General features: G+C 44.5%; 26 non-coding genes across 26 annotated transcripts; 14 read left to right on the top strand and 12 right to left on the bottom strand.

Annotated features, from left to right (window-relative positions):
- Positions 1–26,139: 26,139 nt before the first annotated feature.
- trnas-uga (transfer RNA serine (anticodon UGA)) lies at positions 26,140–26,221 on the top strand. The gene has a single exon. It is a non-coding gene; the product is annotated as a tRNA-Ser (tRNA).
- Positions 26,222–27,428: 1,207 nt separating this feature from the next.
- trnat-agu (transfer RNA threonine (anticodon AGU)) lies at positions 27,429–27,502 on the bottom strand. The gene has a single exon. It is a non-coding gene; the product is annotated as a tRNA-Thr (tRNA).
- A 1,112-nt stretch (positions 27,503–28,614) lies between these two features.
- On the top strand, positions 28,615–28,697 carry trnas-uga (transfer RNA serine (anticodon UGA)). The gene has a single exon. It is a non-coding gene; the product is annotated as a tRNA-Ser (tRNA).
- A 1,207-nt stretch (positions 28,698–29,904) lies between these two features.
- trnat-agu (transfer RNA threonine (anticodon AGU)) lies at positions 29,905–29,978 on the bottom strand. The gene has a single exon. It is a non-coding gene; the product is annotated as a tRNA-Thr (tRNA).
- Positions 29,979–31,090: 1,112 nt separating this feature from the next.
- trnas-uga (transfer RNA serine (anticodon UGA)) lies at positions 31,091–31,173 on the top strand. The gene has a single exon. It is a non-coding gene; the product is annotated as a tRNA-Ser (tRNA).
- A 1,207-nt stretch (positions 31,174–32,380) lies between these two features.
- Positions 32,381–32,454, bottom strand: trnat-agu (transfer RNA threonine (anticodon AGU)). Its single transcript has one exon. It is a non-coding gene; the product is annotated as a tRNA-Thr (tRNA).
- A 1,112-nt stretch (positions 32,455–33,566) lies between these two features.
- On the top strand, positions 33,567–33,649 carry trnas-uga (transfer RNA serine (anticodon UGA)). The gene has a single exon. It is a non-coding gene; the product is annotated as a tRNA-Ser (tRNA).
- A 1,207-nt stretch (positions 33,650–34,856) lies between these two features.
- On the bottom strand, positions 34,857–34,930 carry trnat-agu (transfer RNA threonine (anticodon AGU)). The gene has a single exon. It is a non-coding gene; the product is annotated as a tRNA-Thr (tRNA).
- A 1,112-nt stretch (positions 34,931–36,042) lies between these two features.
- On the top strand, positions 36,043–36,124 carry trnas-uga (transfer RNA serine (anticodon UGA)). Its single transcript has one exon. It is a non-coding gene; the product is annotated as a tRNA-Ser (tRNA).
- Positions 36,125–37,331: 1,207 nt separating this feature from the next.
- On the bottom strand, positions 37,332–37,405 carry trnat-agu (transfer RNA threonine (anticodon AGU)). The gene has a single exon. It is a non-coding gene; the product is annotated as a tRNA-Thr (tRNA).
- A 1,112-nt stretch (positions 37,406–38,517) lies between these two features.
- trnas-uga (transfer RNA serine (anticodon UGA)) lies at positions 38,518–38,600 on the top strand. The gene has a single exon. It is a non-coding gene; the product is annotated as a tRNA-Ser (tRNA).
- A 1,207-nt stretch (positions 38,601–39,807) lies between these two features.
- Positions 39,808–39,881, bottom strand: trnat-agu (transfer RNA threonine (anticodon AGU)). Its single transcript has one exon. It is a non-coding gene; the product is annotated as a tRNA-Thr (tRNA).
- A 1,112-nt stretch (positions 39,882–40,993) lies between these two features.
- On the top strand, positions 40,994–41,076 carry trnas-uga (transfer RNA serine (anticodon UGA)). The gene has a single exon. It is a non-coding gene; the product is annotated as a tRNA-Ser (tRNA).
- Positions 41,077–43,469: 2,393 nt separating this feature from the next.
- trnas-uga (transfer RNA serine (anticodon UGA)) lies at positions 43,470–43,552 on the top strand. The gene has a single exon. It is a non-coding gene; the product is annotated as a tRNA-Ser (tRNA).
- Positions 43,553–44,759: 1,207 nt separating this feature from the next.
- On the bottom strand, positions 44,760–44,833 carry trnat-agu (transfer RNA threonine (anticodon AGU)). The gene has a single exon. It is a non-coding gene; the product is annotated as a tRNA-Thr (tRNA).
- A 1,112-nt stretch (positions 44,834–45,945) lies between these two features.
- On the top strand, positions 45,946–46,028 carry trnas-uga (transfer RNA serine (anticodon UGA)). Its single transcript has one exon. It is a non-coding gene; the product is annotated as a tRNA-Ser (tRNA).
- Positions 46,029–47,234: 1,206 nt separating this feature from the next.
- Positions 47,235–47,308, bottom strand: trnat-agu (transfer RNA threonine (anticodon AGU)). Its single transcript has one exon. It is a non-coding gene; the product is annotated as a tRNA-Thr (tRNA).
- Positions 47,309–48,420: 1,112 nt separating this feature from the next.
- Positions 48,421–48,503, top strand: trnas-uga (transfer RNA serine (anticodon UGA)). Its single transcript has one exon. It is a non-coding gene; the product is annotated as a tRNA-Ser (tRNA).
- Positions 48,504–50,896: 2,393 nt separating this feature from the next.
- Positions 50,897–50,980, top strand: trnas-uga (transfer RNA serine (anticodon UGA)). The gene has a single exon. It is a non-coding gene; the product is annotated as a tRNA-Ser (tRNA).
- Positions 50,981–52,186: 1,206 nt separating this feature from the next.
- Positions 52,187–52,260, bottom strand: trnat-agu (transfer RNA threonine (anticodon AGU)). The gene has a single exon. It is a non-coding gene; the product is annotated as a tRNA-Thr (tRNA).
- A 1,934-nt stretch (positions 52,261–54,194) lies between these two features.
- On the top strand, positions 54,195–54,276 carry trnas-uga (transfer RNA serine (anticodon UGA)). Its single transcript has one exon. It is a non-coding gene; the product is annotated as a tRNA-Ser (tRNA).
- Positions 54,277–55,483: 1,207 nt separating this feature from the next.
- On the bottom strand, positions 55,484–55,558 carry trnat-agu (transfer RNA threonine (anticodon AGU)). Its single transcript has one exon. It is a non-coding gene; the product is annotated as a tRNA-Thr (tRNA).
- Positions 55,559–56,671: 1,113 nt separating this feature from the next.
- trnas-uga (transfer RNA serine (anticodon UGA)) lies at positions 56,672–56,754 on the top strand. The gene has a single exon. It is a non-coding gene; the product is annotated as a tRNA-Ser (tRNA).
- A 1,207-nt stretch (positions 56,755–57,961) lies between these two features.
- trnat-agu (transfer RNA threonine (anticodon AGU)) lies at positions 57,962–58,035 on the bottom strand. The gene has a single exon. It is a non-coding gene; the product is annotated as a tRNA-Thr (tRNA).
- Positions 58,036–59,147: 1,112 nt separating this feature from the next.
- On the top strand, positions 59,148–59,230 carry trnas-uga (transfer RNA serine (anticodon UGA)). The gene has a single exon. It is a non-coding gene; the product is annotated as a tRNA-Ser (tRNA).
- A 1,206-nt stretch (positions 59,231–60,436) lies between these two features.
- On the bottom strand, positions 60,437–60,510 carry trnat-agu (transfer RNA threonine (anticodon AGU)). Its single transcript has one exon. It is a non-coding gene; the product is annotated as a tRNA-Thr (tRNA).
- Between the last annotated feature and the right edge of the window lie 9,131 nt (positions 60,511–69,641).

Below are 69,641 nucleotides of genomic sequence, written 5' to 3'. Positions count from 1 at the left end.
TTTTTTTTATCAAGGAGCCCGAGTAAAATTGAAGACAATGGAATCTGTGGGGGGACGGGCGGGGGGTGGGGGGAACCGCCACTGCTGGAGACATACCTAGCATAAAGAAAGATGCTTGTGGTTGTTGGAGGCCAATCATATCAGCACCGGGCCACCACTGCAGGAGTTAATCTTCACCTGCTTCATCAATGACCTTCCCTCTATCAGAAGAGCAGAAGTGTGGAAGTTCAGCCATGATTGCACAGTGTTCAGTTCCATTCTCATCTCATCAGATAATGAAGCAATCCTGGACTGCATGCAGCAACACCTGGACAACATTCAGGCTTGGGCTGATATGTGGAAAGTAAAAATCGCCCTACACAAGTGCCAAAGCTTCTTCTACAGCGATCTGCACCTCCTAGAAGGACAAGAGCAGTTAGCGCATTGCAATACCACCACGTGCAAGTTCCCCTCCAGGGCATGCACCATCCTGACTTGGAAATATATCGTCGTTTCTTCATTGTCGCTGAGTCAAAGTCCAGGAGCTCCTTCCCTAACAGCACTGTGGGTACCTTCACCTCACGGACTGCAGTGGTTCAAAAAGAAGCTCATCACAACCTTCGGAAGGGCAATTAGGGATGTGCAATAAATGATGATTTTGCCAGCGACATCCACATTCCATGAATGGCGAATTAAAAAAAATTGCTTTTAAGAAAATTAGGTACATTTTGAAGCATGGTCACTGCTTATAATTTAGGAACGACGGACTTCGACTCTGGTCAAAAGACTTATGCAGCCTGTTCCCACTTTCCAGCTATTGGTCCATAGCCTTGCAGATTATGGCACATCAAGTGCATATCCACGTACATTTCAAATATGGTGAGTGTTTCTGCCTCTACCACCATTTCATGTAGTGAGTTCCAGACCACCATCACCCTTTGGGTGAACAAAGTTCTCCGCAACTCCCCTCTAATCCTTCTACCAACAACTTTAAATCTATGCATCCTTGTTATTGACCTCTCTGCTAACTGAAATAGGTGCTTCCTATCCACTCTAGCTCGGCCCCACATAATTTTATGTACCTCAATTAAGTCTCCCCTCCGCCGCCTCTGTTCCAAAGAAAATAACTCCAGCCTATCCAATCTATCCACAAAGCCAAAATTCTCCATTCCTGGCAACACCCAGAGGACAGCAGAGGACACAGATTGAATGTAATTGGAAAAAGAATGAGATGGGAGGTGAGGAGATTTTTTTTTACATTGCGAGTTATTATAATCTGTAATGCTCTGCCTGAAATTGTGGTGGAAGCAGATTCAATAGTAACTTTCAAAAGGGAATTGGATAAATACTTGAATTGGAAAATGTTGCAGGGGTATGGGGAAAGAGCTGGGAATAATTGGACTGCTCTTTCAAGAGCACGACGGGGCAAATGGCCTCCTTCTGTGATGTATGATTCTCTGATTCTCTGAAAGGATTCATGTAAATGAGGCTGTTATTTGCTGGCTCCACTATCTCATTTTATTACTGTATACAAATGCCAGTTCTGTTTCAATCTCATTCAAATGAATCGGGGTTCGGTACCAATGAAGCTCAAGTCAAAATCTGAAGTATGGCATGTTGACCAAGTGATAAGGCGTCGGTTACATGAACCAACAATCATGGGTTCGACCCCCCTCTACGCCTGGGAAGATTTGATCACATTTAATTTGACATTTTTAAGGTTTCTCCTTTTTGTCTCTTTTAAAACCATTCATAATTTTGAACATTTCAAACAACTCTCCTCTTGACATTCTCTGCTCTAAGGAGAAGAATTCCAGCTTCTCCAGTCTCTGCATAAATGAGGTCCCCCATCCTTGGTACCATTCCAGTGAATCTATTCTGCACTCTCTAGAAAGTCTTGACATCTTTCCTAAAGTGCCCGGAATTGAACGCAATACTCCAGCTGAGGCCTCAGCGGTGCTTTATAAATATTTCACGTAATTTCCTTGCTTTTATGCTATATTCATCTATTAATAAAAGAAAGGATCCCAAATCGCTTTTCACAGCTTTCTCAACTTGTCCTGCCACCTTACAATACTTGTTTGCGCACACCCCATGTGTTCCTGTTTCTGCACCCTCTTTCAAATTGTAACATTTAGAGCTGGTTAATAAATTGCAGGGGAGGGCATTCTGAGCGGTTTGGGACCAGTGATCTACAGAGGGAGCCGATAAAAGGAAATAATCGGCCCCATTAAAGTTGGAACATTTAGTTTATTTTGCCGCTCCTCATTCCTCCGGCCAAAATATTTCACCTTGCATTTCTCTGCGTTAACTTTCATCTGCCATGTGTCTGCCCATTTCACCAGTCTCTTTCTGTTCATATTCCCCCTTTGTAGCTCTTACTATCTGTTGCGTGCCCCTTTGCTGTTTTTTGTAACTTTCCCATTCAACAGGATCTGTGCAATGTTTTGCATTTGTGTTTGCTTTTTCTTTTCTTTCAATGCCGTCTGTTAACTCTTTAGCCGTCCATGTCTGTATTTTGGCCAGTTGAGTTCTTGCCCCTCAAATGTATAAACTGATTCTGTTTCATAGCAAATTATTTTAGAACACCTCCCACTGATCTTCTGTCCTTTTACCTATGAAAAGGTTTGCCCAGTTTCCTGCGGACAGGCTTTGTCTTGTTGAAGTCGGCCTTAGCGAAATCTAGAACCTTTGTAGCTGTTTCGCATGTCTCCCTTCCAAACATTGCGTTGAACTCAATCATGTTATGATCACTATTAAATACATTTTCACGTACGCTATGTCTGATGAATAAATCTAGCTTGTTACACATTACTAAATCTAATATGGCATGCCCCCTCGTTGGTTCTAGGACATATTGTTGTAGAAAACTATCCAGGACACACTCAATAGTTAACTACCTTTCTGATAGGTGCTAGTCTGCTTATCACAATCTATATGAAAGTTAATATCCCCCATTAGTACCACTCTGCCTTTACGACGCCCCTGTCTATCCGCTGCATTTATACTTCAGACCTGCGACCAGGGAGCCTACACACAAACCCCACTTTCTTAGTCCCTCAGTCTTTAATTCTTGCCTATTTCTTAATTCTACCCATAAATTCTCCACTGTCTGTTTACCTCTCGTTATATCCTCCTTTAACATTGAATTGATTTCATCCTGAATCACTAAGGCTACTCCTCCCCCTGCACCATTTCCCTATCTATCATGTAGGTCTCCAGCAGTACTTCCGCCCCTTTGTATTCCCGCCATCTTGAGATTAAGGCTAATATTCCATGAACCTTGCATTTTTTTGTACGTGTCCGGTAGTTTGAAGTAATTACTGTACGTGGACTTTTAAATCTCTCTGCTCCTCCTCAGTTCCTAACTTCTCACCATTTTGAAATTACTCTAACCCACCTTTCTTAGTTCGAAGGTGGATGATCCGCACATTGAACCCCATTAGCCACATTTTTGCCCATTCACTTAACCTATCAATGTTCCTTTGCAAATTTCTGCTCCCACCTACACTACTTACTGTGCCGCCTAACTTAGTGTCGTCAGCAAACTTGGATATACGATGGAAGTCATCGAACTGTGAAAGAAGGCTGGGAACGGGAATAGAACTGCGGGCTGACATGACAGGGCGTTGGTATTCGGAATGTACAAAATACAGTCTCCAATGCTCCGCTTATCTGCATCAGACTGAAAGTAATTTGTAATACATGCTCGATCCTTATTGGTCGCTGTAACCTGATGCTGTAGCTCGGTGAATTAGTGGTTCAGTCTGGAAAGGGTTGTGTCTCTGTTGCACAATCAGTTAACATGGTCGGCCGTGAGCACAAAAAATAATGGTTCCACGAACGATCGGGTAATCTTTACCTTATTGTCTCGCAGTTTCAGGTTTCACCGTGTGTTTTGACTGAAAGGAAATGTGCTGCAAACATTGCCAGCTGGGCAGGGCTGACATTCCCACCATTTACCCTGTGATCGGATAGCAGGTACATCAAAAATATATAAAAGCCTGAGATTGGCTTCACGGAAATCAGAATTCGTATTAGCAGCCAAGGCCACGAAAGGCCGAATGGGAGGCTGCACTGGTTGCAGGAGAGCTGGTTCGCTGTGACATGGATATTTCCAGTGAGCCAGACCAGACCCTCTTCATGTCTCCACAATGAAAGTCACACCGTTCATTTTGGAAAAGCAAAATGATACTTACATTCTGACTGGTTTCAATTGATATTTGAGAGATCAGTATAATATCCTGCAGGGTGGCCTCGGTTAATAACAACTGTTCGAAGCTGCATTTCAGACACGGCAACAAATCCATCGTTTTGTTGCTGTTTTCCAGAACCCTGAAAGAGCGAGGCCGCGAAAGACAACTCTCTTCAATCACCAGCTGCTGGCAGAAAGCAGCGAATGTGGCTTCAGACAGTCCATTACAGCCCATCTCTGGGGAACAAGATCCCACTGAAGCAGAGTTGTGCAGAGCTTTGCATCTCTTGCCTATAGGTGACGTCGTGGAGGTCGATAATATAGAATGAATGAATATTTCAGCACAGAAGTGGGCATTCGGCCTATCGTGCCTGTGCTGGCTCTTTGAAAGGGCAAACCAATTAATCCCACTCCCCTGCGATTTCAGTATTCTTTTTAAAGTATTTATTCAATTACCTTTTGAAAGTTACTATTGAATCTGCTTCCACTACCCTTTCTGGCAGTGCATTACAGATCATAAAAATCACTGTGTATTAATGTTCCCTCATCTCTACACATAACAGAAGTCTTTCATCCCTTGTGCCATTCTAGTAAATGTCTACTGCAGACTCTCTGAGGCCTTGACATCCTTCCTCACTGTGGTGCCCAGAATTTGCCACAATACTCCAGCTTGTGCCTCAATGGTGTTTTATGAAATTTGAGCATAGATTCCTAGCTTTTGTACTTTATTTCCCTATTTATAAAATCAAGGATCCCGAGTGCCGAACACTGTCCAGCTCAATATTTACAACGTTGCCAACCCATCAGCAAACTTTGAAATTTGCTCCCGATACCCAAGTCCAGGTCATTTATATAACAAGAAAAGCGATGGTGATAATACCCACCGCTGTGGGACCCCACTGCAGCGAATGCAGCGCATTGCTGTCCATCCTTGGGAAGTACAATACAATATGGCCCAGCGAAGCCTCCTCATACACCGAGCACAGCGACAGTAATATCCATGGAGATTGAATCCAGGTCACTCGGCCTTCCAGCAACAGTTGGTGAGGACCGAATGAAATGAAACATTTTACTTGCCTCAGTGAGGAAATCACTGGACAATGTTGCAGGAATAAAAACAGAAAATGCTGGAAATACTCAGCAGGTCAGGCAGCATCTGTGAACGGAGAAACCGAGTTAACATTTCAACAGAAATGGAAAAAAAGTAGGAAATGGAACAGATTTTTAAGCAAGTGTAGGAGCTGGGAATGGGGGGAGGGAATGAAAGAACATAAGGGAATGTCTGTGTTAGGATAGGAGGCAGGAAAGGGTAAGAGGCATTAAGAGACATTAACCGATATTCAAGGCAAAATGCGATGGTAATGGGGCAGATTAAGAAACAAAAGATGGCTCTAGATGAAGTGCAAATGGCGCTGGCAGAAGGAAAGACAGCTGCCATGTTGGAGCAAAGAAAACAAAACACAAATAAACAAAAAAAAAGCGTGGAAAAAATATATATGATCAGGCCGAGGTTATGGTCTGAAATTGTTGAACTCTATGTTGAGTCCAGAAGGCTGTAAAGTGACTAATGGAAAGATGACGTACTGTGCCTCGAACTTACGTTGAGCTTCAGTGGAACAATGTAAGAGGCCTAGGACAGTGAGGTCTAATTGGGATTGTAGCAGAGAATTAAAGCAACAGGCGACCAGAAGCTCCGGGTCACCCTTACAGACTGAAAGCAGGTGTTCCACAAAGCGGTCACCCAATCTGTGTTTCATCTCCACAATGTACAGAAGACTGTTTCGTGAGCATCGAATGCACTATACTAAATTGCAAGAAGTACAAGTAAATCGCTGTTTCACCTGGAAGGGGTGTTTCGGGCCCTGGACAGTGGGAAGGTGGTGCTTTAAGGGCAGGTGTTCCATCTCCTGTGCTTGAACGGGAAGGTCCCAGGCGAAGGGGAAGGGGTGCTGGGGGCGATAGAGGAGTGGGTTAGGGTGTCTCGGAGGGAGGGGTCCCTTCGGAATCCTGAAAGGAGAGCTGAGGGGAACATGTGTTTGGTGGTGGGATCAAGCTGGAGGTGGCAGAAATGGTGGAGGATGATCCGTTGAATGTGGAGGCTGGTGGGGTGAAAGGCGAAGAGAAGTGGAACCCTATGGTGGTTGTGGGAGGGAGGGGCAGAGGTGAGAGCAGAAGTGCGGGAGATAGAACGAACACGGTCAAGGGCCATGTCAACCACAGTAGAGGGGAATTCTCGGTTGAGGAAAAAGGAAGACATGTCGGAAGCACTTTTATGGAAGGTGGAATCGGCAGAGCAGATGCGGTGCAGATGGAGAAACTGGGAGAATGGAATCAAAATCAAATCAAATCAAATCAAATCAACTTTTATTGTCATTGTTAGTGCACAAGTGCAGTACAACGAAATGTAGGCATACGGCTCCCGAGAGTGTACAATTTGGATTAGGACACTTAAACATTTCAACATACATTTGTACATATATATTAGCATAAATATGACCATAATAAAGTGCCTCGGCAGATGTGCAGGCTTTAGTGTTTATTTGTGGAGTTCAGTAGGATGACAGCCCTGGGAAAGAAGCTGTTCCTAAATCTGGTCGTACGGGTGCGAATGCATCTGTAGCGTCTTCCAGATGGTAGGAGGGCGAACAGACTGTGGCTGGAGTCCTTACAGGAAGCGGGGTGGGAGGAAGTGTAGTCCAGGTAGCTGTGGGAGTCAGTGGGCTTGTAGTGAATGTTTGTCAATAACCAATCCCCAGAGATGGAGACGGAGAAGTCGAGGAAGGGAAGGGAAGAGTCGGAGATGGACCATGTGAAGGTGAGGGAAGGGTGGAAATTGGAAGCAAAGTGAATAACATTTTCTAGTTCAGGGCGAGAGCAGGAAACAGCACCAATACAGTCATCAATGTACTGGAAAAAGAGGTGAGGGAGGGTACCTGAGTAGGATTGCAACAGGAAGTTAGAATGGCCGAGCTGTTTCAGACGTTTAACATAGAAACGTAGAAACCTAGAAGATAGGAGCAGGAGTAGGCCATTCGGCCCTTCGAGCCTGCTCCGCCATTCAATGAGATCATGGCTGATCATCCAAATTCCGTTCCCTGTCCCTGCCTTCTCCCCATATCCATTGATCCCTTTAGCCTTAAGAAATATATCCAACTCTCTCTTGAATATATTTAATGAACTGGCCTCCACCGCCCTCTGTGGCAGAGAATTCCATAGGTTCACCACTCTCTGGGTGAAGAAATTCCTCCTCATTTCAGTCCTAAATGGCTTACCCCTTATCCTTAGACTACGACCACTGTTTCTGGACTCCCCAGCCACCATAAACATCCTTCCTGCATCTCGTGTGTCCAGGCCCGACAGAATTGTATAGGGTTCCATGAGATCCCCTCTCAATCTTCTAAGCTCCAGTGAGTATAAGCCCAATCGACACAATCTCTCCTCATACGTCATTCCTGCCATCCCAGGTATCAGCCTGGTGAATCTTCGCTGCACTACTTCCATGGCAAGCACGTCCTTCCTCAGGTAAGGCGACCAAAACTGCACACAATACTCAAGGTGCGGTCTCACCAAGGCCCTGTACAACTGTAGCAAGACATCCTTGTTCCTGTACTCGAACCCTCTTGCTACGAAGGCCAACACATCATTTGCCTTCTTAACCGCCTGCGGACAACCGTTGCAGTCCGTGTGGTGAAGGCACTCCCACAGTGTTGTTAGGGAGGATGTTCCAGGATTTTGACCCAGCGACAATGAAGGATTGGTGCTACATTTCCAACTGAGGATGGTGTGTGTCTTGGAGGGGAACTTGAAAGTGATGGTGTTCCCATGCTGTTGCTGTCCTTGTCCTTCTAGGTGGGAGAGTTCACGGGTTTGACGGGTGCTGCCGAAAAAGCCTTGGTGAGTTGCTGCAGTGAATCTTGCAGATGGTACACACTGCAGCCACGGTACACCGGTGGTGGAGGGAGTGAATGTATAAGGTGGTAAATGGGGTGCCAATCAACCGGGCTGCTTTGTACTGTTGTCGAGCTTCTTCATTGTTGTTGGAGCTGCACTCATCCAGGCAAGTGGAGAGTATACCCTCACACACATGACTTGTGCCTTGTAGATGGTGGAAAGGCTTTAGGGAGTGAGGATGTGCGACACTCGCCACAGAATACCCAGACTCTGACCTGTTCTTGTAGCCACAATGTTCAGCGGTTCCCAGACACGGCTCAGGCCGGGGACAGCAGCGGCTGGATTAGAGAGCGGGGATCCTGCGCTGTTGTTGAGGTGGTCCGGCTGCTGCTGCCTCCGCCTCTCGCACTCCGAGAGGCCGAGCGGCGGTCCACACCGATCTCCCTTCTCTGGACCCGGTGTCTCTTGCAAACTGTGGACCTAGTGGCGGAACGACCGCGTATCTGCATTTGCAGTAAAATGCTGTTTGTTTGAATCACTGCGGGATCACTGAGCTTTCACAGTTTTTGGTCCTCAGTTTATATCAGAGAAGCGTTTGAATTATTTAATGTCCAGTTTTGGGGCAATCATTATTTTCAGAATTAAGTGCGCTTTTTCTGTTACTTTTGATTAAACTCTCAGTTTTTCTGTTCGAGAGTATTTTTTAAATTTTATATCGGAACAATGTTTAAAGGATGTGATGCGCTCACTTATTGTAGAATAACACTCTTTCCCACTTGATGGAGTTTACTGATGCGGTAACAGAGAGGGTTGATGAGGGCAATGCGGTTGACGTGGTGTACATGAACTTCCAAAAGGCGTTTGACTATGTGTCACATAATAGGCTTGCCAACAAAGCTAAAGCCCATGGAATAATGGGACAGTGGCAGCTTGAATACGAAATTGGCTAAGTGCAGGAAACAGAGAGTTGAGGTGAACTGTTGTTTATCGGACTTGAGGAAGGTATACAGTGGTGTTCCCCTGGGGTCGGTTCTAGGACCACTGCCTTTCTTGATATATATTAATGACTTGGGCGTGGGTGTTCAGGTCACAATTTCAAAGGTTGCAGCTGATGCAAAACATGGAAGTATAGTGAACAGTGAGGAGGATAGTGATAGAGTTCAAGAGGTCATAGACAGGCTGGGGGAATAGGCGGACACGTGGCAGGTGAAATTTAACATTGAAAATTGCGATTGATACATTTTGGTAGAAATAATGAGGAGAGGAAATGTAAACTAAAGGGTACAATCCTAAAGGGAGTGCATGAACAGAGAGACCAGTGGGTGTATGTGCACAAATCGTTGAAGGTGGCAGGGCAGGTGGAGAAAGCAGTTGAAAAAAACTTACAGGATCCCGGGCTTCCTAAATAGAGGTATAGTGTACAAAAGCGTGGAAATTATGAGGCTTGATGGATAAAACACTGGTTCTGCGCCAACTGGTGTATTGTGTCCAATTGTGGGCACCACAATTTAGGAAGGATGTGAAGGCCTTAGTAATGGTACAGAAAAAGATTTACAAGAATGATTCCAGGGATGGAGGGACTTCAGTTACTTGGATAGTCTGGCGAAGCTAAGGTTGCTCTCTTTGGAGCAGAGAAGATTGAGTGGAGATTTGATAAAGGTGTTCAACATCATGAAGATCTGGGCAGAGTAGATAGAGAGAAACTGTTCCCATTGCCAGAAATGTCGAGAACCAGAGGGCACATAAGATTGGCAAAAGAACCAAGGGCGACATAAGAACAAACTTTTTTTAGGCAGCGAGTAGTTAGGATGTGGAATGCACTGCCTGAAAAGGTGGTGGAGGCAGATTCCATCACAGCTTTCAAAAGGGATTGGATAAGTAACTGAAGGAAAAAAATGCAGGGCTACCAGGAAAGGGCGGGAGCGTGGGAGTAGCTGAAGTGCTCTTGCTGAGAGCCGGCACGGGCTTGATGTGCCGAATGGCCTTCTTCCACGCTGTAAACATTCCAGTCTATGATTCTGTGAAAGGCGCTATACATATTCAAGTTGTTGTTGTATTACGGTTTGTTATAATATTCGTAACATGCAAAATCCAAACTTTACAAAATTAAATCCACACAAAATGCCACGGGGAATTTATTTTGAATAACATCCATTGCACCTTGCAACACATCTTTACATTTATGTGTCTTTCCTCCGTTTGCTGATAAACGTTTATCTTGCGGCCTGTTCTCGTTAATGGTCACAAGCAGGAACAGATAGACACAGCGTGTCTGACCGCCCCGAGATGTGCCAAAGGCATCATAGAGTCATAACGGCACAGCAGGAGACCAATCGGCTCATAGAGTTGGTGCCGGCTCTCTGTAGAGCAATCCAGTCCATCCCATTCTCCCACTCTGTCCCCGTAGCCTGCAAGTTAATTTCCCTCAAGTGCCTATCCAGTCTCCCCTTGAAAACATTGAGCATCTCTGCTTCCACCACTTGTGCCGGCAGCGAATTCCAGGTCATCACCACTCGCTGCATAAAAAAGTTTTCCGCTTCTACTGATATTTTGTCAGCTTCCACCTGCTTAGTAAACACCAATACAAGGTACTCATTGAGTATTCTAGCCTTGCCCTGCACCTCTAAGCATACATCACCTTCTATTTCCCTAACAGGCCCCACCCCTCCTCTTACTACCGGCATACTGTGTACATGCCGGTAGAAGATTTTTGAGTTCCCTTTTATGTTAACCGCCATTCTACTCTCATGTTCTCTTTGCCAATCTTATTTCCATCTTCAGTTCCCCTCTCAACTTATTGTATTTGTTCTGGTTCTCCGTTGCAGAATTCACCTGTCATACATCATAAACCCTCTTTTCTGTTTCATCATCTTCTCTATCTCCCTCTTCATCCAAGGGGCCCTTGCTTCGGTTCCCTTACCCTTCCCTCTTGTTGGAATGTATCTAGCTTGTACTTGGAAAATTTCCTCCTTAAAGATCACCCATTGTTCCATTACAGATTTTCCTGTCTGTCTTTGGTTCCATTTTATCCTGGCTGGATCCTTTCGCATCCCATTGAAGTTAACCCAATTCCACTTTAGAAAATCCACTCTAGATTGTTCCTTGCTCCTCTCCATTGCTAATCTAGATCTTATGATCCAATGATCACTCATACCCAAGTGTTCTCCCACAGACACTTGGTCGACCTGCTCCATTTCATTCCCCAGCACCAGATCCAGAAATACTTCCCTCCTAATTGAGCCAAGAATATATTGGTCAAGGAAATTCTCCTGAACACGTTTCAAAAATTCCTCCCCCTCCTTTCCCTTTACCCTAGCATTATCCCAATCGGTATTTGGGTAATTAAAGCCCCCCAATATCACCACTTTATAGCTCTATAGCATCAGTTTAGGACAAATGCATCAAATCAAATGTTCACCCGTCACAGAGACAAATAAAAACAGAGGAAAGGGTAGAAGGAGATAGGGAAACAAATCTAAATACAGAAAATATAAATATTTCCTATCCTTGATTTCTCTCTATTACAACCCAATACTCCAGTGGCGGATAAATAACTTCAGTGTACATTGCTCAGTTCGAGAATCGGAACAAAGAAAAAGACACAAAATAACTAAAAGTGGCCGAAACCAGGGACCTTAGAGTCTTCAGTCGAACGCTCTCCCAATTGAGCTATCCTGGCCCCTCGTTAATAAAGCTTTGTGTCAATCTTTCAGAAGAAAATCTAACCCCGGGTGGACGCCGCTCATTCCTCACTCCGGGGGAATGGGACCCGGCCAGGTCTCGGAGCTCAGGTAATGTTAATGATCTGCTGAAGCATTTATAAACACAGAAAGCTGACACACCAGGGGAGACCTCACAGTGTTGGACACGGAGTGGAATACACTGAAGATTCTTTTGTAACATTTACAGAGCACACTAACCCCGAGCTGCAGGGGAAATTATATGAAGTTCAATGTTCAGCAGCGAGATGCTGGAGAGATAAGAGTCCCGAATCAGGGAGAAATTTTCTGATACCGCTGCTGAATTTCATTTATGTCAAACATTCCCTGAAATCACTGCAGGAATTCAGAGCTGGGGACCGCCTGTGAAATCAGCCTAATAAATAAAATAATACACTCGCCCAACGTGGGGCTCGGACCCACGACCCTGAGATTAAGACTCTCATGCACTACCGACTGAGCAAGCCGGGCCCACACACTATTTCACACTCTCTGCCTGTTATTGCAGAGCGGCAGCTGTTGGCTCCGCCCCAGGGGCCCGTCTTGATCTACAAACCATGAACCAGCTTCCTCTCAATTCCCAGGTTTATCAGTAAACTGACCCACACAAGCCCGAGAGAGCGATGGATTCCTCTCACTGATCGACAATAAAACTCAGATTTTCTGCTCTTTTCACCTTCCAAACATTCACATCCATTTTGCTCAGTATTTATTTCGCTTTCCTTTTTATTCTGTTTCTGCTTTTCTTTGTAAACATTTCATTGTAATTATTTATGAGAGGGAAGAAATGAACAGAAGAGATTTACTGGAATGGTTCCAGGAATGAGGGACTTCAGTTATGTGGAGAGACTGGAGAAGCTGGGATTGTTTAGAGCAGAGACGGCTACGAGGAGATTTGACAGAGGTGTTCAAAATCATGAACGATTTTGAAATCGTAAATAAGGAGAAACTGTTTCCAGTGGCAGAAGGGTCGGTAACCAGAAACCACAAATTGAATCTAATTGGTAATAGAACCAGAGGCGACATAACGGACCATTGCTTCATACGGCGAGTTGTTGTGGTCTGGAATGCACTGCCTGAAAGGATGGTGGAAGCAGGTTCAATAATAACTTTCAAAAGGAAATTGGATTAATACTGGAAGGGAAATATTTACATGGCAATAGAAAAATATCAGGGTATTGGAACTAATGGAGAGTTCCAACAAAGTGGCAGCACAGGCGCGATGGAAAGTCCCAGGCTTCATTTCTGCCTGCACTGAGATCGATTATTTCACCCAGTGTGCTGCCGAGCTCCACAGAATGTAGGAAGGGCCGATGTTCCTACACTGGCCTGTGCTTCATCAGCTGATCTCACCCGGCATCATATTGAGCCGCACAAAGCAGGATGGGCCCAGGATTCATCACCGGCCTGTGGTGTGTTAGATCATCTCATGATGTGTGCTACTGAGCCATCCAATTCAGTAAACTCTCTGTATACATCCCCGGTTTGTGCTGAGTTAGCAGATATCACCCGCTGTGGTACCGAGCCCCATACAGACCAGGATAGGCCCAGGATCATTCCACGGCTTGTGGTGTGTTCGCTGATCTTATTTGGTGAGTTACTGAGCCTAAAGAACAGGAAAGATCCAGGCTTCATCTCTGGTCTAAGCTGAATTCTCTGACCTCATCTGCTGTCTGGGCCTGTGTTGGGCATATCTGGGTCCTTGTAGCAACTGTCCGAGTAGTTGGTCATGGTCTGCGCAGGAGTTGTTCAGGTCTTTGTAGAAGCTACCTGGGCCTGTGTAAGATATTACTGGGTTTGTGCTGGAGCTACCTGGGTCTGTGTAACAGCTGTATGTGTCAGGGTAGGAGCTGTCTGGGCCTATATGTTATATTTGAGTCTGTGTAAGAGCGGTTTGTTTCAGGGTGGGAGCTGTCTGGGTCTCTACGTTATATCTGGGTCAGTGTAAGTGCTGTCTGTGCCGGAGTAGGAGCTGTCAGGTTCTGTATATTATATCTGGGTCTGTGTAAGAGCTGTCTGTGTCAGGGCAGGAGCTGTCTGGTCTGTATGTTATATCTGAGCCTCTGTAAGTGATGTCTGTGTCAGGGTAGGAGCTGTCTGGGTCTGTATGTTATATCTGGGTCTATGTAAGAGCTATCTGTGTCAGGGAAGGAGCTGTCTGGTCTGTATGTTATATCTAGGTCTGTGTAAGCGCTGTCTGTGTCAGGGTAGGAGCTGTCTGTGACTGTGCGTTATATCTGAGTCTGTGTACGAGCTGTCTCTGTCAGGGGAGGAGCTGTCTGGCTCTGTATCTTTTATCTGAATCAGTGTAATTTCTTTCTAGGTTTGTGTAGAAACAACCAGGGCATATGAAGAAGCTGGTGAAAGGCAGTCAACCAGCAACATTAAATGTTTCTCTCTCCACAGATGCTGCAAGACCTGCTCAGTATATCCAGCATTTACTGCTTTTATTTCAGATTTCCAGCATCAGCAGCATTTTGCTTTGGTTTCTATGAAGAAGATGTCTGGGCCTGTGTAGGAATGTCTGGGTCTGTGCAGGAGCTGTCTGGATTTTTGTATGAATGTCTGGGTCTGTGTAGAAGCTGTCTGCGTCTGTGTAGGAATATCTGGGCCCGTGTAGGAACATTCCGTGCCTTTCTTGGAACTGTCCGTTCCCTGTAGGAAATGTCCATGGCTGTATATGGTGCTCATGTATAGATGCTGGCTGTGTTATTGTAGGAATTGTCTGGGTCTATGTAAGAGCGAATGGATCAGTGCAGGATTTCTTGGATCTGTACAGATGCTCCCTGGATCGGGGTAGGAGCTATCTGTGTCTGCGTAGGAACGTCTGTGCCATTGATGGTGCGCCCTCACGGGCACAGGCTTTCCTAGACGGACCCAGGCAGCTCCTACCCTGACACAGGGAGCACCAGCAAAGGCACAGACTTTCCTAGACGGACACAGGCAGCTCCTACCCTGACACATGAAGCACCACCACAGGCACAGACTTTCCTACACGGACCCAGGCAGCGACTACCCTGACACATGAAGCACCACCACAGGCACAGACTTTCCTACACGGACCCAGGCAGCTCCGACCCTGACACATGAAGCACCACCACAGGCACAGGCTTTCCTAAATGGAAAGATAGGAGCTGACTGGGTCTACATAGGAAAGTCTGTGCTTCTAATGGTGCTCTCTGTGTCAGGGTAGGAGCTGCCTGGGTCCGTCCAGGAAGAGGGTTAGTACAAATATTCCGGATCAAAGGCAATCTCTACCGCCTACACTTTCTATCAACGAGTTTTTTTCTGGAAGTTGAATGCGATATTCAACCAGTTCTGGATTTTCATCTCACTGAAGTAGATAAATGAACGAAAGACTTGAATTTATTGGGCGCCTTTTCCCACCACCGGACGTCCCAAGAAGTTTACAGCCAATGAAGTACTGTTGTACATCACTATTGTAATTTAGGAAACATGGTAGCCCATTTGCGCACAGCGAGCTCCCACAAACAGCAATGTGATAATGACCAGATCATCTGCTATTTTTTGTTATGTTGATTGAGGTATAAAAATGGCCAGAATGATTGATGTCCCAGGTTTATTCAGTATACAGACAGTCATTAAGATAAATAATGATTGAGCCTGGGAAGGACACCGTTTTCACACCTACCCACAATGATCACAAGCTCCTTGAGGAAGGGCATTCAGCCCATTCTAATACAGCCCTCCAGAACAACTGTAGTCTTCACCTCATTGCTTAATCCAGTTTCCTCCTAAATCATTCAGTGGTTTTCACCACCACCGCTCTGCCTGGAGTCCATTCTAAGTGTTGATCATTCTCCTGATATCAGCCCTAAAAAAGTTCCCTTTCACTTTTGAGGCTGTTTCTTCTTGTTATTTCTCCCACAATGTAATCTGGTATTCCACACGAGTTACTTTCTTGTAGATCTCTGCAATACCAAATCGTAGATGCCTCCGTTCTAGGCTGAAAATTTCGATTATAACTCCCAGCGAGTAGGGTTAAAATCTTTCCACCCGTGTATGTTTGTTCTACAGTATCCAGGTGTGTCTGGTACTGCTGCTGCCTCCTCTGGCCGCTGTGCAGTATTTTACAACCTTGTACTGCTGCTCCCTCCACTGGCCGGTGTGCAGCATTGCACCACCTGCTCCCTCTGCTGGCTGCTGCGCAGTATTGCTGTGTACGGTTGAACCTGGTACAACTTCGACCTCCTCTGCTTCTAGCTGTGCCAGAACTGGGCGAGGAGAATGGAGGGTGGAGTTGCTTCCTGAGAAGCGACACTACAGAATAGGAGTGAAAGACGATTTCTTGATCCAGTCTGCTGACAGCTAATGTAGGGTAATGTTATCTGAGAAGGAAGAGAACAGAATTCACGACCTTAGAGCGCGAGTAGTCCTTTCAACCTTCTCCCTGCTCCGACATTACATTAGATCATGGCTGATCTGCACCACACCTACATATAACTAAATCCCCTTTCCTAACAACAACGCGTCGATCTCAGTCTTGGTAGCAACAATTGACCCTCAGCATCCACGGACTTATCGGGGAGAGAGTTCCCGATTCCTACAAACCTTTATGTGAAAAGATGCTATCGGATTTGACTTTTGAATGGACTGGCTGTAGTTTTAAGTTTTTCCCCCTTGTACTTTTTTCCTCGTCAGAGGAAGTTGTTTAACTCTATCCACACTATTAAACCTTTTAATACTTAAAACACCATGATCTGATCACACATCAGTCTTCTAAATTCAAGAGAACAGAAGCCAAATTAATCATCATAATGGAATCCTGTACGCCTCGGTATTAATCTGGTAAATCTGCGCTGCACCATTCCAAGGCCAATATATCCTTCCTGCGTACGGTACCCAGAAGAGAACACAACCGACTTGACGGTTCCAATGGACGCCTGGCCGGCCTTCTACGTTCTTTCCTTCGGAAAACTCAAGTAATTCTGCCTGCCCGTGTCCTTACTCACACCAAATCCCGTCCAGCCATCACCCCTGTGCTTACTGACCTGGATTGGCAGGGCAACAATTTCTGTGTGAATAACTGGGAGAATCGGACATTATAGGCTCGTGGGAGGCTATTGAAACCCGGAGCGAACCAGGACTTCTTCATTTTGAGTCTAACTTTAGAAAAAAACAGAATCGCTGAATGGCAGCTTATGATCAATTATGATTATGGAGCCTGACATTGCTGGGAAATAATGATGCATTAAAGGCGTGCGTCATTATTAATACATAAATGTGTCAGCAAGCACGAGGCGAGATGTGTTGCGCTGCACTATAAACTGATGGTTTTTCACTACAAATGGGAACATATTGCACGTGTCCGTGATTTGTACATCAGACCTCTCACATATCAATCAGTGAAACCCCATAGCGAGAATCACACCACCAGAACAACGAGCCGCTGGCACCGTAGTCGTTCAGCCATTATCGAATTTCTCTGCCACCAACACCCCATCAGCCGGCCTTTCAGACAGCTTGTGTCCATTTCATCTCGGTTTCTGTTCGGGTAAATTCCTCTCTGACCCATCTAGGTGAGCGGAATTAGCCCAGGAAATCACCCTGGCCCTGTATTCCTCGCAGTACCGAGCTGTTGTACGAGGTGAATCTGCCCCAGTCAGAAACAGGTCCAGCTCTCGCTTGAAGAAATTCAGCGAATCGGTGTCCACTGCCCGAGCCGGCAGATTGTTCCAGAGTTCCACTATTCCCTGGGAAAGGAGCCACCTCCAGACATCTGATCAAGATCTGGCCTTATACAACTTAAAATTGTCACCCCTGGTCTTCCCTCAAATATTTAATTGGAACGAATTGTGAACTGGAACTAAAGCTACTCTTCATCATCTTATAAACATCGATCAGATCAACCCTCAGTCTAGGCTTCTGTAAAGTGTCGACACGCAACTCGTTCAGCCGATCTTGACAACTAAACTGCTTTATACTGGGAATTAGTCTAGTGGTTTTCCTCTGCACACTTTCCAAAAGAGGTTGGCCTTTACCTCAAGAGGAATGAAATACTAAAGAGGAGGATGATATTCACCAGTTTACAAAGTTCTAGGTGGCCCACATCTGGAGTATTGTGTTCTGTTCTGGGCACGGCATGCAGGAAGGATATATTGGCCTTGGAGTTGTGCAGCGCAGATTTCCCAGATTAACACCGAGACTTACAGCGTTAAATTATGAGGATTGATTGTATAAAGCTGCCTTTTGTTCACGTGAGTTTAAAAGATTGAGGGGTGATCGGATTGTGGTGTTTAACATGTTAAATGGATTAATAGGGTACATGGAGATCAACTATTTCCTCTGGTTGTGGAATCAAAGACAAGGGTCATAACCTCAAATATAGAGCCGGGCCATTTAGACATTAAATCCGAAAGCAACTTCTCTCTCAAAGGTTTTAGAAATCCAGAACTCCCTATCCGAAAAGGCTTTGGATGCTGGGGGTCAATTGTTGCTTCCAAGACTGAGATCTACACGGTGTTGCTGGGAAGGGTATCAAGTTATATGGAGGAAAAGAAGAAAAATGGAAGAGAACTGCAGATAGCCAATTTCTTATCCAAGCTGTCACCGACCCACCTATTCCACGGGCCTCAATTTTGTCAACTAGCCTTCTATATGGTACTTTGTCAATTGCCTTCTGTAAATCAATGTAGACAACATCCATTGCATTCCCTTCACCAATCCTCCCTGTTACTTCATCAAAAAATTCAATTAGATTACGCAAACACGATCTGCCCTTTACAAATCAGTGTTGGCTCTCCTTAATTAGCTTAAACCTCTCCATGTGCCCGTTAATTTTAGACTGGATTATTGTTTCTAAAGCTTTACCCGCCACTGATGTTAGAGTGACCGGCCTGTAGTTGTTAAGCTTGTCCTTAGACTTTTTCTTGAACAATGCTGCCACATTTGCCAATATCCAATCCTCTGGCACCTCCACCGCATCTAGGGAAGATTGTAAAATTATGGCAAGCACTTCCGCTATCTCCTCCCCCAATTCCCTTAGCAACCTGGCATGCAGGCCATCTGGACCAGGCGACTTATCCACTGTAAGAAGACCCAGCCTATCTAGTACATCCTGTTTATCAATTTTCACCCCTTCCATTGCTTGTACCTTTTCCACTTCTACTGATATTTTGTCAGCATCCACCTCCTTAGCAAACACAGATACAAATGACTCATTGAGTATTCTAGCCTTGCCCTGCGCCTCTAAGCATATATCACCTTCATTGTCCCTAATAGGCCCCACCCTGCCTCTTACTACCCGCTTACTATTCACATTCTGGTAGAAGAATTTTGGGTTTCGCTTTTATGTTAACCGCCATTCTACTCTCATACTCTCTCTTTGCCAACCTTATTTTCATCTTCATTTCCCCTCTCAACTTATTGTATTTGGTCTGGTTCACCGTTGAAGAATTCACCTGACATTCATCATACACACTCTTTTTTTGTTTCATCATCTTCTCTATCTCTTTCGTCATCCAAGGAGCCCTTGCTTTGGTTCCCTTACCCTTCCCTCTTGTTGGAATGTATCTAGCCTGTATTTGGAACATCTCCTCCTTAAAGTTCACCCATTGTTCCGTTACAGCTTTACTGTTATCCTTTGGTTCAATTTTAATCTGGCTGGATCCTTTCGCTTGCCATTGAAGTTAGCCCTATTCCAATTTAGAAGTTCCACTCTAGATTGTTCCTTGCTCCTCTCCATTGCTAATCTAAATCTTATGATACAATGATCATTCCTACACAATTGTTCTCCCACAGACACTTGGTCGACCTGGCATACCTCATTCTCCAGCATCAGATCCAACAAAGCCTCCTTCCTACTTGGGCCAAGAACATATTGGTCAAGGAAATTCTCCTGAACGCATTTCAGAACTTCCTCCTCCTCCTTTCCCTTTCCTCTGGCATTATTCCAATCGATATTTGGGTAATTAAAGTCCCCCAATATCACCACTCTATAGCTCTTGCATATCTCTGCGACTTCCCTGCAGATTTGCTCCTCTGCCTCCCTCTCACTATTTGGGGGCCTGTAGAATACCACCAATACCGTGATCACAACTATTTTGCTTTTCAACTCTAACCAAATGGATTCTGTCCCTGGTCCCTCAAGAACATCTTCCCTTTCCAACACTACAATGTCTTCCTTAATCAGCACTGTCACCCCATCTCCCATTTTTCCTTCCATATTATTTCTGAACACCTTGTCTCCTTGAATATTAAATGCCAAGTCCTTACCGTTTTTAAGCCACGTTTCGGTTGTTGCCGCAACATCATATTGCCACATGGCTAATTGTGCTTGTATTCACCAACCTTATTCACCACACTTTGTGCTTTTATGTACATGCATTCTAAACCAATTTTTAACTTTTTCGTAGTCTTGCTTAGTCTGCTCCTATCTAAAATTGTACTTCTTCCTCCTCTCGTGCTACTTTCATCTCTAGGACTATCCAACACACTCAATTTTTATGCACCTTATTCCTCTTTCGTACTCCTATATTCTGGTGCCCATCCCCCTGCCAAGCTAGATTAAACACTCCCCAACAGCACTAGCAAACCACCCCACGTGAATATTGGTTCTGGCTCTCGAGGTGTAACCCGTTCAGCTTGTACAGATCCCACCTTCTCCAGAAATGGTCCCAATGCCTCAGGAATCTAATCCCCCTCCCTCCTGCACCATCTCTCCAGCCAGGCATATAGGACAAGAAATGGTGAAACTTCGTGGCCAATGTCTCTACTCAAATGCTTCTTCGCTGCCACAGTGAAATAACGCAACATTTTCAGTACAGTCGACTATTCTAGAGTGTATTATATCAGGATGCGGAGACAGACGACAATGCTGAGCTATTAATTCTGCAATATCTTATTTGATAATATAAGTCGTAGATTCAAAACTAGTTTTGTAAAGAGAGTCTAATATTGTTGACTTGAACTAGTCAGCAATGTCCGCACGGCAGTTGGATGCCTGTGTCCAGTTGGAAAGCTGTCTGAAAGAACATGCAGTCTGGCAGAGCTGGACGTCCAGCAGATTGACTTTTCTGCTGAGCAGACGATGAGCTTCCTTCTTGAAATATTTCGTCAGTCCATCTCAGAGGGGATTAAGCATCATTAATGTGGAATGTGACTGGGGCCGATTGTGTGACAGGAAGTGTAGGGGCAGTTTCCCATCCTTCAAGAACATTAATGATTCAGTTGCAGAATTTGATTGCACCACTCGCCACTCAGTCCAAGGATGAACCAAACTGATCCCGTCGAGTTAAAGCGATTCTGCCAGTCAGTTAATTCAGGGGAATTTCAAGATCAATAAGAAATCAGATAATAATAATCGCATCACATAATGGATAAGGTGTTTAACTTTGATGTGTATTATAATGTTATCAGAAATTTGTAGTTTCCAGTCTTCCACGGTCGGTTTGCACATTGGGTTCCAACCTGGATCGGACCTGTTTTACATCTGACCATTTCTAACAATCACTGACATCATGTAACAGAAATATCTAAATTTATTTTGTGCACAGAAGCTGGCTGTGCTTTTTCAACGTTGTGGATCCGGGTGTAATGGGCAGGACTTGCAGTGAAGAGGACTTACGTGCACATTGTTTCTGTTTGGATGTCATCTTTTTTTATCTCCGTTATTTCACTCCAGTCGAACGAACTGACGGAAGAAGGAAAAAGTGCTCTCTCTGATTCACGATCTCTGTCTTACCTTCATTCGAGAAGGTGAAGAATTCCAATGGTCCCTGTTAATTTAAACAAGATATGAACAATGAAGGGGCCAAGACCAGTGGTTTGGACGAGATTAGAATTGAAAGCTAATTTTATGTAAGATTCAGTCAAATGCTGGGAAGGTTTATCAGCATCAAACATTCAACACAATAAATAAGCACAATGGATTAGCATTCCATCGTCTTAACCTCTCGTCTCCCGTCTACATCAACTCAGCCATTCCATTTCCTGCTTTTTGCATCCAAACAGAAATACGCCACAGGGACGTCCCCTTTACTGCTTGTCCTGCCCGTGCACCTAGATCGACAATGCTGAAAATGTAGAATCATCTTCTGCATTCAAAATGCATTCCGATCTTCAGGAAGGCAGTAATGTCCCTGATCGAAAGATGAGGTGTGCACCCCTTTTAGTCAGACCAGGAAGGCTGGTCATGCCGGTTTGATTGCCGGCCAGTACAGAACCCTGTACGGTTTGAATTCAGCACCCATAGGACCAATTCACCAGCCAGCTTCTCACATCCTTTCAGCGCTAGAGAAAGCAGGACTGACTAATATTCAGGGAAGAGGGTGTTTCAAGAAGATTGACGCTGAATGTAAGTTTATCCCAATTCAGGCGAGCTCATGGGTGCAGAAAGCAAAATGTAAAGTTTCTGCATTGGCCGGAATCGAACACGGGTCCATGACGTCCAATGATACACCGAGCAGACTTTAACTTTTCTCAGTTGGTTGGTTTTCAGTTGCTTCTGTGAAGCTCTATGATTTCGAAAGATATGGGCAAAATGACAAGAAATCTCATGTTTTTAATGGAAAGTAATTTTGTTTTCTGCAATGTCGATTGGCTGTAAGAAGCTGAGTTTTGACTAAAATTTAGCGGGGCTCGTCCTGGATTTGAACCCGGGATTTCTCGCAACATCAAAGCAAGAATCTGAGCAAACCCGATTTAAACAGACATAGAATGATCCATGACTGGCAGCAATCCTGATTACGATTAGCAACAACGTCAGACGCCTTATCCATCAGGCCAAGAAAATGTCTCGTGCAATCAGGTTATTTTGCTTCCAAAGGCCAGCCCTGCTTTCGAAATACTTGTCTGTCGAGCGGCCCCGCAGGTCTAAATGTATCGACTGGTTTCAAAGCATCAATTCAGATTGCTGCGAATGGGACCTGTGCCGCCAGGGACAGCGGTGGTAGCAGAGCAACTTAACAGTGTAAATAGGTGAAAGTGAATGTTAGATTAAGGTAATGCCGCAGGAAAGTGACAAAGAAACGGAAGGAGGAAACTAAAGAAGGTCTATAGATTGTGGACGGAAGAAAAAGCTGGGAGAAGAGGCGGGTTTGAATTATGGAGCATCAAGCTCAGTCGTGTGAGAGCGCGGGGTTTGAAGGAGTAAATAGGTTCTCACCATCAATAAAAAAATGCAGTTTGATGTAGTGAAGATTGATTTTTCGCTGCGTTCTATCAGCAGGCGCCACAGAGAACAGTATATAAAAAGCGAGCTGCACCCTGATTTGGATTATGAACCGAGTTTGCTATGACCACATTGCGGAGTACTAGACCATTATACGATCCTGGCGTCACACATCAACTGCTTCAGCGCTGCCCCAATCACAGCCAATTTACGAATGGTGCTGCTTAGAAAAGATAGATTTTTGGTGAAGATGCCAAAATCAGTACTGACAGAAATTTTGACAGCGGTGAAATTCGACCCACGTTCCACAGCGACTGGAGCCGTAATCCAGAATGGGAACTAGTGCAACCGCAGTTACATTTAAAAGGATTGTAGCCCTATCACAAGAGAAGAAACGACCCCCTGGAGATTCATTAGGACAAAAAAGCCTCATGGGAGTCAAACCCAGAATTTACTAGGTACCCAGCTAAGCCACGGAACCAAATCAAACCTCAACTAATCCACCTCCTCTCACTGATATCTATCAGCTACCTGTCACTGCCTCTTGGAGCCTGAGGCTGTTTTGTATTGATTAATCTCTCCTGTCTATTCCGCCAGGTATTCCGATGTTGTCTGTATCTCACTGTGTTTATCTCAGTTTCAATCTGCGGGTTGATTCTAAATGAATAGCTGTGTTTGTGTCTTACATGAAATAAATGAGTGGTCAGACAATTCTTCCTCTGACACTGGGGAACTAATGAGCCAACATTTATAACAAGATATTGTTTATTGTGATGCACCAATTACATTGTTCCATTTTGCATTATATAGGTACAATTCTGAGCAAAAACATTGTGATCCCAACGTCGCAGCTTTTTAATTTGACGTCACAGGCGCCACCATTTCACTCAAGGTGATTCATAACTAATAAACAGAGAAGTCAAGCACTGAAAGGGTATTTGTAGAAAGCGTTGTGAGACTGTGGAATGCACTGGCCCAGCAAGCAGCAGATTTAAAACAAGGTTTAATAACCGGCAGCCTGTGGGAGGAAGGGGGCAGAGAGGCAAGAGAGACACAGGAAAGATCAACTTGGAAACTATTGGCCCCGAATCTACTTTAAATCCCCCAATGTATTTAAACCCATTTAATGTCAGATTCACACATTGATGCATGTGAGCAACATAGGACATTTATCGCTGTCTCTGGTCTAAATAACTGCTTTATTATTTGATCCCACCCGCTGTGATTAGGCTCTACCCTGAATATTTATCTCCGCCCTAGAATCAGTTTGTAATCTGGAGACAAGGTTTCTGCAGCAGGCGGTCAGGGAGCAGAGGCTGAGGCTGATCTGTGTCATGTGGGAGCACAACACAATGTTTCTGCTGTTTATTTTCATTACCCTGCAGGATATTCCATACTGTTCTCAACATCTTACATACCGTTAAATATCGGAAGTTTTCTTTCATTGTAACGATCGCTGCGACTCTTCTTGACGTGCAGAATTTGCAGCAAATTTAATATCACGAAACCGTCATCCCCAACAATAAACAGGGTCAGCGATTTGAGAATTTAATTTCGTGCAGCCGTCATGTTTGAGGCTGCGATGGCCGAGTGGATAAGGCGTGTGACTTGAAATCCACTGGAATTTCCCCCGCGCAGGTTCGAGCCCTGCTCGCAGCGGGTTTTTTCATTATTGTCATTAATACTTCAAATAATTTATTTTCTTCAATCTGTAAAGGAGGATTGTGGAAGCAAGAAAAGTCTGCGTTATGTTTCGGTTTGGAGCCGAAGTTGCTGCGGCCAGAACGCAGAGTATTAATCACTATACGAGCACGGCACCACACATCAACAACTGGAGATCTGCAAAGTATCGCATGCCACTGCTTAGGAAACATGGATTTTTGGTGAAGAGTCCAAAATCAGCACCGCCAGAAATACAGAAGCGGTGAAATTCGACGCAGGCCTCGCAGCGACTGGAGCCTTCAGGCACAGTTACATTTAAAAGAATTGTAGCCTTTTCACACGAGAAGAAGCTCACCCCTGGAGATTCTTTAAAAATAGGCCGCGCTGGAAATTGAACCCAGGAATTCCTGTTTACTAGACAGAAGTTTTGACCAGCTAAGCCACGGGACCGAACGCGAGCGCAACTCCTCGCCCCCACTCACTGATGTCTATCAGCTTCCGGTCACTGTCTTCTGGACTCTCAGGCCGTTTCTTATTTCTCCAGCTCTCTTGTCCATTCCGCCATATGTCCCATTGCTCTCTGAACCTCCCGCTTAATTTATCTCAGTGTCAATCTGTGAGGTGATTCTGAATGATTACCCTATGTTTGTGTCTTATATGAAATAAATGGGAGGATCAGACAAATCTTCCTCTGACAGTGGGGAACAACTAAGCCAACAGTTATAACACGATATTGTTTACTGTGATGCAGCAAATACAATATTCCATCTTAAAAGTTTCAGTTTCAATTCTGTGCAAAAGAAACTGTGACTCCAACGTGTTTCCAATAGCCTGCCTTTTAATCTGACATCACAAACGATACCATTGCACCTTAAGGTGATTCATAACTAATAAACAGAGAAGTCAAGCACTGAAAGGGTATTTGTAGAAAGGGCTGTGAGACTGTGGAATGCACTGGCCCAGCAAGCAGCAGATTTAAAACAAGGTTTAAAAACCGGCAGCCTGTGGGAGGAAGGGGGCAGAGAGGCAAGAGAGACACAGGAAAGATCAACTTGGAAACTATTTGCCCCGAATCTACTTTAAATCCCCCCACTGTATTTAAACCCATTTAATGTCAGATTCACAAATTGATGCATGTGGGCAATATAGGACATTTATCGCTGTCTCTGGTCTAAAATGACTGCTTTATTATTTGCTCCCACCCGCTGTGTTTAGGCTCTACCCTGAATATTTATCTCCGACCTAGAATCAGTTTGTAATCTGGAGACAAGGTTTCTGCAGGCGGCGGGCAGGGAGCAGAGGCTGTGACTGATCTGAGTCATGTGGGAGCAGAACACAATGTTTCTGCTGTTTATTTTCATTACCCTGCAGAATATTCCATACTGTTCTCAACATCTTACATACCGTTAAATATCGGAAGTTTTCTTTTATTGTAATGATCGCTGCGATTCTTCTGGACTTGCTGAATTTGCAGCAAATTAAATATCACGAAACCGTCATCGCCAACAATAAACAGGGTCAGCGATTTGAGAATTTTGTATCTTGGAGCCGATATTTTCGCGGCTGCGATGGCCGAGTGGTTAAGGCGTTGGATTTGAAATCCAATGGGGTTTCCCCGCGCAGGTTCGAGCCCTGCTCGCAGCGGGTTTTCTCATTATGATAATTAATTACTTCAAATAAATTATTTTCTTCAATCTGCTCCCTCTGGGAGGATTTTGGAATTTTCAATGCCGGTTTTAAGGAAACTAAAGGATTGCCGAGACAACTGGATCACTTACTTCAAGAAGGTTTGCTGACCGAATTCCAAAAGTTATCTGCAGATTGTCTGGAAGCTCCAGATAAGGAGGCCTCGACAGTCTCTGAGGTACCTTCCCATACACTCGCTGCTGTCCGGTAGCATCAGTCTGTGTAACCATGGGAGAGAGAGAATGGAAAGTCACTGCAAGGCATGTTTCTGTCAGCAGCAATGTTACAAGAGCAGCCATTCTAAAGTGAAAAGCAGAACACATTCCAGGAGACAGTCCAGGAGACAGACAAACGGAGTGGAGATCTGGAAGACTGACCAGAAAAAAAACAAGGAGGACACCAACTCATAATTCATCTCTCCCTCTCCCGAAGCAGAAGAATTGAACATTCTGAGTTTTGAGTTGCACCACTGAGGTTGTACAAGTCTCTCTCTGTTTAAACTTGTATTATTATGTCAATAAAACGATTTGTTTGAAAAGTTTGAAGCTTCATTTCCCAAGGAATTTTCTGAATCGGGCTGCATTGGTTCCGAAGGCCGGCTCTGCTTTCGCAGAGCTTGACTGTCGGGAGGTCCCGCAGGTCGAAATGTATCGACTGGTTTCAAAGCACCAACTCAGATTGGGGCGTACGGGACATGTGGCCCAGGAAGAGTGGTGGTAGCAGAGCACACTTAGCAGTTTAAGTGGCTGAAAGTGAATGTTAGATTAAGGAAATACCGCAGGAAAATTATAATGAAATTGAAGGGGGAAAGTAAAGGAGAGCTATTGATTGTGGAAGGAAGAAAAGTCTGCGTTATGGTTCGGTTTGGAGCCGAAGTTGCTGCGGCCAGAATGCAGATTATTAATCACGATACGAGCACGGCACCACACATCAACAACTGGAGCTCTGCAAAGTATCGCATGGCTCTCCTTAGGAAACATGGATTTTTGGTGAAGATTCCAAAATCAGCACCGCCAGAAATACAGAAGCGGTGAAATTCAACGCAGGCCTCGCAGCCACTGGAGCCTTCATCCAGAATGGGAACTGGTGCAGGCACAGTTACTTTTAAAAGAATTGTAGCCTTTTCACACGAGAAGAAACTCACCCCTGGAGATTCTATAAAAATAGGCCCCGCTGGGAATCGAAACCAGGATCTCCTGTTTACTAGACAGACGCTATGACCAGCTAAGCCACGGGACCCAATGCTGGCGCAATTACTCGCCCCCACTCACTGATGTCTATCAGCTTCCGGTCGCAGTCTTCTGGACTCTCAGGCCGTTTCTTATTTCTCCAGCTCTCTTGTCTATTCCGCCATATGTCCCATTGCTCTCTGTATCTCCCGCTTAATTTATCTCAGTGTCAATCTGTGAGGTGATTCTGAATGATTACCCTATGTTTGTGTCTTATACGAAATAAATGGGGGGATCAGACAACTCTTCCTCTGACACTGGGGAACAAATAAGCCAACAGTTATAACACGATATTGTTTACTGTGATGCAGCAAATACAATATTCCATCTTAAAAGTTTCAGTTTCAATTCTGGGCAAAAGAAACTGTGACTCCAACGTGTTTCCAATAGCCTGCCTTTTAATCTGACGTCACAAACGCCACCATTGCACCTCAAGGTGATTCATAACTAATAAACAGAGAAGTCAAGCACTGAAAGGGTATTTATAGAAAGGGTTGTGAGACTGTGGAATGCACTGGCCCAGCAAGCAGCAGATTTAAAACAAGGTTTATAAACCGGCAGCCTGTGGGAGGAAGGGGGCAGAGAGGCAAGAGAGACACAGGAAAGATCAACTTGGAAACTATTGACCCCGAATCTACTTTAAATCCCCCCACTGCATTTCAACCCATTTAATGTCAGATTCACAAATTGATGCATGTGAGCAATATAGGACATTTATCGCTGTCTCTGGTCTAAAATAACTGCTTTATTATTTGCTCCCACCCGCTGTGTTTAGGCTCTACCCTGAATATTTATCTCCGACCTAGAATCAGTTTGTAATCTGGAGACAAGGTTTCTGCAGGCGGCGGGCAGGGAGCAGAGGCTGTGACTGACCTGAGTCATGTGGGAGCAGAACACAATGTTTCTGCTGTTTATTTTCATTACCCTGCAGAATATTCCATACTGTTCTCAACATCTTACATACCGTTAAATATCGGAAGTTTTCTTTTATTGTAATGATCGCTGCGATTCTTCTGGACTTGCTGAATTTGCAGCAAATTAAATATCACGAAACCGTCATCGCCAACAATAAACAGGGTCAGCGATTTGAGAATTTAGTATCTTGGAGCCGATATTTTCGCGGTTGCGATGGCCGAGTGGTTAAGGCGTTGGATTTGAAATCCAATGGGTGTTTCCCCGCGCAGATTCGAGCCCTGCTCGCAGCGGGTTTTCTCATTATGATAATTAATTACTTCAAATAAATTATTTTCTTCAATCTGCTCCCTCTTGGAGGATTTTGGAATTTTCAATGCCGGTTTTAAGGAAACTAAAGGATTGCCGAGACAACTGGATCACTTACTTCAAGAAGGTTTGCTGACCGAATTCCAAAAGTTATCTGCAGATTGTCTGGAAGCTCCAGATAAGGAGGCCTCGACAGTCTCTGAGGTACCTTCCCATACACTCGCTGCTGTCCGGTAGCATCAGTCTGTGTAACCATGGGAGAGAGAGAATGGAAAGTCACTGCAAGGCATGATTCTGTCAGCAGCAATGTTACAAGAGCAGCCATTCTAAAGTGAAAAGCAGAACACATTCCAGGAGACAGGCCAGGAGACAGACAAACGGAGTGGAGATCTGGAAGACTGACCAGAAAAAAAACAAGGAGGACACCAACTCATAATTCATCTCTCCCTCTCCCGAAGCAGAAGAATTGAACATTCTGAGTTTTGAGTTGCACCACTGAGGTTGTACAAGTCTCTCTCTGTATAAACTTGTATTATTATGTCAATAAAACGATTTGTTTGAAAAGTTTGAAGCTTCATTTCCCAAGGAATTTTCTGAATCAGGCTGCATTGGTTCCGAAGGCCGGCTCTGCTTTCGCAGAGCTTGACTGTCGGGAGGTCCCGCAGGTCGAAATGTATCGACTGGTTTCAAAGCACCAACTCAGATTGGGGCGTATGGGACATGTGGCCCAGGAAGAGTGGTGGTAGCAGAGCACACTTAGCAGTTTAAGTGGCTGAAAGTGAATGTTAGATTAAGGAAATACCGCAGGAAAATTATAATGAAATTGAAGGGGGAAAGTAAAGGAGAGCTATTGATTGTGGAAGGAAGAAAAGTCTGCGTTATGGTTCGGTTTGGAGCCGAAGTTGCTGCGGCCAGAATGCAGATTATTAATCACGATACGAGCACGGCACCACACATCAACAACTGGAGCTCTGCAAAGTATCGCATGGCTCTCCTTCGGAAACATGGATTTTTGGTGAAGATTCCAAAATCAGCACCGCCAGAAATACAGAAGCGGTGAAATTCAACGCAGGCCTCGCAGCCACTGGAGCCTTCATCCAGAATGGGAACTGGTGCAGGCACAGTTACTTTTAAAAGAATTGTAGCCTTTTCACACGAGAAGAAACTCACCCCTGGAGATTCTATAAAAATAGGCCCCGCTGGGAATCGAACCCAGGATCTCCTGTTTACTAGACAGACGCTATGACCAGCTAAGCCACGGGACCCAATGCTGGCGCAATTACTCGCCCCCACTCACTGATGTCTATCAGCTTCCGGTCGCAGTCTTCTGGACTCTCAGGCCGGTTCTTATTTCTCCAGCTCTCTTGTCTATTCCGCCATATGTCCCATTGCTCTCTGTATCTCCCGCTTAATTTATCTCAGTGTCAATCTGTGAGGTGATTCTGAATGATTACCCTATGTTTGTGTCTTATACGAAATAAATGGGGGGATCAGACAACTCTTCCTCTGACACTGGGGAACAAATAAGCCAACAGTTATAACACGATATTGTTTACTGTGATGCAGCAAATACAATATTCCATCTTAAAAGTTTCAGTTTCAATTCTGGGCAAAAGAAACTGTGACTCCAACGTGTTTCCAATAGCCTGCTTTTTAATCTGACGTCACAAACGCCACCATTGCACCTCAAGGTGATTCATAACTAATAAACAGAGAAGTCAAGCACTGAAAGGGTATTTATAGAAAGGGTTGTGAGACTGTGGAATGCACTGGCCCAGCAAGCAGCAGATTTAAAACAAGGTTTATAAACCGGCAGCATGTGGGAGGAAGGGGGCAGAGAGGCAAGAGAGACACAGGAAAGATCAACTTGGAAACTATTGACCCCGAATCTACTTTAAATCCCCCCACTGCATTTCAACCCATTTAATGTCAGATTCACAAATTGATGCATGTGAGCAATATAGGACATTTATCGCTGTCTCTGGTCTAAAATAACTGCTTTATTATTTGCTCCCACCCGCTGTGTTTAGGCTCTACCCTGAATATTTATCTCCGACCTAGAATCAGTTTGTAATCTGGAGACAAGGTTTCTGCAGGCGGCGGGCAGGGAGCAGAGGCTGTGACTGACCTGAGTCATGTGGGAGCAGAACACAATGTTTCTGCTGTTTATTTTCATTACCCTGCAGAATATTCCATACTGTTCTCAACATCTTACATACCGTTAAATATCGGAAGTTTTCTTTTATTGTAATGATCGCTGCGATTCTTCTGGACTTGCTGAATTTGCAGCAAATTAAATATCACGAAACCGTCATCGCCAACAATAAACAGGGTCAGCGATTTGAGAATTTTGTATCTTGGAGCCGATATTTTCGCGGCTGCGATGGCCGAGTGGTTAAGGCGTTGGATTTGAAATCCAATGGGTGTTTCCCCGCGCAGGTTCGAGCCCTGCTCGCAGCGGGTTTTCTCATTATGATAATTAATTACTTCAAATAAATTATTTTCTTCAATCTGCTCCCTCTGGGAGGATTTTGGAATTTTCAATGCCGGTTTTAAGGAAACTAAAGGATTGCCGAGACAACTGGATCACTTACTTCAAGAAGGTTTGCTGACCGAATTCCAAAAGTTATCTGCAGATTGTCTGGAAGCTCCAGATAAGGAGGCCTCGACAGTCTCTGAGGTACCTTCCCATACACTCGCTGCTGTCCGGTAGCATCAGTCTGTGTAACCATGGGAGAGAGAGAATGGAAAGTCACTGCAAGGCATGTTTCTGTCAGCAGCAATGTTACAAGAGCAGCCATTCTAAAGTGAAAAGCAGAACACATTCCAGGAGACAGTCCAGGAGACAGACAAACGGAGTGGAGATCTGGAAGACTGACCAGAAAAAAAACAAGGAGGACACCAACTCATAATTCATCTCTCCCTCTCCCGAAGCAGAAGAATTGAACATTCTGAGTTTTGAGTTGCACCACTGAGGTTGTACAAGTCTCTCTCTGTTTAAACTTGTATTATTATGTCAATAAAACGATTTGTTTGAAAAGTTTGAAGCTTCATTTCCCAAGGAATTTTCTGAATCGGGCTGCATTGGTTCCGAAGGCCGGCTCTGCTTTCGCAGAGCTTGACTGTCGGGAGGTCCCGCAGGTCGAAATGTATCGACTGGTTTCAAAGCACCAACTCAGATTGGGGCGTACGGGACATGTGGCCCAGGAAGAGTGGTGATAGCAGAGCACACTTAGCAGTTTAAGTGGCTGAAAGTGAATGTTAGATTAAGGAAATACCGCAGGAAAATTATAATGAAATTGAAGGGGGAAAGTAAAGGAGAGCTATTGATTGTGGAAGGAAGAAAAGTCTGCGTTATGGTTCGGTTTGGAGCCGAAGTTGCTGCGGCCAGAATGCAGATTATTAATCACGATACGAGCACGGCACCACACATCAACAACTGGAGCTCTGCAAAGTATCGCATGGCTCTCCTTAGGAAACATGGATTTTTGGTGAAGATTCCAAAATCAGCACCGCCAGAAATACAGAAGCGGTGAAATTCAACGCAGGCCTCGCAGCCACTGGAGCCTTCATCCAGAATGGGAACTGGTGCAGGCACAGTTACTTTTAAAATAATTGTAGCCTTTTCACACGAGAAGAAACTCACCCCTGGAGATTCTATAAAAATAGGCCCCGCTGGGAATCGAACCCAGGATCGCCTGTTTACTAGACAGACGCTATGACCAGCTAAACCACGGGACCCAATGCTGGAGCAATTACTCGCCCCCACTCACTGATGTCTATCAGCTTCCGGTCGCAGTCTTCTGGACTCTCAGGCCGTTTCTTATTTCTCCAGCTCTCTTGTCTATTCCGCCATATGTCCCATTGCTCTCTGTATCTCCCGCTTAATTTATCTCAGTGTCAATCTGTGAGGTGATTCTGAATGATTACCCTATGTTTGTGTCTTATACGAAATAAATGGGGGGATCAGACAACTCTTCCTCTGACACTGGGGAACAAATAAGCCAACAGTTATAACACGATATTGTTTACTGTGATGCAGCAAATACAATATTCCATCTTAAAAGTTTCAGTTTCAATTCTGGGCAAAAGAAACTGTGACTCCAACGTGTTTCCAATAGCCTGCCTTTTAATCTGACGTCACAAACGCCACCATTGCACCTCAAGGTGATTCATAACTAATAAACAGAGAAGTCAAGCACTGAAAGGGTATTTATAGAAAGGGTTGTGAGACTGTGGAATGCACTGGCCCAGCAAGCAGCAGATTTAAAACAAGGTTTATAAACCGGCAGCCTGTGGGAGGAAGGGGGCAGAGAGGCAAGAGAGACACAGGAAAGATCAACTTGGAAACTATTGACCCCGAATCTACTTTAAATCCCCCCACTGCATTTCAACCCATTTAATGTCAGATTCACAAATTGATGCATGTGAGCAATATAGGACATTTATCGCTGTCTCTGGTCTAAAATAACTGCTTTATTATTTGCTCCCACCCGCTGTGTTTAGGCTCTACCCTGAATATTTATCTCCGACCTAGAATCAGTTTGTAATCTGGAGACAAGGTTTCTGCAGGCGGCGGGCAGGGAGCAGAGGCTGTGACTGACCTGAGTCATGTGGGAGCAGAACACAATGTTTCTGCTGTTTATTTTCATTACCCTGCAGAATATTCCATACTGTTCTCAACATCTTACATACCGTTAAATATCGGAAGTTTTCTTTTATTGTAATGATCGCTGCGATTCTTCTGGACTTGCTGAATTTGCAGCAAATTAAATATCACGAAACCGTCATCGCCAACAATAAACAGGGTCAGCGATTTGAGAATTTAGTATCTTGGAGCCGATATTTTCGCGGTTGCGATGGCCGAGTGGTTAAGGCGTTGGATTTGAAATCCAATGGGTGTTTCCCCGCGCAGGTTCGAGCCCTGCTCGCAGCGGGTTTTCTCATTATGATAATTAATTACTTCAAATAAATTATTTTCTTCAATCTGCTCCCTCTTGGAGGATTTTGGAATTTTCAATGCCGGTTTTAAGGAAACTAAAGGATTGCCGAGACAACTGGATCACTTACTTCAAGAAGGTTTGCTGACCGAATTCCAAAAGTTATCTGCAGATTGTCTGGAAGCTCCAGATAAGGAGGCCTCGACAGTCTCTGAGGTACCTTCCCATACACTCGCTGCTGTCCGGTAGCATCAGTCTGTGTAACCATGGGAGAGAGAGAATGGAAAGTCACTGCAAGGCATGATTCTGTCAGCAGCAATGTTACAAGAGCAGCCATTCTAAAGTGAAAAGCAGAACACATTCCAGGAGACAGGCCAGGAGACAGACAAACGGAGTGGAGATCTGGAAGACTGACCAGAAAAAAAACAAGGAGGACACCAACTCATAATTCATCTCTCCCTCTCCCGAAGCAGAAGAATTGAACATTCTGAGTTTTGAGTTGCACCACTGAGGTTGTACAAGTCTCTCTCTGTATAAACTTGTATTATTATGTCAATAAAACGATTTGTTTGAAAAGTTTGAAGCTTCATTTCCCAAGGAATTTTCTGAATCGGGCTGCATTGGTTCCGAAGGCCGGCTCTGCTTTCGCAGAGCTTGACTGTCGGGAGGTCCCGCAGGTCGAAATGTATCGACTGGTTTCAAAGCACCAACTCAGATTGGGGCGTATGGGACATGTGGCCCAGGAAGAGTGGTGGTAGCAGAGCACACTTAGCAGTTTAAGTGGCTGAAAGTGAATGTTAGATTAAGGAAATACCGCAGGAAAATTATAATGAAATTGAAGGGGGAAAGTAAAGGAGAGCTATTGATTGTGGAAGGAAGAAAAGTCTGCGTTATGGTTCGGTTTGGAGCCGAAGTTGCTGCGGCCAGAATGCAGATTATTAATCACGATACGAGCACGGCACCACACATCAACAACTGGAGCTCTGCAAAGTATCGCATGGCTCTCCTTCGGAAACATGGATTTTTGGTGAAGATTCCAAAATCAGCACCGCCAGAAATACAGAAGCGGTGAAATTCAACGCAGGCCTCGCAACCACTGGAGCCTTCATCCAGAATGGGAACTGGTGCAGGCACAGTTACTTTTAAAAGAATTGTAGCCTTTTCACACGAGAAGAAACTCACCCCTGGAGATTCTATAAAAATAGACCCCGCTGGGAATCGAACCCAGGATCTCCTGTTTACTAGACAGACGCTTTGACCAGCTAAGCCACGGGACCCAATGCTGGCGCAATTACTCGCCCCCACTCACTGATGTCTATCAGCTTCCGGTCGCAGTCTTCTGGACTCTCAGGCCGTTTCTTATTTCTCCAGCTCTCTTGTCTATTCCGCCATATGTCCCATTGCTCTCTGTATCTCCCGCTTAATTTATCTCAGTGTCAATCTGTGAGGTGATTCTGAATGATTACCCTATGTTTGTGTCTTATACGAAATAAATGGGGGGATCAGACAACTCTTCCTCTGACACTGGGGAACAAATAAGCCAACAGTTATAACACGATATTGTTTACTGTGATGCAGCAAATACAATATTCCATCTTAAAAGTTTCAGTTTCAATTCTGGGCAAAAGAAACTGTGACTCCAACGTGTTTCCAATAGCCTGCTTTTTAATCTGACGTCACAAACGCCACTATTGCACCTCAAGGTGATTCATAACTAATAAACAGAGAAGTCAAGCACTGAAAGGGTATTTATAGAAAGGGTTGTGAGACTGTGGAATGCACTGGCCCAGCAAGCAGCAGATTTAAAACAAGGTTTATAAACCGGCAGCCTGTGGGAGGAAGGGGGCAGAGAGGCAAGAGAGACACAGGAAAGATCAACTTGGAAACTATTGACCCCGAATCTACTTTAAATCCCCCCACTGCATTTCAACCCATTTAATGTCAGATTCACAAATTGATGCATGTGAGCAATATAGGACATTTATCGCTGTCTCTGGTCTAAAATAACTGCTTTATTATTTGCTCCCACCCGCTGTGTTTAGGCTCTACCCTGAATATTTATCTCCGACCTAGAATCAGTTTGTAATCTGGAGACAAGGTTTCTGCAGGCGGCGGGCAGGGAGCAGAGGCTGTGACTGACCTGAGTCATGTGGGAGCAGAACACAATGTTTCTGCTGTTTATTTTCATTACCCTGCAGAATATTCCATACTGTTCTCAACATCTTACATACCGTTAAATATCGGAAGTTTTCTTTTATTGTAATGATCGCTGCGATTCTTCTGGACTTGCTGAATTTGCAGCAAATTAAATATCACGAAACCGTCATCGCCAACAATAAACAGGGTCAGCGATTTGAGAATTTAGTATCTTGGAGCCGATATTTTCGCGGCTGCGATGGCCGAGTGGTTAAGGCGTTGGATTTGAAATCCAATGGGGTTTCCCCGCGCAGGTTCGAGCCCTGCTCGCAGCGGGTTTTCTCATTATGATAATTAATTACTTCAAATAAATTATTTTCTTCAATCTGCTCCCTCTGGGAGGATTTTGGAATTTTCAATGCCGGTTTTAAGGAAACTAAAGGATTGCCGAGACAACTGGATCACTTACTTCAAGAAGGTTTGCTGACCGAATTCCAAAAGTTATCTGCAGATTGTCTGGAAGCTCCAGATAAGGAGGCCTCGACAGTCTCTGAGGTACCTTCCCATACACTCGCTGCTGTCCGGTAGCATCATTCTGTGTAACCATGGGAGAGAGAGAATGGAAAGTCACTGCAAGGCATGTTTCTGTCAGCAGCAATGTTACAAGAGCAGCCATTCTAAAGTGAAAAGCAGAACACATTCCAGGAGACAGTCCAGGAGACAGACAAACGGAGTGGAGATCTGGAAGACTGACCAGAAAAAAAACAAGGAGGACACCAACTCATAATTCATCTCTCCCTCTCCCGAAGCAGAAGAATTGAACATTCTGAGTTTTGAGTTGCACCACTGAGGTTGTACAAGTCTCTCTCTGTTTAAACTTGTATTATTATGTCAATAAAACGATTTGTTTGAAAAGTTTGAAGCTTCATTTCCCAAGGAATTTTCTGAATCGGGCTGCATTGGTTCCGAAGGCCGGCTCTGCTTTCGCAGAGCTTGACTGTCGGGAGGTCCCGCAGGTCGAAATGTATCGACTGGTTTCAAAGCACCAACTCAGATTGGGGCGTACGGGACATGTGGCCCAGGAAGAGTGGTGGTAGCAGAGCACACTTAGCAGTTTAAGTGGCTGAAAGTGAATGTTAGATTAAGGAAATACCGCAGGAAAATTATAATGAAATTGAAGGGGGAAAGTAAAGGAGAGCTATTGATTGTGGAAGGAAGAAAAGTCTGCGTTATGGTTCGGTTTGGAGCCGAAGTTGCTGCGGCCAGAATGCAGATTATTAATCACGATACGAGCACGGCACCACACATCAACAACTGGAGCTCTGCAAAGTATCGCATGGCTCTCCTTAGGAAACATGGATTTTTGGTGAAGATTCCAAAATCAGCACCGCCAGAAATACAGAAGCGGTGAAATTCAACGCAGGCCTCGCAGCCACTGGAGCCTTCATCCAGAATGGGAACTGGTGCAGGCACAGTTACTTTTAAAATAATTGTAGCCTTTTCACACGAGAAGAAACTCACCCCTGGAGATTCTATAAAAATAGGCCCCGCTGGGAATCGAACCCAGGATCTCCTGTTTACTAGACAGACGCTATGACCAGCTAAGCCACGGGACCCAATGCTGGCGCAATTACTCGCCCCCACTCACTGATGTCTATCAGCTTCCGGTCGCAGTCTTCTGGACTCTCAGGCCGTTTCTTATTTCTCCAGCTCTCTTGTCTATTCCGCCATATGTCCCATTGCTCTCTGTATCTCCCGCTTAATTTATCTCAGTGTCAATCTGTGAGGTGATTCTGAATGATTACCCTATGTTTGTGTCTTATACGAAATAAATGGGGGGATCAGACAACTCTTCCTCTGACACTGGGGAACAAATAAGCCAACAGTTATAACACGATATTGTTTACTGTGATGCAGCAAATACAATATTCCATCTTAAAAGTTTCAGTTTCAATTCTGGGCAAAAGAAACTGTGACTCCAACGTGTTTCCAATAGCCTGCCTTTTAATCTGACGTCACAAACGCCACCATTGCACCTCAAGGTGATTCATAACTAATAAACAGAGAAGTCAAGCACTGAAAGGGTATTTATAGAAAGGGTTGTGAGACTGTGGAATGCACTGGCCCAGCAAGCAGCAGATTTAAAACAAGGTTTATAAACCGGCAGCCTGTGGGAGGAAGGGGGCAGAGAGGCAAGAGAGACACAGGAAAGATCAACTTGGAAACTATTGACCCCGAATCTACTTTAAATCCCCCCACTGCATTTCAACCCATTTAATGTCAGATTCACAAATTGATGCATGTGAGCAATATAGGACATTTATCGCTGTCTCTGGTCTAAAATAACTGCTTTATTATTTGCTCCCACCCGCTGTGTTTAGGCTCTACCCTGAATATTTATCTCCGACCTAGAATCAGTTTGTAATCTGGAGACAAGGTTTCTGCAGGCGGCGGGCAGGGAGCAGAGGCTGTGACTGACCTGAGTCATGTGGGAGCAGAACACAATGTTTCTGCTGTTTATTTTCATTACCCTGCAGAATATTCCATACTGTTCTCAACATCTTACATACCGTTAAATATCGGAAGTTTTCTTTTATTGTAATGATCGCTGCGATTCTTCTGGACTTGCTGAATTTGCAGCAAATTAAATATCACGAAACCGTCATCGCCAACAATAAACAGGGTCAGCGATTTGAGAATTTAGTATCTTGGAGCCGATATTTTCGCGGTTGCGATGGCCGAGTGGTTAAGGCGTTGGATTTGAAATCCAATGGGTGTTTCCCCGCGCAGATTCGAGCCCTGCTCGCAGCGGGTTTTCTCATTATGATAATTAATTACTTCAAATAAATTATTTTCTTCAATCTGCTCCCTCTTGGAGGATTTTGGAATTTTCAATGCCGGTTTTAAGGAAACTAAAGGATTGCCGAGACAACTGGATCACTTACTTCAAGAAGGTTTGCTGACCGAATTCCAAAAGTTATCTGCAGATTGTCTGGAAGCTCCAGATAAGGAGGCCTCGACAGTCTCTGAGGTACCTTCCCATACACTCGCTGCTGTCCGGTAGCATCAGTCTGTGTAACCATGGGAGAGAGAGAATGGAAAGTCACTGCAAGGCATGATTCTGTCAGCAGCAATGTTACAAGAGCAGCCATTCTAAAGTGAAAAGCAGAACACATTCCAGGAGACAGGCCAGGAGACAGACAAACGGATTGGAGATCTGGAAGACTGACCAGAAAAAAAACAAGGAGGACACCAACTCATAATTCATCGCTCCCTCTCCCGAAGCAGAAGAATTGAACATTCTGAGTTTTGAGTTGCACCACTGAGGTTGTACAAGTCTCTCTCTGTATAAACTTGTATTATTATGTCAATAAAACGATTTGTTTGAAAAGTTTGAAGCTTCATTTCCCAAGGAATTTTCTGAATCGGGCTGCATTGGTTCCGAAGGCCGGCTCTGCTTTCGCAGAGCTTGACTGTCGGGAGGTCCCGCAGGTCGAAATGTATCGACTGGTTTCAAAGCACCAACTCAGATTGGGGCGTATGGGACATGTGGCCCAGGAAGAGTGGTGGTAGCAGAGAACACTTAGCAGTTTAAGTGGCTGAAAGTGAATGTTAGATTAAGGAAATACCGCAGGAAAATTATAATGAAATTGAAGGGGGAAAGTAAAGGAGAGCTATTGATTGTGGAAGGAAGAAAAGTCTGCGTTATGGTTCGGTTTGGAGCCGAAGTTGCTGCGGCCAGAATGCAGATTATTAATCACGATACGAGCACGGCACCACACATCAACAACTGGAGCTCTGCAAAGTATCGCATGGCTCTCCTTCGGAAACATGGATTTTTGGTGAAGATTCCAAAATCAGCACCGCCAGAAATACAGAAGCGGTGAAATTCAACGCAGGCCTCGCAACCACTGGAGCCTTCATCCAGAATGGGAACTGGTGCAGGCACAGTTACTTTTAAAAGAATTGTAGCCTTTTCACACGAGAAGAAACTCACCCCTGGAGATTCTATAAAAAGAGGCCCCGCTGGGAATCGAACCCAGGATCTCCTGTTTACTAGACTGACGCTTTGACCAGCTAAGCCACGGGACCCAATGCTGGCGCAATTACTCGCCCCCACTCACTGATGTCTATCAGCTTCCGGTCGCAGTCTTCTGGACTCTCAGGCCGTTTCTTATTTCTCCAGCTCTCCTGTCTATTCCGCCATATGTCCCATTGCTCTCTGTATCTCCCGCTTAATTTATCTCAGTGTCAATCTGTGAGGTGATTCTGAATGATTACCCTATGTTTGTGTCTTATACGAAATAAATGGGGGGATCAGACAACTCTTCCTCTGACACTGGGGAACAAATAAGCCAACAGTTATAACACGATATTGTTTACTGTGATGCAGCAAATACAATATTCCATCTTAAAAGTTTCAGTTTCAATTCTGGGCAAAAGAAACTGTGACTCCAACGTGTTTCCAATAGCCTGCTTTTTAATCTGACGTCACAAACGCCACCATTGCACCTCAAGGTGATTCATAACTAATAAACAGAGAAGTCAAGCACTGAAAGGGTATTTATAGAAAGGGTTGTGAGACTGTGGAATGCACTGGCCCAGCAAGCAGCAGATTTAAAACAAGGTTTATAAACCGGCAGCATGTGGGAGGAAGGGGGCAGAGAGGCAAGAGAGACACAGGAAAGATCAACTTGGAAACTATTGACCCCGAATCTACTTTAAATCCCCCCACTGCATTTCAACCCATTTAATGTCAGATTCACAAATTGATGCATGTGAGCAATATAGGACATTTATCGCTGTCTCTGGTCTAAAATAACTGCTTTATTATTTGCTCCCACCCGCTGTGTTTAGGCTCTACCCTGAATATTTATCTCCGACCTAGAATCAGTTTGTAATCTGGAGACAAGGTTTCTGCAGGCGGCGGGCAGGGAGCAGAGGCTGTGACTGACCTGAGTCATGTGGGAGCAGAACACAATGTTTCTGCTGTTTATTTTCATTACCCTGCAGAATATTCCATACTGTTCTCAACATCTTACATACCGTTAAATATCGGAAGTTTTCTTTTATTGTAATGATCGCTGCGATTCTTCTGGACTTGCTGAATTTGCAGCAAATTAAATATCACGAAACCGTCATCGCCAACAATAAACAGGGTCAGCGATTTGAGAATTTAGTATCTTGGAGCCGATATTTTCGCGGCTGCGATGGCCGAGTGGTTAAGGCGTTGGATTTGAAATCCAATGGGTGTTTCCCCGCGCAGGTTCGAGCCCTGCTCGCAGCGGGTTTTCTCATTATGATAATTAATTACTTCAAATAAATTATTTTCTTCAATCTGCTCCCTCTTGGAGGATTTTGGAATTTTCAATGCCGGTTTTAAGGAAACTAAAGGATTGCCGAGACAACTGGATCACTTACTTCAAGAAGGTTTGCTGACCGAATTCCAAAAGTTATCTGCAGATTGTCTGGAAGCTCCAGATAAGGAGGCCTCGACAGTCTCTGAGGTACCTTCCCATACACTCGCTGCTGTCCGGTAGCATCAGTCTGTGTAACCATGGGAGAGAGAGAATGGAAAGTCACTGGAAGGCATGTTTCTGTCAGCAGCAATGTTACAAGAGCAGCCATTCTAAAGTGAAAAGCAGAACACATTCCAGGAGACAGTCCAGGAGACAGACAAACGGAGTGGAGATCTGGAAGACTGACCAGAAAAAAAACAAGGAGGACACCAACTCATAATTCATCGCTCCCTCTCCCGAAGCAGAAGAATTGAACATTCTGAGTTTTGAGTTGCACCACTGAGGTTGCACAAGTCTCTCTCTGTAAAATTTGTATTATTATGTCAATAAAACGATTTGTTTGAAAAGTTTGAAGCTTCATTTCCCAAGGAATTTTCTGAATCGGGCTGCATTGGTTCCGAAGGCCGGCTCTGCTTTCGCAGAGCTTGACTGCCGGGAGGTCCCGCAGGTCGAAATGTATCGACTGGTTTCAAAGCACCAACTCAGATTGGGGCGTATGGGACATGTGGCCCAGGAAGAGTGGTGGTAGCAGAGCACACTTAGCAGTTTAAGTGGCTGAAAGTGAATGTTAGATTAAGGAAATACCGCAGGAAAATTATAATGAAATTGAAGGGGGAAAGTAAAGGAGAGCTATTGATTGTGGAAGGAAGAAAAGTCTGCGTTATGGTTCGGTATGGAGCCGAAGTTGCTGCGGCCAGAATGCAGATTATTAATCACGATACGAGCACGGCACCACACATCAACAACTGGAGCTCTGCAAAGTATCGCATGGCTCTCCTTAGGAAACATGGATTTTTGGTGAAGATTCCAAAATCAGCACCGCCAGAAATACAGAAGCGGTGAAATTCAACGCAGGCCTCGCAGCCACTGGAGCCTTCATCCAGAATGGGAACTGGTGCAGGCACAGTTACTTTTAAAAGAATTGTAGCCTTTTCACACGAGAAGAAACTCACCCCTGGAGATTCTATAAAAATAGGCCGCGCTGGGAATCGAACCCAGGATCTCCTAGTTTACTAGACAGACGCTATGACCAGCTAAGCCACGGGACCCAATGCTGGCGCAATTGCTCGCCCCCACTCACTGATGTCTATCAGCTTCCGGTCGCAGTCTTCTGGACTCTCAGGCCGTTTCTTATTTCTCCAGCTCTCTTGTCTATTCCGCCATATGTCCCATTGCTCTCTGTATCTCCCGCTTAATTTATCTCAGTGTCAATCTGTGAGGTGATTCTGAATGATTACCCTATGTTTGTGTCTTATACGAAATAAATGGGGGGATCAGACAACTCTTCCTCTGACACTGGGGAACAAATAAGCCAACAGTTATAACACGATATTGTTTACTGTGATGCAGCAAATACAATATTCCATCTTAAAAGTTTCAGTTTCAATTCTGGGCAAAAGAAACTGTGACTCCAACGTGTTTCCAATAGCCTGCCTTTTAATCTGACGTCACAAACGCCACCATTGCACCTCAAGGTGATTCATAACTAATAAACAGAGAAGTCAAGCACTGAAAGGGTATTTATAGAAAGGGTTGTGAGACTGTGGAATGCACTGGCCCAGCAAGCAGCAGATTTAAAACAAGGTTTATAAACCGGCAGCCTGTGGGAGGAAGGGGGCAGAGAGGCAAGAGAGACACAGGAAAGATCAACTTGGAAACGATTGACCCCGAATCTACTTTAAATCCCCCCACTGCATTTCAACCCATTTCATGTCAGATTCACAAATTGATGCATGTGAGCAATATAGGACATTTATCGCTGTCTCTGGTCTAGAATAACTGCTTTATTATTTGCTCCCACCCGCTGTGTTTAGGCTCCACCCTGAATATTTATCTCCGACCTAGAATCAGTTTGTAATCTGGAGACAAGGTTTCTGCAGGCGGCGGGCAGGGAGCAGAGGCTGTGACTGACCTGAGTCATGTGGGAGCAGAACACAATGTTTCTGCTGTTTATTTTCATTACCCTGCAGAATATTCCATACTGTTCTCAACATCTTACATACCGTTAAATATCGGAAGTTTTCTTTTATTGTAATGATCGCTGCGATTCTTCTGGACTTGCTGAATTTGCAGCAAATTAAATATCACGAAACCGTCATCGCCAACAATAAACAGGGTTAGCGATTTGAGAATTTAGTATCTTGGAGCCGATATTTTCGCGGTTGCGATGGCCGAGTGGTTAAGGCGTTGGATTTGAAATCCAATGGGTGTTTCACCGCGCAGATTCGAGCCCTGCTCGCAGCGGGTTTTCTCATTATGATAATTAATTACTTCAAATAAATTATTTTCTTCAATCTGCTCCCTCTTGGAGGATTTTGGAATTTTCAATGCCGGTTTTAAGGAAACTAAAGGATTGCCGAGACAACTGGATCACTTACTTCAAGAAGGTTTGCTGACCGAATTCCAAAAGTTATCTGCAGATTGTCTGGAAGCTCCAGATAAGGAGGCCTCGACAGTCTCTGAGGTACCTTCCCATACACTCGCTGCTGTCCGGTAGCATCAGTCTGTGTAACCATGGGAGAGAGAGAATGGAAAGTCACTGCAAGGCATGATTCTGTCAGCAGCAATGTTACAAGAGCAGCCATTCTAAAGTGAAAAGCAGAACACATTCCAGGAGACAGGCCAGGAGACAGACAAACGGAGTGGAGATCTGGAAGACTGACCAGAAAAAAAACAAGGAGGACACCAACTCATAATTCATCTCTCCCTCTCCCGAAGCAGAAGAATTGAACATTCTGAGTTTTGAGTTGCACCACTGAGGTTGTACAAGTCTCTCTCTGTATAAACTTGTATTATTATGTCAATAAAACGATTTGTTTGAAAAGTTTGAAGCTTCATTTCCCAAGGAATTTTCTGAATCAGGCTGCATTGGTTCCGAAGGCCGGCTCTGCTTTCGCAGAGCTTGACTGTCGGGAGGTCCCGCAGGTCGAAATGTATCGACTGGTTTCAAAGCACCAACTCAGATTGGGGCGTATGGGACATGTGGCCCAGGAAGAGTGGTGGTAGCAGAGCACACTTAGCAGTTTAAGTGGCTGAAAGTGAATGTTAGATTAAGGAAATACCGCAGGAAAATTATAATGAAATTGAAGGGGGAAAGTAAAGGAGAGCTATTGATTGTGGAAGGAAGAAAAGTCTGCGTTATGGTTCGGTTTGGAGCCGAAGTTGCTGCGGCCAGAATGCAGATTATTAATCACGATACGAGCACGGCACCACACATCAACAACTGGAGCTCTGCAAAGTATCGCATGGCTCTCCTTCGGAAACATGGATTTTTGGTGAAGATTCCAAAATCAGCACCGCCAGAAATACAGAAGCGGTGAAATTCAACGCAGGCCTCGCAACCACTGGAGCCTTCATCCAGAATGGGAACTGGTGCAGGCACAGTTACTTTTAAAAGAATTGTAGCCTTTTCACACGAGAAGAAACTCACCCCTGGAGATTCTATAAAAATAGGCCCCGCTGGGAATCGAACCCAGGATCTCCTGTTTACTAGACAGACGCTATGACCAGCTAAGCCACGGGACCCAATGCTGGCGCAATTGCTCGCCCCCACTCACTGATGTCTATCAGCTTCCGGTCGCAGTCTTCTGGACTCTCAGGCCGTTTCTTATTTCTCCAGCTCTCTTGTCTATTCCGCCATATGTCCCATTGCTCTCTGTATCTCCCGCTTAATTTATCTCAGTGTCAATCTGTGAGGTGATTCTGAATGATTACCCTATGTTTGTGTCTTATACGAAATAAATGGGGGGATCAGACAACTCTTCCTCTGACACTGGGGAACAAATAAGCCAACAGTTATAACACGATATTGTTTACTGTGATGCAGCAAATACAATATTCCATCTTAAAAGTTTCAGTTTCAATTCTGGGCAAAAGAAACTGTGACTCCAACGTGTTTCCAATAGCCTGCCTTTTAATCTGACGTCACAAACGCCACCATTGCACCTCAAGGTGATTCATAACTAATAAACAGAGAAGTCAAGCACTGAAAGGGTATTTATAGAAAGGGTTGTGAGACTGTGGAATGCACTGGCCCAGCAAGCAGCAGATTTAAAACAAGGTTTATAAACCGGCAGCCTGTGGGAGGAAGGGGGCAGAGAGGCAAGAGAGACACAGGAAAGATCAACTTGGAAACTATTGACCCCGAATCTACTTTAAATCCCCTCACTGCATTTCAACCCATTTAATGTCAGATTCACAAATTGATGCATGTGAGCAATATAGGACATTTATCGCTGTCTCTGGTCTAAAATAACTGCTTTATGATTTGCTCCCACCCGCTGTGTTTAGGCTCCACCCTGAATATTTATCTCCGACCTAGAATCAGTTTGTAATCTGGAGACAAGGTTTCTGCAGGCGGCGGGCAGGGAGCAGAGGCTGTGACTGACCTGAGTCATGTGGGAGCAGAACACAATGTTTCTGCTGTTTATTTTCATTACCCTGCAGAATATTCCATACTGTTCTCAACATCTTACATACCGTTAAATATCGGAAGTTTTCTTTTATTGTAATGATCGCTGCGATTCTTCTGGACTTGCTGAATTTGCAGCAAATTAAATATCACGAAACCGTCATCGCCAACAATAAACAGGGTCAGCGATTTGAGAATTTAGTATCTTGGAGCCGATATTTTCGCGGTTGCGATGGCCGAGTAGTTAAGGCGTTGGATTTGAAATCCAATGGGTGTTTCCCCGCGCAGATTCGAGCCCTGCTCGCAGCGGGTTTTCTCATTATGATAATTAATTACTTCAAATAAATTATTTTCTTCAATCTGCTCCCTCTTGGAGGATTTTGGAATTTTCAATGCCGGTTTTAAGGAAACTAAAGGATTGCCGAGACAACTGGATCACTTACTTCAAGAAGGTTTGCTGACCGAATTCCAAAAGTTATCTGCAGATTGTCTGGAAGCTCCAGATAAGGAGGCCTCGACAGTCTCTGAGGTACCTTCCCATACACTCGCTGCTGTCCGGTAGCATCAGTCTGTGTAACCATGGGAGAGAGAGAATGGAAAGTCACTGGAAGGCATGTTTCTGTCAGCAGCAATGTTACAAGAGCAGCCATTCTAAAGTGAAAAGCAGAACACATTCCAGGAGACAGTCCAGGAGACAGACAAACGGAGTGGAGATCTGGAAGTCTGACCAGAAAAAAAACAAGGAGGACACCAACTCATAATTCATCGCTCCCTCTCCCGAAGCAGAAGAATTGAACATTCTGAGTTTTGAGTTGCACCACTGAGGTTGTACAAGTCTCTCTCTGTAAAATTTGTATTATTATGTCAATAAAACGATTTGTTTGAAAAGTTTGAAGCTTCATTTCCCAAGGAATTTTCTGAATCGGGCTGCATTGGTTCCGAAGGCCAGCTCTGCTTTCGCAGAGCTTGACTGCCGGGAGGTCCCGCAGGTCGAAATGTATCGACTGGTTTCAAAGCACCAACTCAGATTGGGGCGTATGGGACATGTGGCCCAGGAAGAGTGGTGGTAGCAGAGCACACTTAGCAGTTTAAGTGGCTGAAAGTGAATGTTAGATTAAGGAAATACCGCAGGAAAATTATAATGAAATTGAAGGGGGAAAGTAAAGGAGAGCTATTGATTGTGGAAGGAAGAAAAGTCTGCGTTATGGTTCGGTATGGAGCCGAAGTTGCTGCGGCCAGAATGCAGATTATTAATCACGATACGAGCACGGCACCACACATCAACAACTGGAGCTCTGCAAAGTATCGCATGGCTCTCCTTAGGAAACATGGATTTTTGGTGAAGATTCCAAAATCAGCACCGCCAGAAATACAGAAGCGGTGAAATTCAACGCAGGCCTCGCAGCCACTGGAGCCTTCATCCAGAATGGGAACTGGTGCAGGCACAGTTACTTTTAAAATAATTGTAGCCTTTTCACACGAGAAGAAACTCACCCCTGGAGATTCTATAAAAATAGGCCCCGCTGGGAATCGAACCCAGGATCTCCTGTTTACTAGACAGACGCTATGACCAGCTAAGCCACGGGACCCAATGCTGGCGCAATTGCTCGCCCCCACTCACTGATGTCTATCAGCTTCCGGTCGCAGTCTTCTGGACTCTCAGGCCGTTTCTTATTTCTCCAGCTCTCTTGTCTATTCCGCCATATGTCCCATTGCTCTCTGTATCTCCCGCTTAATTTATCTCAGTGTCAATCTGTGAGGTGATTCTGAATGATTACCCTATGTTTGTGTCTTATACGAAATAAATGGGGGGATCAGACAACTCTTCCTCTGACACTGGGGAACAAATAAGCCAACAGTTATAACACGATATTGTTTACTGTGATGCAGCAAATACAATATTCCATCTTAAAAGTTTCAGTTTCAATTCTGGGCAAAAGAAACTGTGACTCCAACGTGTTTCCAATAGCCTGTCTTTTAATCTGACGTCACAAACGCCACCATTGCACCTCAAGGTGATTCATAACTAATAAACAGAGAAGTCAAGCACTGAAAGGGTATTTATAGAAAGGGTTGTGAGACTGTGGAATGCACTGGCCCAGCAAGCAGCAGATTTAAAACAAGGTTTATAAACCGGCAGCCTGTGGGAGGAAGGGGGCAGAGAGGCAAGAGAGACACAGGAAAGATCAACTTGGAAACTATTGACCCCGAATCTACTTTAAATCCCCCCACTGCATTTCAACCCATTTAATGTCATATTCACAAATTGATGCATGTGAGCAATATAGGACATTTATCGCTGTCTCTGGTCTAAAATAACTGCTTTATTATTTGCTCCCACCCGCTGTGTTTAGGCTCCACCCTGAATATTTATCTCCGACCTAGAATCAGTTTGTAATCTGGAGACAAGGTTTCTGCAGGCGGCGGGCAGGGAGCAGAGGCTGTGACTGACCTGAGTCATGTGGGAGCAGAACACAATGTTTCTGCTGTTTATTTTCATTACCCTGCAGAATATTCCATACTGTTCTCAACATCTTACATACCGTTAAATATCGGAAGTTTTCTTTTATTGTAATGATCGCTGCGATTCTTCTGGACTTGCTGAATTTGCAGCAAATTAAATATCACGAAACCGTCATCGCCAACAATAAACAGGGTCAGCGATTTGAGAATTTAGTATCTTGGAGCCGATTTTTTCGCGGTTGCGATGGCCGAGTGGTTAAGGCGTTGGATTTGAAATCCAATGGGTGTTTCCCCGCGCAGATTCGAGCCCTGCTCGCAGCGGGTTTTCTCATTATGATAATTAATTACTTCAAATAAATTATTTTCTTCAATCTGCTCCCTCTTGGAGGATTTTGGAATTTTCAATGCCGGTTTTAAGGAAACTAAAGGATTGCCGAGACAACTGGATCACTTACTTCAAGAAGGTTTGCTGACCGAATTCCAAAAGTTATCTGCAGATTGTCTGGAAGCTCCAGATAAGGAGGCCTCGACAGTCTCTGAGGTACCTTCCCATACACTCGCTGCTGTCCGGTAGCATCAGTCTGTGTAACCATGGGAGAGAGAGAATGGAAAGTCACTGCAAGGCATGATTCTGTCAGCAGCAATGTTACAAGAGCAGCCATTCTAAAGTGAAAAGCAGAACACATTCCAGGAGACAGGCCAGGAGACAGACAAACGGAGTGGAGATCTGGAAGACTGACCAGAAAAAAAACAAGGAGGACACCAACTCATAATTCATCTCTCCCTCTCCCGAAGCAGAAGAATTGAACATTCTGAGTTTTGAGTTGCACCACTGAGGTTGTACAAGTCTCTCTCTGTATAAACTTGTATTATTATGTCAATAAAACGATTTGTTTGAAAAGTTTGAAGCTTCATTTCCCAAGGAATTTTCTGAATCAGGCTGCATTGGTTCCGAAGGCCGGCTCTGCTTTCGCAGAGCTTGACTGTCGGGAGGTCCCGCAGGTCGAAATGTATCGACTGGTTTCAAAGCACCAACTCAGATTGGGGCGTATGGGACATGTGGCCCAGGAAGAGTGGTGGTAGCAGAGCACACTTAGCAGTTTAAGTGGCTGAAAGTGAATGTTAGATTAAGGAAATACCGCAGGAAAATTATAATGAAATTGAAGGGGGAACGTAAAGGAGAGCTATTGATTGTGGAAGGAAGAAAAGTCTGCGTTATGGTTCGGTTTGGAGCCGAAGTTGCTGCGGCCAGAATGCAGATTATTAATCACGATACGAGCACGGCACCACACATCAACAACTGGAGCTCTGCAAAGTATCGCATGGCTCTCCTTCGGAAACATGGATTTTTGGTGAAGATTCCAAAATCAGCACCGCCAGAAATACAGAAGCGGTGAAATTCAACGCAGGCCTCGCAACCACTGGAGCCTTCATCCAGAATGGGAACTGGTGCAGGCACAGTTACTTTTAAAAGAATTGTAGCCTTTTCACACGAGAAGAAACTCACCGCTGGAGATTCTATAAAAATAGGCCCCGCTTGGAATCGAACCCAGGATCTCCTGTTTACTAGACAGACGCTTTGACCAGCGAAGCCACGGGACCCAATGCTGGCGCAATTACTCGCCCCCACTCACTGATGTCTATCAGCTTCCGGTCGCAGTCTTCTGGACTCTCAGGCCGTTTCTTATTTCTCCAGCTCTCTTGTCTATTCCGCCATATGTCCCATTGCTCTCTGTATCTCCCGCTTAATTTATCTCAGTGTCAATCTGTGAGGTGATTCTGAATGATTACCCTATGTTTGTGTCTTATACGAAATAAATGGGGGGATCAGACAACTCTTCCTCTGACACTGGGGAACAAATAAGCCAACAGTTATAACACGATATTGTTTACTGTGATGCAGCAAATACAATATTCCATCTTAAAAGTTTCAGTTTCAATTCTGGGCAAAAGAAACTGTGACTCCAACGTGTTTCCAATAGCCTGCCTTTTAATCTGACGTCACAAACGCCACCATTGCACCTCAAGGTGATTCATAACTAATAAACAGAGAAGTCAAGCACTGAAAGGGTATTTATAGAAAGGGTTGTGAGACTGTGGAATGCACTGGCCCAGCAAGCAGCAGATTTAAAACAAGGTTTATAAACCGGCAGCCTGTGGGAGGAAGGGGGCAGAGAGGCAAGAGAGACACAGGAAAGATCAACTTGGAAACTATTGACCCCGAATCTACTTTAAATCCCCCCACTGCATTTCAACCCATTTAATGTCAGATTCACAAATTGATGCATGTGAGCAATATAGGACATTTATCGCTGTCTCTGGTCTAAAATAACTGCTTTAATATTTGCTCCCACCCGCTGTGTTTAGGCTCTACCCTGAATATTTATCTCCGACCTAGAATCAGTTTGTAATCTGGAGACAAGGTTTCTGCAGGCGGCGGGCAGGGAGCAGAGGCTGTGACTGACCTGAGTCATGTGGGAGCAGAACACAATGTTTCTGCTGTTTATTTTCATTACCCTGCAGAATATTCCATACTGTTCTCAACATCTTACATACCGTTAAATATCGGAAGTTTTCTTTTCTTGTAATGATCGCTGCGATTCTTCTGGACTTGCTGAATTTGCAGCAAATTAAATATCACGAAACCGTCATCGCCAACAATAAACAGGGTCAGCGATTTGAGAATTTAGTATCTTGGAGCCGATATTTTCGCGGTTGCGATGGCCGAGTGGTTAAGGCGTTGGATTTGAAATCCAATGGGTGTTTCCCCGCGCAGATTACGAGCCCTGCTCGCAGCGGGTTTTCTCATTATGATAATTAATTACTTCAAATAAATTATTTTCTTCAATCTGCTCCCTCTTGGAGGATTTTGGAATTTTCAATGCCGGTTTTAAGGAAACTAAAGGATTGCCGAGACAACTGGATCACTTACTTCAAGAAGGTTTGCTGACCGAATTCCAAAAGTTATCTGCAGATTGTCTGGAAGCTCCAGATAAGGAGGCCTCGACAGTCTCTGAGGTACCTTCCCATACACTCGCTGCTGTCCGGTAGCATCAGTCTGTGTAACCATGGGAGAGAGAGAATGGAAAGTCACTGCAAGGCATGATTCTGTCAGCAGCAATGTTACAAGAGCAGCCATTCTAAAGTGAAAAGCAGAACACATTCCAGGAGACAGGCCAGGAGACAGACAAACGGAGTGGAGATCTGGAAGACTGACCAGAAAAAAAACAAGGAGGACACCAACTCATAATTCATCTCTCCCTCTCCCGAAGCAGAAGAATTGAACATTCTGAGTTTTGAGTTGCACCACTGAGGTTGTACAAGTCTCTCTCTGTAAAATTTGTATTATTATGTCAATAAAACGATTTGTTTGAAAAGTTTGAAGCTTCATTTCCCAAGGAATTTTCTGAATCGGGCTGCATTGGTTCCGAAGGCCGGCTCTGCTTTCGCAGAGCTTGACTGTCGGGAGGTCCCGCAGGTCGAAATGTATCGACTGGTTTCAAAGCACCAACTCAGATTGGGGCGTATGGGACATGTGGCCCAGGAAGAGTGGTGGTAGCAGAGCACACTTTGCAGTTTAAGTGGCTGAAAGTGAATGTTAGATTAAGGAAATACCGCAGGAAAATTATAATGAAATTGAAGGGGGAAAGTAAAGGAGAGCTATTGATTGTGGAAGGAAGAAAAGTCTGCGTTATGGTTCGGTTTGGAGCCGAAGTTGCTGCGGCCAGAATGCAGATTATTAATCACGATACGAGCACGGCACCACACATCAACAACTGGAGCTCTGCAAAGTATCGCATGGCTCTCCTTAGGAAACATGGATTTTTGGTGAAGATTCCAAAATTAGCACCGCCAGAAATACAGAAGCGGTGAAATTCAACGCAGGCCTCGCAGCCACTGGAGCCTTCATCCAGAATGGGAACTGGTGCAGGCACAGTTACCTTGAAAAGAATTGTAGCCTTTTCACACGAGAAGTAACTCACCCCTGGAGATTCTATAAAAATAGACCCCGCTGGGAATCGAACCCAGGATCACCTGTTTACTAGACAGACGTTTTGACCAGCTAAGCCACGGGACCGAATACTGGCGCAATTTCTCGCCCGCACTCACTGATGTCTATCAGCTTGCGGTCACTGTCTTCTGGACTCTCAGGCCGTTTCTTATTTCTCCAGCTCTCTTGTCCATTCCGCCATATGTCCCATTGCTCTCTGTATCTCCCGCTTAATTTATCTCAGTGTCAATCTGTGAGGTGATTCTGAATGATTACCCTATGTTTGTGTCTTATCTATATATATAAATCGGTACTTCTGCCTGTCATTCTGTCTGTCATTCTGTCTGTCATTCTGTCATCGCCTGTGCGTCTGTCGGGCTATGCGCTCGCAAGTGACAGGGCATACCTACGCGCGCGTTACCTGCAAAGAAAGCTTACGCTTCAGAGACGGTTTTAAGCGTATTTACTTTTCAGTCGGACGAAAAGTGTTCGCGCCTTATGCAAAAAACCTTCAGCAAAAAACCTTCAAAATTAAACTCATTATCTGCTAGCATTGATTGACTGACATCAAGGTTCCACCAATCCTGTTCCATCACGATTGACCAATCCTACAGTACGGTCCCCTGATGGTTGGCCGGTGTGTGTGTGGACGGGACTATTCGTTTTCATCTCGGGGATGTGGCAGCCATTCTTTCACTAAGCTTCCTGCTCAAATGACTTCAGCTTCCAGCTATAACGACTTTCAAAGTTAGTATCTCTTTTAAAAATAACATAAGATTTACCAAAAACGTTTTATAAGTACTTTCACTTTCATTTTTCAACCTTTTAAATGGTAGACATACAGGGACACAGGCAGGGCCCTAAGCCTGCCACTCGATTTAAAATGTTGCCCAGCACCAGATTCACAAAGGGACACAGACAGGGCCCCAAAGCCAGAAGTAGTTTCACTTTCATTTTGCAAGCTTTTAAAAGGTAGACAGACAGGGACACACACAGGGCCCTAAAGCCTGCCACTCGATTTAAAATGTTGCCCAGCACCAGATTCACAAAGGGACACAGACAGGGCCCCAAAGCCTGGCACTCGATTTAAACCGCCTGCCCCAAAACAGCCCCGGCAATGCCGGGCTCCCCAGCTAGTATGAAATAAATGGGGGGATCAGACAACTCTTCCTCTGACACTGGGGAACAAATAAGCCAACAGTTATACCACGATATTGTTTACTGTGATGCAGCAAATACAATATTCCAGCTTAAAAGTTTCAGTTTCAATTCTGTGCAAAAGAAACTGTGACTCCAACGTGTTTCCAATAGCCTGCCTTTTAATCTGACGTCACAATCGCCACCATTGCACCTCAAGGTGATTCATAACTAATAAGCAGAGAAGTCAAGCACTGAAAGGGTATTTGTAGAAATGGTTGTGAGACTGTGGAATGCACTGGTCCAGCAAGCAGCAGATTTAAAACAAGGTTTAAAAACCGGCAGCCTGTGGGAGGAAGGGGGCAGAGAGGCAAGAGATACACAGGAAAGATCAACTTGGAAACTATTGACCCCGAATCTACTTTAAATCCCCCCACTGTATTCACAAATTGATGCATGTGAGCAATATAAGACATTTATCGCTGTCTCTGGTCTAAAATAACTGCTTTATTATTTGATCCCACCCGCTGCGTTTAGGCTCTACCCTGAATATTTATCTCGGACCTAGAATCAGTTTGTAATCTGGAGACAAGGTTTCTGCAGCCGGCGGGCAGGGAGCAGAGGCTGTGGCTGATCTGTGTCATGTGGGAGCAGAACACAATGTTTCTGCTGTTTATTTTCATTACCCTGCAGAATATTCCATACTGTTCTCAACATCTTACATACCGTTAAATATCGGAAGTTTTCTTTTATTGTAATGATCGCTGCGATTCTTCTGGACTTGCTGAATTTGCAGCAAATTAAATATCACGAAACCGTCATCGCCAACAATAAACAGGGTCAGCGATTTGAGAATTTAGTATCTTGGAGTCAACATTTTCGTGGCTGCGATGGCCGAGTGGTTAAGGCGTTGGACTTGAAATCCAATGGGGTTTCCCCGCGCAGGTTCGAGCCCTGCTCGCAGCGGGCTCTCTCATTATGATAATTAACTACTTCAAATAATTTATTTACTTCAATCTGCTCCCTCTTGGAGGATTTTGGAATTTTCAATGCCGGTTTTAAGGAAACTAAAGGATTGCCGAGACAACTGGATCACTTACTTCAAGAAGGTTTGCTGACCGAATTCCAAAAGTTATCTGCAGATTGTCTGGATGCTCCAGATAAGGAGGCCTCGACAGTCTCTGAGGTACCTTCCCATACACTCGCTGCTGTCCGGTAGCATCAGTCTGTGTAACCATGGGAGAGAGAGAATGGAAAGTCACTGCAAGGCATGTTTCTGTCTGCAGCAATGTTACAAGAGCAGCCATTCTAAAGTGAAAAGCAGAACACATTCCAGGAGACAGGCCAGGAGACAGACAAACGGAGTGGAGATCTGGAAGACTGACCAGAAAAAAAACAAGGAGGACACCAACTCATAATTCATCTCTCTCTCTCCCGAAGCAGAAGAATTGAACATTCTGAGTTTTGAGTTGCACCACTGAGGTTGTACAAGTCTCTCTCTGTTTAAACTTGTATTATTATGTCAATAAAACGATTTGTTTGAAAAGTTTGAAGCTTCATTTCCCAAGGAATTTTCTGATTCGGGCTGCATTGGTTCCGAAGGCCGGCTCTGCTTTCGCAGAGCTTGACTGTCGGGAGGTCCCGCAGGTCGAAATGTATCGACTGGTTTCAAAGCACCAACTCAGATTGGGGCGTATGGGACATGTGGCCCAGGAAGAGTGGTGGTAGCAGAGCACACTTAACAGTTTAAGTGGCTGAAAGTGAATGTTAGATTGAGGAAATACCGCAGAAAAATTATAATGAAATTGAAGCGGGAAAGTAAAGGAGAGCTATTGATTGTGGAAGGAAGAAAAGTCTGCGTTATGGTTCGGTTTGGAGCCGAAGTTGCTGCGGCCAGAATGCAGATTATTAATCACGATACGAGCACGGCACCACACATCAACAACTGGAGCTCTGCAAAGTATCGCATGGCTCTCCTTAGGAAACATGGATTTTTGGTGAAGATTCCAAAATCAGCACCGCCAGAAATACAGAAGCGGTGAAATTCAACGCAGGCCTCGCAGCCACTGGAGCCTTCATCCAGAATGGGAACTGGTGCAGGCACAGTTACTTTTAAAAGAATTGTAGCCTTTTCACACGAGAAGAAACTCACCCCTGGAGATTCTATAAAAATAGGCCCCGCTGGGAATCGAACCCAGGATCTCCTGTATTACTAGACAGACGCTTTGACCAGCTAAGCCACGGGACCCAATGCTGGCGTAATTGCTCGCCCCCACTCACTGATGTCTATCAGCTTCCGGTCGCAGTCTTCTGGACTCTCAGGCCGTTTCTTATTTCTCCAGCTCTCTTGTCTATTCCGCCATATGTCCCATTGCTCTCTGTATCTCCCGCTTAATTTATCTCAGTGTCAATCTGTGAGGTGATTCTGAATGATTACCCTATGTTTGTGTCTTATACGAAATAAATGGGGGGATCAGACAACTCTTCCTCTGACACTGGGGAACAAATAAGCCAACAGTTATAACACGATATTGTTTACTGTGATGCAGCAAATACAATATTCCATCTTAAAAGTTTCAGTTTCAATTCTGGGCAAAAGAAACTGTGACTCCAACGTGTTTCCAATAGCCTGCCTTTTAATCTGACGTCACAAACGCCACCATTGCACCTCAAGGTGATTCATAACTAATAAACAGAGAAGTCAAGCACTGAAAGGGTATTTATAGAAAGGGTTGTGAGACTGTGGAATGCACTGGCCCAGCAAGCAGCAGATTTAAAACAAGGTTTATAAACCGGCAGCCTGTGGGAGGAAGGGGGCAGAGAGGCAAGAGAGACACAGGAAAGATCAACTTGGAAACTATTGACCCCGAATCTACTTTAAATCCCCCCACTGCATTTCAACCCATTTAATGTCAGATTCACAAATTGATGCATGTGAGCAATATAGGACATTTATCGCTGTCTCTGGTCTAAAATAACTGCTTTATTATTTGCTCCCACCCGCTGTGTTTAGGCTCTACCCTGAATATTTATCTCCGACCTAGAATCAGTTTGTAATCTGGAGACAAGGTTTCTGCAGGCGGCGGGCAGGGAGCAGAGGCTGTGACTGATCTGAGTCATGTGGGAGCAGAACACAATGTTTCTGCTGTTTATTTTCATTACCCTGCAGAATATTCCATACTGTTCTCAACATCTTACATTCCGTTAAATATCGGAAGTTTATCTTTTATTGTAATGATCGCTGCGATTCTTCTGGACTTGCTGAGTTTGCAGCAAATTAAATATCACGAAACCGTCATCGCCAACAATAAACAGGGTCAGCGATTTGAGAATTTAGTATCTTGGAGCCGATATTTTCGCGGCTGCGATGGCCGAGTGGTTAAGGCGTTGGATTTGAAATCCAATGGGTGTTTCCCCGCGCAGGTTCGAGCCCTGCTCGCAGCGGGTTTTCTCATTATGATAATTAATTACTTCAAATAAATTATTTTCTTCAATCTGCTCCCTCTTGGAGGATTTTGGAATTTTCAATGCCGGTTTTAAGGAAACTAAAGGATTGCCGAGACAACTGGATCACTTACTTCAAGAAGGTTTGCTGACCGAATTCCAAAAGTTATCTGCAGATTGTCTGGAAGCTCCAGATAAGAAGGCCTCGACAGTCTCTGAGGTACCTTCCCATACACTCGCTGCTGTCCGGTAGCATCAGTCTGTGTAACCATGGGAGAGAGAGAATGGAAAGTCACTGCAAGGCATGTTTCTGTCAGCAGCAATGTTACAAGAGCAGCCATTCTAAAGTGAAAAGCAGAACACATTCCAGGAGACAGGCCAGGAGACAGACAAACGGAGTGGAGATCTGGAAGACTGACCAGAAAAAAAACAAGGAGGACACCAACTCATAATTCATCTCTCCCTCTCCCGAAGCAGAAGAATTGAACATTCTGAGTTTTGAGTTGCACCACTGAGGTTGTACAAGTCTCTTTCTGTTTAAACTTGTATTATTATGTCAATAAAACGATTTGTTTGAAAAGTTTGAAGCTTCATTTCCCAAGGGATTTTCTGAATCGGGCTGCATTGGTTCCGAAGGCCGGCTCTGATTTCGCAGAGCTTGACTGTCGGGAGGTCCCGCAGGTCGAAATGTATCGAGTGGTTTCAAAGCACCAACTCAGATTGGGGCGTATGGGACATGTGGCCCAGGAAGAGTGGTGGTAGCAGAGCACACTTAGCAGTTTAAGTGGCTGAAAGTGAATGTTAGATTAAGGAAATACCGCAGAAAAATTATAATGAAATTGAAGCGGGAAAGTAAAGGAGAGCTATTGATTGTGGAAGGAAGAAAAGTCTGCGTTATGGTTCGGTTTGGAGCCGAAGTTGCTGCGGCCAGAATGCAGATTATTAATCACGATACGAGCACGGCACCACACATCAACAACTGGAGCTCTGCAAAGTATCGCATGGCTCTCCTTAGGAAACATGGATTTTTGGTGTAGATTCCAAAATCAGCACCGCCAGAAATACAGAAGCGGTGAAATTCAACGCAGGCCTCGCAGCCACTGGAGCCTTCATCCAGAATGGGAACTGGTGCAGGCACAGTTACTTTTAAAAGAATTGTAGCCTTTTCACACGAGAAGAAACTCACCCCTGGAGATTCTATAAAAATAGGCCCCGCTGGGAATCGAACCCAGGATCTCCTGTTTACTAGACAGACGCTTTGACCAGCTAAGCCACGGGCCCCAATGCTGGCGCAATTGCTCGCCCCCACTCACTGATGTCTATCAGCTTCCGGTCGCAGTCTTCTGGACTCTCAGGCCGTTTCTTATTTCTCCAGCTCTCTTGTCTATTCCGCCATATGTCACATTGCTCTCTGTATCTCCCGCTTAATTTATCTCAGTGTCAATCTGTGAGGTTATTCTGAATGATTACCCTATGTTTGTGTCTTATACGAAATAAATGGGGGGATCAGACAACTCTTCCTCTGACACTGGGGAACAAATAAGCCAACAGTTATAACACGATATTGTTTACTGTGATGCAGCAAATACAATATTCCATCTTAAAAGTTTCAGTTTCAATTCTGGGCAAAAGAAACTGTGACTCCAACGTGTTTCCAATAGCCTGCCTTTTAATCTGACGTCACAAACGCCAGCATTGCACCTCAAGGTGATTCATAACTAATAAACAGAGAAGTCAAGCACTGAAAGGGTATTTATAGAAAGGGTTGTGAGACTGTAGAATGCACTGGCCCAGCAAGCAGCAGATTTAAAACAAGGTTTATAAACCGGCAGCCTGTGGGAGGAAGGGGGCAGGGAGGCAAGAGACACACAGGAAAGATCAACTTGAAAACTATTGACCCCGAATCTACTTTAAATCCCCCCACTGCATTTCAACCCATTTAATGTCAGATTCACAAATTGATGCATGTGAGCAATATAGGACATTTATCGCTGTCTCTGGTCTAAAATAACTGCTTTATTATTTGCTCCCACCCGCTGTGTTTAGGCTCTACCCTGAATATTTATCTCCGACCTAGAATCAGTTTGTAATCTGGAGACAAGGTTTCTGCAGGCGGCGGGCAGGGAGCAGAGGCTGTGACTGATCTGAGTCATGTGGGAGCAGAACACAATGTTTCTGCTGTTTATTTTCATTACCCTGCAGAATATTCCATACTGTTCTCAACGTCTTACATACCGTTAAATATCGGAAGTTTTCTTTTATTGTAATGATCGCTGCGATTCTTCTGGACTTGCTGAATTTGCAGCAAATTAAGTATCACGAAACCGTCATCGCCAACAATAAACAGGGTCAGCGATTTGAGAATTTAGTATCTTGGAGCCAATATTTTCGCGGCTGCGATGGCCGAGTGGTTAAGGCGTTGGATTTGAAATCCAATGGGTGTTTCCCCACGCAGGTTCGAGCCCTGCTCGCAGCGGGTTTTCTCATTATGATAATTAATTACTTCAAATAAATTATTTTCTTCAATCTGCTCCCTCTGGGAGGATTTTGGAATTTTCAATGCCGGTTTTAAGGAAACTAAAGGATTGCCGAGACAACTGGATCACTTACTTCAAGAAGGTTTGCTGACCGAATTCCAAAAGTTATCTGCAGATTGTCTGGAAGCTCCAGATAAGGAGGCCTCGACAGTCTCTGAGGTACCTTCCCATACACTCGCTGCTGTCCGGTAGCATCACTCTGTGTAACCATGGGAGAGAGAGAATGGAAAGTCACTGGAAGGCATGTTTCTGTCAGCAGCAATGTTACAAGAGCAGCCATTCTAAAGTGAAAAGCAGAACACATTCCAGGAGACAGTCCAGGAGACAGACAAACGGAGTGGAGATCTGGAAGACTGACCAGAAAAAAAACAAGGAGGACACCAACTCATAATTCATCGCTCCCTCTCCCGAAGCAGAAGAATTGAACATTCTGAGTTTTGAGTTGCACCACTGAGGTTGTACAAGTCTCTCTCTGTAAAATTTGTATTATTATGTCAATAAAACGATTTGTTTGAAAAGTTTGAAGCTTCATTTCCCAAGGAATTTTCTGAATCGGGCTGCATTGGTTCCGAAGGCCGGCTCTGCTTTCGCAGAGCTTGACTGTCGGGAGGTCCCGCAGGTCGAAATGTATCGACTGGTTTCAAAGCACCAACTCAGATTGGGGCGTATGGGACATGTGGCCCAGGAAGAGTGGTGGTAGCAGAGCACACTTAGCAGTTTAAGTGGCTGAAAGTGAATGTTAGATTAAGGAAATACCGCAGGAAAATTATAATGAAATTGAAGGGGGAAAGTAAAGGAGAGCTATTGATTGTGGAAGGAAGAAAAGTCTGCGTTATGGTTCGGTTTGGAGCCGAAGTTGCTGCGGCCAGAATGCAGATTATTAATCACGATATGAGCACGGCACCACACATCAACAACTGGAGCTCTGCAAAGTATCGCATGGCTCTCCTTAGGAAACATGGATTTTTGGTGAAGATTCCAAAATCAGCACCGCCAGAAATACAGAAGCGGTGAAATTCAACGCAGGCCTCGCAGCCACTGGAGCCTTCATCCAGAATGGGAACTGGTGCAGGCACAGTTACATTGAAAAGAATTGTAGCCTTTTCACACGAGAAGAAACTCACCCCTGGAGATTCTATAAAAATAAGCCCCGCTGGGAATCGAACCCAGGATCACCTGTTTACTAGACAGACGCTTTGACCAGCTAAGCCACGGGACCGAATGCTGGCACAATTTCTCGCCCGCACTCACTGATGTCTATCAGCTTGCGGTCACTGCCTTCTGGACTCTCAGGCCGTTTCTTATTTCTCCAGCTCTCTTGTCCATTCCGCCATATGTCCCATTGCTCTCTGTATCTCCCGCTTAATTTATCTCAGTGTCAATCTGTGAGGTGATTCTGAATGATTACCCTATGTTTGTGTCTTATCTATATATATAAATCGGTACTTCTGCCTGTCATTCTGTCTGTCATTCTGTCATCGCCTGTGCGTCTGTCGGGCTATGCGCTCGCAAGTGACAGGGCATACCTACGCGCGCGTTACCTGCAAAGAAAGCTTACGCTTCAGAGACGGTTTTAAGCGTATTTACTTTTCAGTCGGACGAAAAGTGTTCGCGCCTTATGCAAAAAACCTTCAGCAAAAAACCTTCAAAATTAAACTCATTATCTGCTAGCATTGATTGACTGACATCAAGGTTCCACCAATCCTGTTCCATCACGATTGACCAATCCTCCAGTACGGTCCCCTGATGGTTGGCCGGTGTGTGTGTGGACGGGACTATTCGTTTTCATCTCGGGGATGTGGCAGCCATTCTTTCACTAAGCTTCCTGCTCAAATGACTTCAGCTTCCAGCTATAACGACTTTCAAAGTTAGTAACTCTTTTAAAAATAACATAAGATTTACCAAAAACGTTTTATAAGTACTTTCACTTTCATTTTTCAACCTTTTAAAAGGTAGACATACAGGGACACAGACAGGGCCCTAAGCCTGCCACTCGATTTAAAATGTTGCCCAGCACCAAATTCACAAAGTGACACAGACAGGGCCCCAAAGCCAGAAGTAGTTTCACTTTCATTTTGCAAGCTTTTAAAAGGTAGACAGACAGGGACACACACAGGGCCCTAAAGCCTGCCATTCGATTTAAAATGTTGCCCAGCACCAGATTCACAAAGGGACACAGACAGGGCCCCAAAGCCTGGCACTCGATATAAACCGCCTGCCCCAAAACAGCCCCGGCAACGCCGGGCTCCACAGCTAGTATGAAATAAATGGGGGGATCAGACAACTCTTCCTCTGACACTGGGGAACAAATAAGCCAACAGTTATACCACGATATTGTTTACTGTGATGCAGCAAATACAATATTCCAGCTTAAAAGTTTCAGTTTCAATTCTGTGCAAAAGAAACTGTGACTCCAACGTGTTTCCAATAGCCTGCCTTTTAATCTGACGTCACAATCGCCACCATTGCACCTCAAGGTGATTCATAACTAATAAGCAGAGAAGTCAAGCACTGAAAGGGTATTTGTAGAAAGGGTTGTGAGACTGTGGAATGCACTGGTCCAGCAAGCAGCAGATTTAAAACAAGGTTTAAAAACCGGCAGCCTGTGGGAGGAAGGGGGCAGAGAGGCAAGAGAGACACAGGAAAGATCAACTTGGAAACTATTGACCCCGAATCTACTTTAAATCCCCCCACTGTATTCACAAATTGATGCATGTGAGCAATATAAGACATTTATCGCTGTCTCTGGTCTAAAATAACTGCTTTATTATTTGATCCCACTCGCTGCGTTTAGGCTCTACCCTGAATATTTATCTCCGACGTAGAATCAGTTTGTAATCTGGAGACAAGGTTTCTGCAGCCGGCGGGCAGGGAGCAGAGGCTGTGGCTGATCTGTGTCATGTGGGAGCAGAACACAATGTTTCTGCTGTTTTTTTTCATTACCCTGCAGAATATTCCATACTGTTCCCAACATCTTACATACCGTTAAATATCGGAAGTTTTCTTTTATTGTAATGATCGCTGCGATTCTTCTGGACTTGCTGAATTTGCAGCAAATTAAATATCACGAAACCGTCATCGCCAACAATAAACAGGGTCAGCGATTTGAGAATTTAGTATCTTGGAGCCGACATTTTCGCGGCTGCGATGGCCGAGTGGTTAAGGCGTTGGACTTGAAATACAATGGGATTTCCCCGCGCAGATTCGCGCCCTGCTCGCAGCGGGCTCTCTCATTAAGATAATTAATTACTTCAAATAAATTATTTTCTTCAATCTGCTCCCTCTTGGAGAATTTTCAATGCCGGTTTTAAGGAAATTAAAGGATTGCCGAGACAACTGGATCACTTACTTCAAGAAGGTTTGCTGACCGAATTCCAAAAGTTATCTGCAGATTGTCTGGAAGCTCCAGATAAGAAGGCCTCGACAGTCTCTGAGGTACCTTCCCATACACTCGCTGCTGTCCGGTAGCATCAGTCTGTGTAACCATGGGAGAGAGAGAATGGAAAGTCACTGCAAGGCATGTTTCTGTCAGCAGCAATGTTACAAGAGCAGCCATTCTAAAGTGAAAAGCAGAACACATTCCAGGAGACAGACAAACGGAGTGGAGATCTGGAAGACTGACCAGAAAAAAAACAAGGAGGACACCAACTCATAATTCATCTCTCCCTCTCCCGAAGCAGAAGAATTGAACATTCTGAGTTTTGAGTTGCACCACTGAGGTTGTACAAGTCTCTCTCTGTTTAAACTTGTATTATTATGTCAATAAAACGATTTGTTTGAAAAGTTTGAAGCTTCATTTCCCAGGAATTTTCTGAATCGGGCTGCATTGGTTCCGAAGGCCGGCTCTGCTTTCGCAGAGCTTGACTGTCGGGAGGTCCCGCAGGTCGAAATGTATCGACTGGTTTCAAAGCACCAACTCAGATTGGGGCGTATGGGACATGTGGCCCAGGAAGAGTGGTGGTAGCAGAGCACACTTAGCAGTTTAAGTGGCTGAAAGTGAATGTTAGATTAAGGAAATACCGCAGAAAAATTATAATGAAATTGAAGCGGGAAAGTAAAGGAGAGCTATTGATTGTGGAAGGAAGAAAAGTCTGCGTTATGGTTCGGTTTGGAGCCGAAGTTGCTGCGGCCAGAATGCAGATTATTAATCACGATACGAGCACGGCACCACACATCAACAACTGGAGCTCTGCAAAGTATCGCATGGCTCTCCTTAGGAAACATGGATTTTTGGTGAAGATTCCAAAATCAGCACCGCCAGAAATACAGAAGCGGTGAAATTCAACGCAGGCCTCGCAGCCACTGGAGCTTTCATCCAGAATGGGAACTGATGCAGGCACAGTTACATTTAAAAGAATTGTCGGTTTTTCACACGAGAAGAAACTCACCCGTGGAGATTCTTTAAATATAGGCCCAGCTGGGAATCGAACCCAGAATCTCCTCGTTTACTAGACAGACGCTTTAGACCAGCTCAGCCACGGGACCGAATGCTGGCGCAATTTTTCGCCCCCACTCACTGATGTCTATCAGCTTCCGGTCACTGTCTTCTGGACTCTCAGGCCGTTTCTTATTTCTCCAGCTCTCTTGTCCATTTCGCCATATGTCCCATTGCTGTCTGTAGCTCCCGCTTAATTTATCTCAGTGTCAATCTGTGAGGTGATTCTGAATGTTTGTGTCTTATATGAAATAAATGGGGGGATCAGACAACTCTTCCTCTGACACTGGGGAACAAATAAGCCAACAGTTAAAACACGATTTTCTTTATTGTGCTGCAGCAAATACAATATTCCATCTTAAAAGTTTCAGTTTCAATTCTGTGCTAAAGAAACTGTGACTCCAACGTGTTTCCAATAGGCTGCCTTTTAATCTGACGTCACAAATGCCACCATTGCACCTCAAGGAGATTCATAACTAATAAACAGAGAAGTCAAGCACTGAAAGGGTATTTGTAGAAAGGGTTGTGGGACTGTGGAATGCATTGGCCGAGCAAGCAGCAGATTTGAAACAAGATTTAAAAACCGGCAGCCTGTGGGAGGAAGGCGGCAGAGAGGCAAGCGAGACACAGGAAAGATCAACTTGGAAACTATTGGCCTCGAATCTACTGTAAATACCCCCACTGTATTTAAACCCATTTAATGTCAGATTCACACATTGATGCATGTGAGCAATATAGGACATTTATCGCTGCCTCTGGTCTAAAATAAATGCTTTATTATTTGATCCCGCCCGCTGTGTTTAGGCTCTACCCTGAATATTGATCTCCGACCTAGAATCAGTTTGTAATCTGGAGACAATGTTTCTGCAGCCGGCGGGCAGGGAGCAGAGGCTGTGCCTGATCTGTGTCATGTGGGAGCAGAAGTACGACGCCAACGTTAAAAAGGGGCTCACGAGGGACCTTTCGCAAATTTCAATCTACAATCCCTCAAGCGAGATTCATACCCATTCACTGAAATGTCACTCTGTCTGGAATACAGACCGAATCAACTGATTATCAAATGTATATTCAAATAGATTTGTCATGTATTGTCCGTTGCATTTTGACTGATTCAGGTAAGCAGAGTATTGGAGACAGCAGTTTTGCATTCCCAATACCAATGCTCTGTCACGCGTGCCCGCAGTTCCATTTCCATTCCAAACCGTCTTTTTACTGTCAATGATTTGCCCGGAATGTGCTTGGAGAAGTGTTAGAATCGCAGTACAGCCCTTCTCAATGTCGCTTCCTCTAAATTTCCGCTGATGATTTTCACCAGTTTAAGATTCATCAGCTTGAGCTCCAAATTTGTCGATTGTACCTCGAGGGCACTTTTCATACGTAAATCTGCAACATCTGCCAGAGAACGATTCAGGTTCAGCTGTTCCAAAACAATGAGTCGGTCATATTACCTACACGCTGCAGGTGTAAACCTCTGCGCTCCTCTGCTTCAATGATATCTTGTTACGCAGCGATGGGCAGTTTACGCTCTCTGAGGTTGCAATTGCTGCTTTCCACCAGCAGAGGGCGCTTGGAGAGAGCGGGGCCGGACAGGCGGCCTGAATGTTGCTGCTGCCGCGGCCACACTCACTCTGGGAGCTGGGGAAAAGCAAACAAACTCATGGGTTTGTTACCGCATCTGAAATGCAGCTCCTAACTGTTGCTATTGACCGAGGCATCGTTGCAGGATCCTGTAATGATCTCTCACACTGTCGGTATCTCTGTAGAGTTTAATTGTGTACAGAACTCTTGTCCATTTCGCCATGTGTCTCATTGCCATCTGTATCTACCGCTTTGTTTATACCTGTGTCAATCTGTGAGGTGATTCTGAATGATTACCCTGTGTTTGTGTCTTACATGAAATAAATGAGGAGATCAGACCATCCTTCCTCTGACACTGGGGAGCTAATGAGCCAGCCTTTATAACAAGATATGTTTTATTGTGATGCAGCAAATACAATAGTCCATCTTGAAAGATTCCGGTTCAATTCTGTGCAAAAGAAACTGTGACCCCAACGTGTTTCCAAATCGCCGCCTTTTAATTTGACGTCAGAAACGCCACCATTGCACCTCAAGGTGCTTCATAACTAATAAACAGAGAAGTCAAGCAGTGAAAGGGTATTTGTAAAAAGGCTTGTGGGACTGTGGAATGCTCTGGCCCAGAGAAGCAGAAATAAAACAAGGTTTAAAAACCGTCAGCGTGTGGGAGGAAGGGGAGAGTGAAATAACGAGCCACAGGTAAGATCACCTTAGAAACCATTGGCTCAGAATCTGCTTTAAATCCCCCTACTGTATTGAAACACATTTAATGTCATATTCACACATTGATGCATTTAGATTTAACGCTGTCTCTGATCTAAAATATCTGCTTTATGTATGTGAAATTCTCATTGCCGAGATTAAACAATCAGTGCAAGGTTAGTGGTTCTTTGGTCTAGGGGTGTGGTTGTCATTTTGGGAATTCACATCAATTAAAATGCAAGAGGTACCGGGTCCAAATTCTGGACGCGCCCCAACATATTAATAGAACCACTTTCCTCGGCCTGGAGACATTCCACAAATCTTCAAATAATAACTGCCAGAAAAACAGCTTGTGTTCAGTACATCGCAATAAAACGGCAATTTTATTCTTTAAAGCAGGAATTCCGTCCCAGAAGTGCTGAAACTGTGAGGTCAATGTGTAAGTCCGTTTGTTTCCAGAAGCCTGCTCCATATTTTCCACATTGTCAATCTGGGAGCTCGGCAGGACATGCGGTAAAGGGGACTTTATTAAAGGTTGTTTCTACCATTTGGAAACAGAAATACTGAACTAACGAGCCACAGGTAAGATCACCTTAGAAACCATTGGCTCCGAATCTGCTTTAAATCCCCCTACTGTATTTTGTATCAGTCTTTACAGTAGAGGACACTAAAAATATCCCAACACTGGACAAACAGGGGGCAATGGGGTGGGGAGGAGCTAAACACGATTAAAATCACTAAGGAGATGGTACTCAGTAAAATAATGGGACTTAAGGCGGATAAATCCCCCGGACCTGATGGCCTACATCCTAGGGTCTTGAGAGAAGTGGCGGTAGGGATTGTGGATGTATCGGTGATTATTTTCCAGATCTCCCTGGACTCAGGAAAGCTCCCAGCAGATTAGAAAACTGCTAATGTAACACACTTATTTAAGAAGGGAAGTAGACAAAAAGCTGGAAACTATAGACCAGTTAGCCTAACATCTGTGGTTGGCAAAATGTTGGAGTCCATTATTAAGGAAACAGTAACAGAGCATTTGCATAAACATAATTTAATAGGACAGAGTCAGCATGGTTTTACGAAGCGGAAGTCATGTTTGAGCAATTTGCTCGAATTCTTTGAGGATGTAACATACAGGGTGGATAAAGGGGAACCAGTGGATGTAGTGTATTTGGACTTCCAAAAGGCACTTGACAAGGTTCCACACAAAAGATTACTGATCAAGATAAAAAAAAATCACGGGGTTGGGGGTAATATACTGGCATGGGTGGAAGATTTGCTATCTAACAGAAAACAAAGAGTTGGTATAAATGGTTCGTTCTCGGGCTCGCAATCAGTAACTAGTGGTGTTCCGCAGGGGTCAGTGCTGGGACCCCAACTCTTTACAATCTATATTAACGATTTGGAGGAAGGGACCGAGTGCAACATATCCAAGTTTGCCGACGATACAAAGATGGGAGGGAAAGCATTGAGTGAGGAGGGCATAAAAAACCTGCAAAAGGACGTAGACAGGCTAAGTGAGTTGGCAGAGATTTGGCAGATGCAACATAATGTTGGAAACTGTGAGGTTATGCACTCTGGCCGAAAAAATCAAAGAGCAAGTTATTATCTAAATGGAGAGAAACTGCAAAGTGCTACAGTACAAAGGGATCTGGGGGTCCTGGTGCATGAAACACAAAAAGATAGTATGCAGGTGCAGCAGGTGATCAGGAAGGCCAATGAAATCTTGGCTTTTATTGCAAGGGGGATGGAGTATAAAAACAGGGAAGTCTTGCTGCAGTTACACAGGGTATTGGTGAGGCCACACCTGGAATACTGCGTGCAGTTTTGGTTTCCATATTTAAGAAAAGATATACTTGCTCTCGAGGCGGTTCAGAGAAGGTTCACTCGGTTGATTCCAGAGATGAGGAGGTTGATGTATGAGGAAAGGTTGAGTAGGTTGGGACTCTACTCATTGGAGTTCAGAAGAATGAGAGGCGATCTTATCGAAACATATAAGATTGTGAGGGGACTTGATCGGGTGGATGCGGTGAGGATGTTTCCACTGATGGGTGCGACTAGAACTAGGGGGCATAATCTTAGAATAAGTTGCTGCCCTTTCAAAACTGAGATGAGGAGAAACTTCTTCACTCAGAGGGTAGTAAATCTATGGAATTTGCTATCCCAGAGAGCTGTGGAAGCTGCAACATTAAATAAATTTAAAATGGAGATAGACATTTTCCTAGCAGATAAGGGAATTAGGGGTTACGGGGAGAGGGCAGGGAAGTGGACGTGAATCTACATTCAGATCAGCCATGACCCTATTGAATGGCAGAGCAGGCCCGAGGGGCCGTATGGCCTACTCCTGCTCCTATTTCTTATGTATTGAAACACATTTAATGTCATATTCACACACTGATGCATTAGAGCAATGAGATTTAACGCTGTATCTGATCTAAAATATCTGCTTTATGTATGTGAAATTCTCATTGCCGAGATTAAACAATCAGTGCCAGGCCTGCTTTTAGCATGGTAAGTGGTGAATTAAATAAAATTAAAACTTTTTTCCACAGGTTTATTATTTTTAAATACTTAAATGAAAGGTAAGTTTATTTTAAGCCGCGTTAAAAACAGTAATTATTTTTTTCAAAATTAAAATTTTTTTTTAATAGTTATTTTATGTAATTTATAGTTATTTTAAAATTGTGATGTTTTCTAAAAAAATGTTGAAGTTTTAGTTAGGTTTTCGGGCAGATCTCTATTCATTGATTTGACAGGTCTTCCTGTCAAATCTGATAATAAAGATTCCGTGCTACGATTGGCTCTCCATTGCCCACGTGATCCCAGGGGACTCTTCGAACTAATGGCGCCACTGGGACATGCAAGCACTGCGCGCCAGCAGCTGGAGCAGGCCCAGGATCAGAATCCCACGCGGGCCCACAGCACAACGGCAGGCGCGCTAGGTAACTGCAGGTCGGGGGCTTCCACGCACGGGAAGCCTCCGACCCGAATTTCTGGCCCATAGTAGGCCCAGAGATTCGGGTCCCAACGCGTGAGTATGCACGGGGTACTCACGCGTAGATCCGATGGAAGGGCCGATATCTTGCATGCAGCGCGCATGCGCGGGAAACCGGCACAAACCGATCCTCTGAACGAAGTGGTTCAGAGGTGGAACGCGCGCGCAGGGGAGGCGGTCGCGTGCGCTTTGAACATAGTTTTTTTTTACAGGTTTTCACGCAAGGGTAAGCCTGTAGGATTTACACATTTGAAAAGCAGGCGTAAGGCCTTTTTTAAAGGTAAGTGGTCAATTAATTGAAATGAAAACATTTTTTCCAGAGGTTTATTATTTTTAAATACTTTAAAGTAAGGTAAGTGTATTTTTAGCCCCGTTTTTTTATAAAATTATTTTTTTCCAAAATTTAAATTATTTTTAAAATAGTTATTTAATGTAATTTAAAGTTTATTTAAAAAGTGTGATGATTTGTTAAAATTTATTTGAAGGTTAACTACTGTTTTGGGGACCGGAGTATTCATAAGTTTGACAGGTCTTTCTGTCAATCTTATGAATGGGCTTTTCCCTCCTCGGATTGGCTGCCCATGGCTCACGTTATCTAAGGGGACGCATCGCACTAACTATGCCGCTGGAACACGCAAGCACA

Source organism: Somniosus microcephalus, unplaced genomic scaffold (genome assembly GCF_052327205.1).
Source record: "Somniosus microcephalus isolate GS21.2 unplaced genomic scaffold, FLI_Smic_1.0 unresolved_chr1, whole genome shotgun sequence".
In the NCBI taxonomy this organism is placed as follows: Eukaryota; Metazoa; Chordata; class Chondrichthyes; order Squaliformes; family Somniosidae; genus Somniosus; species Somniosus microcephalus.
Note: the sequence above shows the minus strand (reverse complement) of the source record. Positions and strands in the feature narration are given on the sequence as shown.